Below are 68843 nucleotides of genomic sequence, written 5' to 3'. Positions count from 1 at the left end.
GGCCGTTAGCACACGGGCGGGACCCAGGCTCCCCGGCCCTCATTTCCACCAGTTCCGAGGTCCGTAAGTCTTTTCATTCTTGACTTGGCTGTTTCACTGCCTCTGCCTCCCGGCTCTGAGCGGCAAGGTCAGATGCGTGACCTTAGAGCGCCCCTGTCAGGTGACTGGGAACCAGGGTCCTCAGGTGGGTGAGGGAGTGGCCGCAGGGCAGCCTGCCCCATTTCTCCATCCCTTTATGTTATTTTATACGGCATCCCATTTTCCCAGGAGCTGAGGCTTGGATTCACCAGACCAGCCACCCCCACACTTACCCTGTTGGTCACCCATCCAGAGGACGGTAGTCCGGATTGACAGGAACCACCCTCCTCACTTTTCTCCCTCCCTCTCATACCTCTCACACCTCTCACAGACCCCGCGTCCCCCTTTGCTGCTTGCTGCCCATCTTCCAGAACATTCCAGAATATGCATGTGTGTTTCTGCTCTTATCACTCCCTGACTGAAATCCGTCCCCGGAATAAAACTCCCCTGCGCTCCTTCCCCTGGCATTTACAGCCCAGCCATCTCCTCCTCCTTATTCACGGATCAGCACCTCACGTGTCCTGTGCCACGGAAGGTGGTCTTTTTCTCTATTCCCTGCGCTCCCTTCACGGGGGTCCCCGTGGACCCCCAACACCCACTCCCCCCAGTGATAGTGTGAACAAATCTCAGTGACTCCTTGTTGGCGATTGGTTCAGGGTTGGACGTGAATTCAAATCTACCCCGTGTCTGCTGAGTGGGGCGGAGAGGGGGGGCGCTGTAGAAAGACAAGGGATGTCGGCTGGGGAGATTTAGGGAATGCTTCCCCCTCCCACAAGAGAACAACAGAAAAGAGACGATGTCGCTTCCTCCCCTGGACACTGTCGTGTGGGGGCGTCACAGTGGCCCTCTGCCCAGGGGACCACCTGCGATGGTCTAGGGCCAGGGGTTAGATGACCTGGGGCCTGCCTGCAGCTCAACTCCCTGTTCCCTGAGAGAACACAGTTAAAAAAAATTTTTTTTAATGTTTATTTTTGAGAGAGAGAGAGAGGGGGAGACACAGAATCCGAAGCAGGCGTCAGGCTCCGAGCTGTCAGCACAGAGTCCGACGCGGGGCTTGAACTCAGGAACCCCGAGATCATGACCTGAGCCAAAGTCAGATGCTCAACCCACTGAGCCACCCCGACGCCCCCCACTTTGATTCTGGGGTCTCCTTGTGGTCGAATACACCCTGAACGCTCCTAAAAGCCTCAGCTTTCCTGTCCCTCACCTTGAGCTGCTGTCCCATTCCCTCCCTGTAGGAAATCATCCCGACCCCAGGCAGCGGCCTTCCCCGTGTCCCCCGGGGAGCCCGCCACAAGCCCAGGGGGGCATCCTGATTTCCTAAGGGGACCAGATGTCCCAGCTTGGGCCAAAGGGCCTCCTGAGGAAATAGGGTGCAGCCCAGGACACAGTCTGGCAAATTCCCAAAAGTGAGAGGCCCTCCCCGTCCTGCCATGTGCTTGGATGTGGCCGCTTCCCGATATGAGCGGGTATCTCACGGAGAGACGCTGTCTCAAGGTGACCTTCTGGTGGGCAGCACTGTCCCCCTAAGCTGCGTCTTTGTTTTCCGTGTTTCGGTGCAGAAAGATGGCAGGATTCGTCCCCTTGACCTCACAAAGCTGCGGAGGGCCGGCTTTCCAAAGGGCCTTGACTTGCTCGGAAGTAGAAGAAACACCAAAGAACCCCGCTTTGCAGGGCAAGGGCTTACTCACTGGTAAGACAGAGATTTATCTGACGTCGCGGGGCCCCTTCCGTTCATCAATCATTTCCTTCAGTGGCCAGAGTGGCCTGAGGAAAATGGTTTGCAGCTAGTGTCAGGTAATGTGCCCTCCTCTGTCGGCACCACATTCACCGGGCGGCTGGGCCACAGCTGGACGCCTAAGCAGAGGGCGGCACGGGGGACAACACCACCGTGTGCCTTATGGTCAAGGCCTGCAGAGCGCGTCTCCGGGGCCTCAGCCTTAGAAACCTGGTCCCTGGGGTGCCTGGGGAGGCTCAGGTCATGATCTCGCGGTTCGTGGGTTCGAGCCCCGCGTTGGGCTCTGTGCTGACAGCTCAGAGCCTGGAGCCTGCTTCGGATTCTGTGTGTCCCTCTCTCTCTGCCCCTAACCCACTCACATTCTGTCTCTGTCTCTCTCAAAAATAAACATTAAAAAAAATAATATATTTTAAGAAAGAGAGAAAGAAAGAGAAAAGAGAGAGAGAGGAAGGAAGGAAGGGAGAGAAAAAGAGAAAGAGAAGGAAGAGAAGGAAGAGAAAGAAGGAAAGAAAAATGTGGTCCAAGCGGTTCCTCCAGGAAGCAAGGAGCAGGGTCCACATGGGAAACAGCCTGGCTGGGTGCGGAGTCTCGAAACTCCGTGTTTCCCTAACAAATGAGGCTTCAAGGACATTTCCTTACACCCGGGCTAGAAAGTAAAACAACACAGTCTGGTGAAGGGCGGACTGCAGCAGACGAGGGCAGTGGCCTCACAGTGTGGCTTCTCCCGATACCCCCACCAGTAGCAGCACCCCTGGAACTTACTAGAAATGTACCTCAGGCCCCACCCCAGACCCACCGAGTCAGAAACTCTGGGAGTGGGGCTCCGCGATCTGTTTGAACAAGCCCTCCAGGTGACTGATCCGTGCTGAGAGCGACTGGAATAGATCAGGAAGGTTGCATGACCACCGTTGCGGCCCCCCTGGTAAATCGGGGTGCGGGATTTGACGTTTCAGCTCCGTCTGACCCTGAGCCCCGGAAATCCCAGCCTAGCTGCTTTCCTACATTACCGCCCTGACAAAAAGCAAAAAGCCCAGGAGGTAATAGGCTGTATCTTCACAAATGCCAAATCTAAACAACACTGGTGCATAGCAAATGATGGGTCCTAGGTTCAAGGTCAAACGGGATCACCACGTTGAGTTATGACAGCGAGATTTGCGAACCACTCAGTCGTTGTGGTAGCCAGGGTTCTCCAGGGAACTAGAACTAACGGGATATAGAGAGATAAATGCAGATATAAGGGTTTATTATCAGAGTCGGCTCACATGGTTATGGAGACTGAGAAGTCCCACCGTCTCCCATCTGTGGCTGGAGAACCCGGAAGCTGCTGGTGTGATTCAGTCCAAGTGCAAAAGCCTGAGAAACAAGGGAACCTATCGTGTAAGTCCTGGTCTGAGAGCAGGACAAAAGCGATGGCCCAGCTCAGGCAGGGAGGGCAAATTCTCCCTTCCCCCACCTCTCTGTTGTACGTAGGCCCTCAGCCGAGTGGGCAATGCCTACCTTGCCGACGGCCGCCTGCTTTACCCAGTCTTGCAAACACAGTGCTCATCTCTTGTGAAAACACCCTCACGCATGTGCCTGGAAATAATAACTGGAAATAATAGCTGGAAAATAACCTTCCAGCTACCTGGGCGTCCCTTGGCCCCATCAGGGTGACACATAAAATTAACCCTCACACCCCTCATAGAATCCCTTTCTCACCATCTACCCTCAAGTGTCCTGTCCGTGAATATTTTTCCAGGTAGTAACTAGGCTATGCTGGGCCAGATTTCTGATTATCTCTAACCTATATATTGTTGCTTTCTTTATAATCTTTTTAATGTGTATTTACTTTGAGAGAGTAGGGAGGGGGTGGAGGTGAAGGGCGGAGAGAGGGAGACAGAGAATCCCAAGCAGGCTCCACACTGTCAGCGTAGAGTCTGATGTGGGGCTCGAACTCACGAACTGTGAGGTCATGCCCTGAGCTGAAACCATGAGTCAGAGGCTTACCTGAGTGACCCACCCAGGCGCCCCAACATTGTCACTTTCTCACCTGACTTTTGCCCAGTAGCTTGAGAAGCTTTTTTCAAATCTTTCTCACTCTCCCCCTGCCATTGTTGGCTCAGACTGGCCTCTCTGGTGACACACAATAGATCTGGAAGTGCACCTGTGATGAGAAGGAACCACCCGATGGTACAAACTTGTAAAACCTTTCCAGGTTCCCACAGCCCCTCTAGCATCCCAGGAAAGCTTCCCCGCCCCTCCACCTCTTCCTGCTTTTTCTCATGGTCCGGACAAATCGGAAGCCTATCTTGGAAATCATGTTTTGTTTTGCTGGGCTCGAGTAGATGCAGTCACGTTTCTTGACCATCTGTCCTTTGGACTCCATCATACGTGCTTACGGGACATGGTTGCCCGTTCCCGACAGCCCCCAGCAGGAACCTGTGTTTGCAGCTGGCCGGCTGCCTTACTCTGGGTTTCATTCCTCCGGGACCCGGACAGAAGCCCGCAGAATGTCCTAACCATCACAGTTAAGTGTTTCTAGAATGTGAAGGGATACGTGCTTGGAGGCTGCTGGCCTGGGAACCTGTAATATTTGTTTCTGTGAAGGAACGTGTTCAAAATAAGAACCGAAGGCCCCCGTCTTGGGCCACAGTCTCCTCGTCACTAGAAATGTCAGTTGGCTTCATTGAGGCTTAGTTATTATGCTGCCCTATTGTAGGGCTGCACAGGCGTGATCCGCGGACAAGGTCAGACTGTCTGGGGAAGGCCCCCCGAGCCCTTCAGGTGCAGCTCTCAGGTCTGGGAATTGCTCGTTGGTGGGACAGCGGGGGCGGGGAGAGGCGGATGTCATCCAGGCGTTCAGATAACATCGCTCTGGTCGGCGCCATAGGCATCCAAAGCTGCACCCTACTGTCAACCTGCTCTGAGTGGAAAGTTCCCATCCCCACACGGTGCTGGCTGGTGTCCCCTCCGATGATGCCACAAAGGACAGCTGGTTTCCCTTGCCTGCCCTTCTTCCATTTCCAGTCTGGTATATGGAATTAAAGCATATTGTTGCTATGTTCCTTGAATAAAATTGTATACTCTTTGTTTTAACGTCCATTATTTGGAGAGAAGGAGACAGTGTGAGAGGGAGAGGGGCAGAGAGAGAGGGAGACACAGGATCCGAAGCAGGCTCCAGGCTCCAAGCTGTCAGCACAGAGCCCGACGTGGGGCTCGAACTCATAAACTGTGAGATCATGACCTGAGTCAAAGTTGGACACTTAGCTGACTGAGCCCTCCAGGCGCCCCCTCTTTGTTTTTTTAAAAGAAGCAAGGGACCCCTCTGACTTCCATCCCCCACTCACCGCCACCAAAAGAAAAAAACCTAACGAGTCATTTACCACAGAAACGTACAGCCAGTAATGGCCATTTTATAAGGCTTTGTAAACTACACAGCACCGTGAATATAAAAATGAACGCAGTTGCACTGATTAACCCAAGACCCGGGAGCCGAATCCCGGGCATCCCGCTTCCCTCCTCTGCCAAGAGCACAGTTAGCTCTTCGTCCTGTGTGAGGCTCATGCCCCAACCACCACGTTTCTGGACACAGCACTTGCTCCCATGTCTCCTCCCCGAGAAATGGTCCCTGAAATCCTTCAGGGCCAAGCTTCGTTTTTATGGATTTTTTTTTTTAATCCTTAGTGACCAGCAGAGAACCTAAAATGAAACAACTGTTTTAAAGTAAATAAAAAGAAAGGAACAAAGGATAAATGTATGGAGGGAGGGAGGAGGGATGGCTGGCTGGCTGGCTGGCTGGGTGGAGAGAGGGCAGGAGGGGAAACTGAGTGCATGGAGGGAGGGAGGGAGGGAGGGCTGGATGGGTGGCTAGAGGGAGGGTAGGCTAGCGGGCGGGCAGGCTGGCTGGCTGCATGGGGAAAGTGAACCGAGGTTTGAGTCAACGTTCCTGCCTCTTGTCCCATCTGGCACTCTGTCTCTAACGCAGCAGAATGAGTCTCAGGATTTGCATTAACAGCAAGAAGCATCGGGGGTTTCCTGCATCGATCACGCAGAGAGCAGGAAGCCGAAGTAATCGCACAACCTGGCCCAGGGTTCAGCTTCACCTTCTCTCTCTGCTCTGACGTCTGGGTCCCCAGAACCACACACCTGCAGACCAGCTGCTGGAAAGGAAAATTTCATATAAAGAAGTAAGTGTGTGTTTGGGGGGTGGGGGGTGGGGTGGGGGAGACCTCTCATGAATCTTCTCTCCCTTGATTTATGGTTCTGAGACATTAGGCTTATAGGAGGCGCCTTGTTTAGATTGGACCCACTTAAGACACGGTTTCATTCAAACTGCCGGAGATCACAAGACTTTCACACCAACATAATGAGGCTCGGCTGTCAATGCCATGAGGTGCCCACACGGAGGAAAGAAAGAAAGCAAAGCCCCAGGGCTGGAGGTGTTTTCTGGGCCATTACAGGGAGAAGAATAAAGGCTACAGAGCCGCCCTGAGGCCGGGACAGCCGCCAGCCTGCTGGCCCTCCTGACGGCTGTGGGACGGACGGCGGCTCACGACGTGAGCACACAGGGGGCCTTGTGTGCAGGGCCCGCGTTAGGCCCACGTTCATGAGTAACGGAGCGCGGCGGCTTGAAAGTAAGGGTGGCTTGCTGCCCCCGGACAGAAAGCACGGCCAAGCAACCCAGGAGGGAAAGGGGACGTGCTACGAAAGGCATTCTTTTTGTCCCCAACAACTTCGAAGCTTTGCGCAGACTCATCCCGAAGTAAGGACGGGATGCCACGTGCGGCATTTCGGTGAGTGCGAACATCAGAGCGGGGAGGAGGAAAGGAGGCGACGCCTCGTCCTGCCGTCGTGACAGGAGAGGGCCCAGAGAGGGGCAGGACAGTGCACCTCCCCTCGCTTCAACCTGTGGGGGGGCCGGCAGCGCCCCGGAGCCCGAAGATGGGTCTTCCTAGTGAACCAGGTCCTCAGGCTCCCATCTCTCCAAAGAGGAGGATTTGTGGCTGGGAGCGTTGCCCAGAGCCACATCTAGAAGGTTCACAATCACCTAAGGGCTAAAACCTCAGATGAGAGGTGGGCAGGCCCCGGGAGCCACACGGCACGCTCAGGGCTTTCGGAGTCTAGTTTACCTAAGAAAGTAGCTACAACCTGTTTCCCTGCCCAAAAATACGGGCGGTGAACGAGTGTTAGCAACTGTTGTGAAACGTAAGGTCTCCCAACCAAAATAGGACCTTGTAGCCGGTATGAAGCTGAAAAGTATTTTTTTTTAATTTTTTTTCTATGTTTATTTTTTGAGAGCGAGAGACAGAGACAGAGCATGAGCTGGAGAGAGGCAGAGAGCGAGGGAGACACAGAATCCGAAGCAGGCTCCAGGCTCTGAGCCATCAGCACAGGGCTCGACGCAGGGCTCAAACTCAGACCGTGAGATCATGACCTGAACCGAAGTCGGACGCTCAACCGACTGAGCCACCCAGGTGCGTGCCCCAAGCTGAAAAGTATCCTTAAACAGAGTCCACTTTATAACAGTGGCAGGGATCTCTTCCTCTTTTCTTAAAAGACATTTTTGCCATTTGTTCCTCCTCTGGGCCTTACATTGTTATTATGAAAAAACACAAAACACCAAAACACATAGAGAATACACCCATGTTACCTGTTTGCTGCCCAACCTGAACAAATAGAATTCTGTGTTTGCTTATAACTTTTTTTAAGAAATTAAATGTCACAGAGAGATGACACTCCCTTTGCGCCTGTTCCCAAGTCACACGTCCCTTCCTCGCCCGGACGAGCCCCCAGCATGACACTGGCTCCGTGATGGTGTGCATTGACTATACACACAGGTATCCTTACTCAGGATATGAATGGATCCATACTGCACATAAATAAGGTGCACAACTTTTTTTCCATCTCCCATTCTAAGTCTTAAATCTATTAGCATTTAGATTAGTCTATTAGTGAAAACATGTAACTCTAATTCATCTTCACCTTAACAGAACATAGGCATTGTAGGAATATACTCTCCACCTTACCCCTTCTAACGGGGTCTTTCACTGTTACCAACACTGCTGTGTAAACGTCCTCATACACGTCTCTGCAGCATATGCCCGAGTTTAACGCACGTTTATAAAAGGAGAAATACTGAGCACGTGTGGTATGCACTTCTAATGGGGCTCAGTATCATCTACTACCCTTCAAAATACACACTTCAACTGACACCCCCATTAGCTGTGTCCCCCTTATGCCCCATCCACATAAACTATCAGACCTTTTAATTTTAATCAGGAAGGTGCTATATATTGATATCCTTTTGTTGAATTAAGTATTTACTAATTTGCATTTCCTTGATCATTACTAACCACCCTTTCCCTTCAGGGGACATTCGAGGTTTCTCTTTCATAAATTTCTTGTCCAGAGTCTTTGCCTGTTTTCCTTCATCTGTTGGGTTATGAATCCTTTTCTTAATGATTTCTAGGTCTTTATATATTTTGATTACCAGTCATTTGTTATCTGTGCTGCAAATGTCTCTCCAAATCTGTCAGCGACACATCGAGTTTTAAAATGTAAACTGAGAGGGGCACCTGGGTGCCTCAATCAGTTAAGTCTGACTCTTGGTTTTGGCTCAGGTCATGATCTCATGGCTTCGTGAGTTTGAGCCCCATGCTGGGCTCTGTGCTGGCAGCGAGAACCTACTTGGGATTCTCTCTCACTTTCTCTGCCCCCTCCCACTTGTGCTCTCAAAATACTCTTTAAAAAAAAAAAATTATATATATATATATATATATATATATATATATATATATATATATGATGTAAACTGAGCGCTCTTTCTGATCTATGAAATAAGTCCGGACCATCCTAAGTCAGGACTATCTTGAAATAAGCCAGGACCATCCCAGGGTCAGAAGAGAATCATTTACACGGCTGTAAAGTCTACAGACATCAACAAAACCACAGTACAGACACAAACATGTAACTTTTATGTTTGGGGAGCACTTTATACTTTTCAAGGCATCTTTTAATCACCTTATTTTTCAGCTTCACAAGAACATAGGAGTGAACACACTTTCAAATGTGTAAGATTGAGGAGTTGGTCACCGATGTCCTTCTAATGATCGATGTCAGCCTCCATCCTTCCGCTGCAGTGGGGGAGGCCGGGGCTCCGAGGGGCGGAGATGCATCTACGGTCACAGCCCTACTAAGGGTTCGGGTGGGTTCCGTGTCGATTACATCTCACTAAAGCCGGGGGCGGGGGAGTGGGGGAGGGACAGGAGGCCCTAAAATCTTAGTCATCTGATCCCCCGGGGCAGCGTGTCCCCACCTGAGGGCGGTACATCAGCACTAGGAGACAAGGAGAGGCAGAAAGGAATGAATCTGGGGGTGGCAAGGCCCCATCACGTGACCTTCCAAAACACGAGAAGACGACAGCAGCCCCTCTCGACAGGGCGAAGCCCGTCCCGCGTTTCTGCTCCCAACACAAGGGCCACGGGAACATAAGGATGGACCCAAACGATTTTTATTGAGCAGTGGGTGTGGGGTCTGACCCTGCACTCGGTGTGCCGCGTGAGGAAGTGTCGTCGGCGTTCACTGCTAGGGGCAAGCTTCTGTTCCAGAGATGCCCGGGCAGATCCCGGTGCTTTGTTTGTCGCTGTCATTACTGGCACATGCAAAAACACGGATTTACCCCCAACTCGGATCTCAGACTCTAACGGAACGGGAGTGGCTCATTCTCAGCTCAAACAGCGCAGACAGAAAATACCTGCAGCAGCCGTGAAACTCTCCCCAGATGTGGGCCCCACGAGGAACCGTGAAGAGACCCCGCCGGTCGGTCATGCAGCCCAGCAATCCAGGCTCCTTCCGTTCGGCAGGCCTTCCCGGAAGCGCCTGGGGACATTTGCGTTTCTGGGGACGCCGGCTTCGGGCATGACTCACAGGAGGGTGTCTTCCCCGTTCCCTCAGAAACTAGATACACCTGAGCTAATTGTACAACCGTCCTCTAGTTTAACTCCCTGGTTTTGGTTTTTCAATTAGGAGACAGAATCTTAGACAAATGCAATCCGAATATCAGTGAGTTCACCTCCTGCCTACAGGGTGGAATTCGTTGTTTCTAGCACTACAGGAACAGATTCCTTCACTGCCTTGGACAGGGAGCCTGATTCCCACCGGGTTCAAAGCACTCCGACAACTCCTGAAACGTAACAGATGTCCTGTAAGTGGCTGCAAAATGCACGAATCGGTGGTTGTGAATACCCACTGGGCGCTGGCGACCTCTTCTACCGACTTCAGAGCTTCAAAGGAGTGAGCAAAATTCAGGGTAGGAGAAGGTTTCAGTCGGCAACAGCAGGAACAGAGGAGACCTCATCCCTAAAGTCGGCTGGCGCTCCGCGCCTGGAACAACTCCTGGAACACGTCACCTGTCGTAGAGACCCACTGACAGCACCCAAGCACTACAGCCTATATACGCTCTGCAAGCGTTTTATCCCCACATAAGCTTTTTAAGAGTTGGGGCCCGAAAAGGTCCCAAGAAGCACTGTGCTGGTTGTGGGGAATAAACGGCCCGAGCCCTTCCCCGACCGAGATCCGTGTAGAGCCCCCTGAGTGACGGGTGCAGCTGGGCACAGGTGGGCCCTGGAAAGTGCCAACCGCAGCTCCAGAAAAGAGCATCCGAGCGGCAGGATATCACCAAAGCAGCTGTCCCAGGCCACAGGGTCGGGACCGACCCTGACCTCTGTAGCTCAGGCTCCTCCCTCCAGATGCCCAGGGCCACCCCGGTGCCCGGCCCCGCCTGGCCCTCCCCTGCGCTCCCTGCAGAGCCCTTCCTGAGAGCGCCGGACGGCCGGGACCAGGCAGGGCCTTCTCAGTGCCTTGGCAACACTGTCCAGGAGTCTGCAGAGAAGACAAAGCAGGCCAGCCGGCACAGCCTCTGGGAGCGTTGCTCTATCTACGGCAGTGGAACGGCCGCAGACGAGGCAGGGCCAAGCGGCCCAGCGTTGGGCTGGGAGAGGCCAGGGGGCCCCCAGCCGGCTCCTGCCTCGCGCGCCTGCAGCTCAGTTGTAGGAAAGGTAATCGATGAGCCGGGGAGGGATGTTCAACTTGCTGATTTTCTCCAGTCCTCGGACACCAGTGGCCTTCCGCAAGCTCACCCTGCAGAGCTGTGCCAGGGACAGAGGGGTTTCTGAAAGGGAACAGGAAGCACATGAGGTCAGCCTAAGGAAATAGCATAACATCCTTCAACTTAGCAAATACCGAGGTGGAACCGGAAATAGGCCAGCCCTGCATGCTTTCCCTGGATGGCTACCAGGACGGACGGACGGGACCTAGGAAGGAAGATCAGGAAATGGGATACGGGTGATGTGCGCTGGGGTTTCATTTTGTGGGATCCTGGGGAGGTTTTTCCTCTTTTCTATAAAGTCGTAAGTTGACACACAGATTTGTCAGCCAAGGACTAATCTAAGGCTACTAGGCTCGTTTCTCAAACTTGCAGACAAATGAGGGCCAGGGCGAGGGCTAGTGCTGGGCAGGGGCCTGGCCACCAGCTCCTGTGGGTCCGGGCTCTCAGCACCGTGTACGGCAGGGCCAAGGCACCCGACGAGAAGTGACACGCGTCACAAAACTGCTCTGGCTGAAACCGTCTGTGCATGCACATCCCAGTGCTGAGGGTCAGGCCTTCAGGACCAGAGACGAAGCCTGTCGCTAGCTGGCCAGCAAACCAGGGCCAAAGATGGAAAGGACCTGGAAGCCCCTGGAGCTGAGGTGCCAGAACATGTGCAGAGTCTGGCCTCACAACTGCCTTTTAGAACGATTTGATTCTTTTTTTTTAATTTTTAAAAAATCTTTTCCATGTTTATTTTTGAAAGAGAAAGAGAGAATGTGTGTGCAAGCAGGGGAGGGGCAGGAAGAGAGGGGGACAGAATAAGAAGCAGGCTCCAGGCTCTGAGCTGTCAGCCCAGAGCCTGATGTGGGGCTCGAGCCCACGGACTGTGAGATCATGACCTGAGCTGAAGTCAGGACCTGAGCTGAAGTCCGCTTAACGGACTGAGCCACCCAGGTGCCCCTAGAACAATTCGATTCTTTACAACCAAGTAGAGAGGTGCCTGGATGGCTCAGTCCATTAAGTGTCCGACTCTTGATTTCGGCTCAGGTCATGATCTCACGGTCACGAGATCAAGACCCACACTGGGTTCCACGCTGAGCGGTGGAGCCTACGTGGGATTCTCTCTCTTTCCCCCTCACTCTGCCCCTCCCCTCTGCTCGCTCTCTCTCAAAATAAATAAACTTAAAAAAAATATTTAAAAAACCCCCACGTTTGATGCAAATATCTGCTTGATAAAAATATAAATAAGCCAAACACAATATTCTCAACTTCTGCAGATTCATGAAATACGTTCTTTGAGAGAGAAAAAACAAGTCCTGGAGAAATTCATTTTCCCATGTTCCTTTATCTCCAGATTATTTGGATGCAGGAAAACTGTCTTCCAGAAAACATTTGACAGATGTGGATGGTACTTGCCTCTAAATTCTTTTGGAGTTTGGTTGGGTGGGGCCGACAAAAATTTGAATAAATCATTTCCCGCCCCCCCCCCCCCCCCCACCGCAAGCAAGAGGTGTTTGAAAGCCTCATGTGGTTGTAAGGTGGTGTGAACTCATTTAAAAATCTGTACCCAGAGAAGTCTTGTCCTTTTTCCCGATCACTTGTCCCTTGTCCCCTGAAGGGCGAGCGAGGGCTGCTCACAGGGATCAGTACAGCTGACTGCCTTGTACAGGGCTGGACAGACCATCTGGGACAAAGCTTCCTGCACAGCGGATTCGTGCAATTCCAAACAAGCAAGCACCACTCAAACAACAACAACAGGAAAGTGAGTTCTACTCACTTTCGTAGAACTCGAGGCGCTTGGCGGGTGCACTGCTACTCCACGTGTAGTCAGACGGCTTCTTGCCCCGGTTGTCTCGCGCGTAGATGTTGCCTCCGAACTCGACGAGCATCTCAATGAGGTCGACGTTCTTCACCTTGGCTGCGTGATGCAGGGCTGTCTCGTGAAGCTTCGCTGCGTTCACATTGGCCCCTGTGGGTCCAAAGCGAGGAACGGTATCACTGAGGAGGGTACGCACAGCCAGGAGAAACCCCGACCGGTACCTTCTCGTTCAGCACAGTGCACAGAAGCGATCCCCCAGGAGAGAAAATCCAGACAGACTCTGCCACAGCCTTTTCAAAATCTTTTTGTCTACAAGACCATGGAGCCTTCCACCTGTCTTCTTTTTCTTAATATTTGTTTATTACTTATTTTCAGAGAGAGGTGTGCCCGGGGGGCTCAGTTGATTGAACATCTGACTCCAGCTCAGGCCATGATTTCCTGGTTCATGGGTTCGAGCCCTGCATCGGGCTCTGTGCTGACAGCTCAGAGCCTGGAACCTGCTTCAGATTCTGGGTCTCCCTCTCTCTCTCTGCTCCTCTCCCGATTGTGCTTGCTCTCTCTCTCTCAAAAATGAATAAACACTAAAAGAGAATTTTGAGTGAGAGTGCATGCACAAGGAGGGGAGGGCAGAGAGAGAGTAAAAGAGAATCCCAAGCAGGCTCCGTGACGTCAGTGCAGAGCCAGACTCAGGGACTCCATCCCACGAACCGTGAGATCATGACTGAGCCAAAGTACAGAGTTGGACACTTAACTGACTGAGCCACCCAGGCGCCCCACTCAAAATCATCTTCAAGATCCAAATGCGGTAATTAACGTTTTTTCTTATGGCAAGAGAGCTAAACACAGATCGCGGTAAGAAAGTAATATAATTGGAAACAGAAGCAAAAAGAAGAAAGATAAAACAGAAAACTCCTCTGTGAGTCAGAAGCAGTTCTAAGACCCTATGCAGTCCGTCCCCACTGGTCCTGAGGCTCTCTGATGGTTCCCACACGCGCACGACGGGCGCAGGGCAGGGGCGCTAACAACGTGTGCTGCATGAATGGATGAAGAGTCCTTAAACATAAACATCTTTCACAAAAGAGAAGCTCAAAGGGAAAACAGGTAATGTTCCCCAAACATCGTCCACCAGTTCAGGTAAGAGATGAGGTGTCTCACTTGTGAATCCATCTGTTTTGGGGACAATAGTAGACATCCAGAAAGAGGTGAACAAGTAGTAGCTAATTACAGTAGTTTTAGATGCTTTAAAAAGTAAAGATTTTGCTAAAACTATGATTTGTGTAAGGCGTCATTCTTAGGGCACGGCCATCGCCAATTCTATGCAAGGGGATCTCCTACAGCCTTGGAATTTTTTTTTTTAAGAAAATACCAACTTCTTTGAAGTCTGCACCTAATGGATAAGGAGGTTATAAGAGAAAGGGGGGTAGGAGAAAAGCATTTTATTTTATTTTATTAAATATTTATTTATTCTGGGGACAGCATGAGCAGGAACACAGAGAAAGTAGGACAGAGGATCCGAAACAGGCTGCAGCCTCCCACCTGTCAGCACAGAGCCCAACGTGAGGCTCAAACTCACAAATGGAGATCATGGCCTGAGCCAAAGTCAGACGCTTCACCAACTGAGCCACCCAGGTGGCCAGAAGAATTTTAAAGAAGCCAAGCAAATAGTCCAGCATCACTGAAGCTATCCCCCCAAAATAGATTCAAGTCACAGTCACAAAATATCAGCAAAGTGGGGTTCAAAGAAATCGTATCACCAGCCTGTCTCCATGTAATGATAAATTTAGAGGCCCAAAAGAGGAAATAAGGGGTGTAAGGCTATTAGATTTCCTGTCCCACTGAAAATAGTGGGTCATTCGGATTTCTGACTTAAAATAGTTTTAATCCCCAAGCACCGCAATGAGACAATACAAGTAATGCTCTCCACTGCCCACAGCCCAAACTCCCAAGTCAGGTACGGGAAAAAAAAAAAAAAAAATCCCTCAGGAAGAAGACTACATTACCTAGCTATTTAATTCAACAGCTACGCATGGTAAAAATAGTACTAAAGGGCAGTCGGTTCACAAAACATCCCCGCACCGTGCACCCGCTCCACCACCTGAGGGCGCTCTTCCAATACCTGCCCGGCAGAATACAGACTCGCATAGTTCCGCGGTCCTAAAGCAAAGGCAGGTCTGGACGCTAGATGCAAACTTGCAACGAAAAATAAACTGTAAAGTCTAACGATCTGAAGTGCAGGCAGCTGTCTCGCAGGTCATTAACTGTCACAATAATCTTGCCAAGTGCGGAGGAAAGAGACTGTCTCTACTTATAGCAAGAGAGAAGGGGGCCCAGGCGGTCAAGCTCCTCTCAAGGTCAAGGAGAACACTATGGCTAGGGGTGGCTGTACAACTCACACCTCCCTTCCATCCCGCTTACTAGGGCTTCTCAGGATTCCAGGCCTCGGACGGTGACTCTTTCCACCAGGTGGCATACCAAGGTACAAAACAGGACCTTTTTACACCGTGCGCTGGGCTCCTTTGGACGGGGAGACTAGGAGGGGTCCGGCATGCTCTGCAGCTGGGGAGCCACACCCCTGGGCAAACAGAGTACATGGGGGTGGGGGGCTTGAAACTACAGAGCAGGACAAAAAACAGCAAAAAGGCAAACTCTGTAACACAGCACCACTTAGGTCGATTAAAAATACATGTCCCAACCCGTAATGAGTGTCTTACAAAAACACAGATGAAGCACATACACATTCACGTTAGAATGGGGGCAGGGTAGAGGAAAGAGGAAAGAGGGAAGGGGAAGAAGGTGGCTTCGTGGGAACTGATGATGATAATGTGCCTTGAACTGAGAAAGAGAGAGGGAGGGGGGCAGGGGGGAAAGGGAGAAAGAGGGATGGGGTAGGGGGGAGGAGGAGGGAGGGAGAGGGGAAGAGGGAGGGGAAGAGGATAGGAGGAGGGAGGGGGAGAAAGGGGGAGGGGAGAAGAGAGATGGGAGGGGGAGAAAGAGAGGGAAAGACAGGAAGGGGAGAAAGGGGGAGAGGGAGGGAGAGGAAGGGGGAGGAGGAGAGAGGGGGGAGGAAGAGAGAGGGGGGAGGAGGAGAGAGGGGGGAGGAGGAGAGAGGGGGGAGGAGGAGAGAGGGGGGAGGAGGAGAGAGGGGGGAGGAGGAGAGAGGGGGAGGAGGAGACAGGGAGAGGGAAAGAGGGGGACGGAGCCGGTTCAGGGACATTAAAGCCAAGCAGCTCAGTACCTGGCCCTGTAACACCCATCACTCCTTCTGACCACTTCCTGCGGAGCTAAATCCTGTGGCAGCTGTTAAGCGTCGCTATTACTTCCCCACGCTGCACCTTCACCCGCCCCCTCCTCTGCACAACTAACCTGCAGCTGGGCCATCCGGTGCCCACCCCGTGGGTCGGGGGGCACCTGCTTTCCAGAGATGCCGCTTCCACTGGGCTTTCCAAGGGGCCTGCCCCCCCCCCCACCAACGTGAAGAATGGCTACTTTAAGAGCAACCCACGTGCTGCCCTCCCTACTTTTTCTGTATGCTTGAGGTTTCCTGCAGCTGAAAACGTTTTCTTTGAAAAGAATCTATTTGATCTAGGGAGGAGGAGCTGTCACAGGAGAGCTGCAGTCAAGCCCAGAGCTGACGGCCTGGTGGTGGCGGCCACCACTGGCGCATCTGGGGAACCCCTGCTTGAGACCGGCGTGAACCCCACAGCCGCCCTCCCACTCTGACCAGCCAGCCCCGCCGCGCTGACAGCCTGCAGTGGCCGTGTGCTATTAGGGTGGGGGTGGGATGACCTAGGCTCCAGCCTTGGGTGTGGGTCCTGATTGGCTAATCCCTCTCCCCAGCCCCAGTAATTGGTTCAAATAATCTGGGCCCCACCCAATCAGAATTCGGCTGAGTCTGGAAGAAGGGCCCGGATTCGGTTTGGACCCAGGTTCCAATTTGGGCGCAGGTTCCTCTTGGACACAAGAGGGAAGGGTTAGGCAGGCATCTGGACAAGTGGTTTTTCACTCTTCTCAGAAAGCTACCAGAAGCCTCCAGAAGCCTCCCGAGCAAAAAGTATTTGGATTTCAGCCCGACCCTGATGCAGCCATTTTAACGCCGTTAGGGGCCCCGGGCATAGGATCAAGTGAACACTTTGGACAGGAGACCTCCAAATTTCAGGGAATGTGAGGGCTCGATGATCTTGCTGACCCTCAGGACAAACTGGCCTCGAAAGCTGCCTCCTTCTGGTCCTCGCAGCCCCTACAGTGGGTTTTCCATTGCTTACACATGAGGAACCATTTCCATTAAGTTAGGACTTTGTGCAGAAAGGATGTTGGGGTTCAAACCCCGAGTCTTATCCTTCCACCTACAGCCACAAGGAGAGGAAGGAAAAAAGGACGGGCGCTGAGGTGTACTGAGCACACAGGTACCACGCGCTCTGCAGATGGCTATGGACCAGAAAACTATTTCAAAAGTTCGGAAGTAATGCCCGGCAGGTACCCTAGGCTGATAGAAAAGCTGAGTGAATTGGCCAGAAGATCTAGGGCTGCTTCTCATCTAGACATTCTTTCACTATATAAAAAGTAAAAGCGTGGGGCACCTGGGGGGCTCAGTCGGTTAAGCAGCCGACTTTGGCTCAGGTCATGATCTCACAGTTCATGAGTTCAAGCCCCGCGTCAGGCTCTGTGCTGACAGCTCGGAGCCTGGAGCCTGTTTCAGATTCTGTGTCTCCCTCTCTCTGCCCCTCCCCTGCTCACCCTCTCTCTCTCAAAAATAAACATTAAAAAAAATTTTTTTTATATATAAATAAAAACGACCCCAATGGCAAACCTTATACAAAATGAATCCTTTTTGCTCAAGACTTAAAAGTGCACATTAAAGTGAGCAAGACTCACAAATAGAAAAGTACATACAACCTAAGCTCAAACGACCGTCCTCCGGAGAGAACTGGTAAGCTTTCTATTCCTGACCAGTTTTGTTTTTTTATCCTAAGCTGCACCCAGCATGGCTGAGCTAAAATTTTCCAACAAAATATTTAAGTTGGGTTCATAATGAAAACTCCTTCCCAATACCCAGTTTGGCTACATTTGCAAACTCCTGTGGTAGACAGGTCCCGAAGCCAACCTCCACTTGACTGGGTTGTTTTCCATCTTGTTTTTTATTTTTCATCCTGGGAGCCTCCCTATCCTTTTTTGAACACCTGACAAGGATCTGGATTCCACACGCTGCCAGCTCCATTTCCCTCGGATCCCCATCTCTTTCTGATTTAGAAGGCACCCGGGGCGCCTGGATGGCTTAGTTGGTTGAGTGTCCGACCTCGGCTCAGGTCATGATCTCACAGCTCGTGGGTTGTGGGTTTGAGCCCCCTGTTGGGCTTGTGCTGACAGCTCGGAGCCTGGAGCCTGCTTCGGATTCTGTGTCTCCCGTTCTCTCTCTGCCCCTCCCCCACTCACACTCTATCTCACTCAATAATAAATAAACATTAAAAAAAATTTAGATGGCGATCGAATTAGGCAGGTATTAGGGATGGCCCCGAGGCCACCAAAAATAACGATTAGCATGCACTCAGCATCAGGCCCTGCAGAAACATGATCACAAATCCTTCGGACAACCCTCCAAAATAAGGTTTCCTTTTCCAGTTGTATAGGTATAGAAACTGAGGCCCACAGTCTCGGCTGGCAAGAGGGAGAGCCAACTTCCAACCTGGTCTGAGTCCACCGCCCAGCGCACGGCCAGCGCACGGTGCAGGTAAACAGAACACCTGTGCCGAGCAGGGCGGATACGATCACCAACACCCCTGCACCGAGCAGGGCAGGCAGAAACAGGACACACCTGCCCTGAGGAGAGCAGCCATAAAAGCCAATGGACTTGCACACCTGCCCTGAAGAGCAGGAGTAAACACAACACAGCTGCACTGAGGAGCACGCGTATAAATGCAACACCCCACATCGAGCACCACGGGTGTAAGCCCACCACGCCTGCGCGGCATAAATACCGACACTCCAGCGGCAGCAGGCGCCAGCACACCTGCGTTAAGCAGCACTTTGACGCAGTCCAGATGCTCCCGGGCGCAGGCGACGTGAAGAGGGGTCCCGAAGTGGCAGTCGTGTGCTTCCAGATTGGCCCCCACGTCAATAAGAAGCCTCACGCATTCGGAACTTCCTTAAAGCAAGTGGAAAAGGATGAGGACCGTTAATGAGCATACACATCTGAAATAAGCCTGAGAGAAGCACAGCTGAACAGGTAAGCCCACGCCTGCCTGCTGGGGGAGAACGGGGAACCAGAACCGCACCCCAACTGAAAGTGGGTCACAACCCCAAGTTGCCTTGCGGAGCCAGAACGTTGTGCTTTCTGGGCGTGCACGGTTCCCCCGGCCCGGCCTGGCGGCACGAGGGACAGAGGGCACGGGTGAGCCTCTCGTGGGAGAGCAGTAGGTTTGGGAACAGCACCTCTGAGCAGCCAGACCCGGCTCCTCAGCAGGAAGGAAGGTGCTCCCCACCTCCGGGGTCTCCTAAGTGGCGTCGGGAGCACCAGGCCTGGAGGTGATAAGCTGAAGCTACTGGCAGCCCGAGTCCGAGCCCCCTGGAGGAGCTTCCCAAGGCTTCCTGACCTCGGAGGTCCCCCAGCCTTCTCCCTGGCAGGTGTTTTTCTGCCTCTTTCCCGGCATCTTTAACTGGGTTTGGGTGGAGGTTCATTCTGTCCCAGGCTCCATCCTCTCTCCTCACTTATTCATGCTTCATCGTCAGCAGCGGCCAAGTTTTCCACGTGTGGCCCTGAAATCCAGCCTCTTCCCTACAGCCCTCTGCTGGCCACTCTCTTGGGGATGTCTGGACCACTGCGTAGTCCTGTCCCCCGTACTAAATCCTGCTGACTCTTCCCCTAAAGGTTTCTAAATGAATCCACCCTGCCTGGGCTCCAACTCCTCTCTCCACGTCAGGATACCCTAGCCCCATCGCTCCTCTATGGAAGAGCAGCAGCTAGGCCACCCCCAAAATCTGCTTCTTTAGCATAAGGATTATTTTGAGCTTAAAGCAATTACACGGCAGATATAAGAAAAGCTCTCTGCCCCCCTCCCCATCTGCCTAACAGCGGGACAGAAATTCATAACGGTCTCCCCATCCCCCTCTACCAGGAAAGACAAAGTAATGACCAGAGAAAATTCCAGACCCTTATCAGCCCAGAGCATGAGAGGACTCTACAGACCAGGTGGAGCATGTAACCTCTAACAGGAGATTCTCCCGTCCCGGTGCTCCAGTCTGCAGAGGTGGGGATCCCAGGCAGAGAGGCAGGTGTGGAAGGGCGGGGGGGCACGGAGCAGCTACAGGTGGCACCGGAGAGGGGCCGGTGGTGGGGGAGGGCTCAAAGAGGTGAGCAGGGCCCTGGTCACCACCCCCGACAAGCCAACGAGTATGACTGGTAGGCCCGTCCAGCAGTGAGGATGACCCAAGGATTTTGAGGAGCGTTGGGACCAACTCTGTGATCCTACGCAGGGTCCTGGGTTTCATAAAGTGCCCTTGGAACCGTACCATGTTCTCTTGACTTGAGTGCACGTGGCGTCTCAGCAGAGAATGATGGCTCTGAGTGGAGCCACGAAAGGACACGCACCCACACCCGAACACAACACTGGCCGGCACTGTGCCGGCCAATCAGAATATTGGCCACAAGTTTGCAAACTTCGCTCAGAAGAGTAGAATCCAAACTCCTTAGTGTGTCATTTAAAGATTTCCCACCTGCCGGTCTCACCCTAAATTTCGTCTTCTCTGTCACCCCTCTCCTGGGAGCTTCCGGTCCAGTGAGCCTGGACAAGTCACTTTCTCTTGCTTGAAGTGGCCTTCCTCTTAGTCTGAAACCTCCTTCTTGCAGGGTGGCTGAAATCCCACCTGTTCCCCGAGCCCCCAGGATGAGCGCCCTGTCCTCGGCCTGTGCTGGGTCCCCTCGAAATACAACAGGGGTCCACAGGGCAGAAGACGGTGAAGACCAAGTGAGCCACCACAGGGTAGGCTGATTTCCAGCGTTAGTATCTGAAAGGCCCTGGAGACCCAGCTAAGAAGTAGAATCCTACCCTAGAAACCATGGCCCCTGCTCCTGGCGGGGAAGGGTCTGCAGGAGGAAAAGCTGAGGATTTCCACGGCCGGGTACCCGAGCTCCAGAAAGCGAATGGGGGCAGGTGGGGAACCTCGGCCGGCTGACAGCTTCCGCTACAGTGCTCGCTTTGCTGGCGCGGACTCACCGCTCATGCAGGCCTCGTGCAACGGGGACGCCGTGTACAGAGGGGGGTTGACCTTGGCCCCGTAGGAGAGCAAGAGCTTCACACACTCGATGCTGCCGGAGGCACAGGCATCGCAGAGGGGTGTGCTGCCGTCGATGTTGCGGGCGTCCACCTGGTGGGGAGAAAGAAACGAGCGTCAGGGTGGAGGGGAAAAGCCCACACGACTCGCTTCCTCATCCTGACACACATTTATCTCTGCAAAGACCCTTATTAGCAGTTTTGCAGCGTGTGCCAAGGTGCCGTCCCGGGCAAGGGCGTTCAAGGACAAAGGGAGACGGGCTGACAGCGCCTCTGAGCCCACCAAGTGCGGGAGGGGCCCTCTTCCGGGCTCTTCTCTTGGGACAGGGTCAACTCGGCCTCACTCCTGCCACCTCCTACCCGTCCCCTAGGCCCCCCTCCCCCGCAAGACTGCAAGGTGACGAAGGCAGGATGTAAAAAGGGCAGTTTAATTCCGGCTTAGGGCTGCCTGGAGCTGCTTATCGTGCCCCCTCTAGCCGGGAAATGACCCGGAGGGGAAAGCCGACCCCCAGGCTGGCAGGCTGTGCTCAGACTTCAGCTGCTGCGTGGGTACACGCGACAGCTCGGTCCGCTTCCTGCGGGAGCGCCCTCACAGCCAAGCTCCTGGGTGCGTTCGGCCCGGAGGCTGCAGCCCACGCTCCGGGCTCCTGGCCCGCTGCTGCCGCTGCCCTCCGCCCAGCGACTCTGCTCGCGGTGACGGCTGTAGGCTCAAGCCAGCCCGCAAGCAGGAGGTGCGCAGGGAAGCAGATCCCGATCTTGCGCTTAGAATCCTGCTCTTGGACCCAGGCAGTGGCTCTTCGGCCACGGCCTCCAGCCCTCACAGACGTCTCCCTCGCGAGAAACTAGAACCGCCCGCTCTTTGGCCACCCGTGCCCTCCCGGCAGCCCAGCCGTGACCACTGCTGCCCCAGAGCCGGCTCCTCTGTTGGCCTCCACTACACCCCACGCTGGAGGCTTCCTTCCCCTCCCCCGTGGTTTCTCTACTTTCTGTGCATTTTGCAACTTGAATCCCGAGCCTCTTAGTATTTCCCCTCCCTCCATACGCGCTCCATCCATTCCCGTCCCCGGGGGTCTGTCCCAAAGGGCCCCTCACCTGGGCCCCGGCGGCCAGCAGCAGCTGAACACACTGCGCCTGGCCCTGCAGGCTGGCCGCGTGCAGGGGCGTGATGGAGTCCACGGTGACCTGGTTGACACAGGCCCCGCTCTCAATCAGCTGCTGCAGCTGCAGGGTCTCGCCACGCTGGGCAGCCTCGTGCACAGGGGTGCGCTCCACCCAGAAACCTGGAAAGGAAGGCAGACCCAGTGCTGAGACCCGGGGACACGTGTACCCAGGTCAGGAGACCATGGCAGGGTCGCAAGGACGCTTCATGAAACCCAGCACCCGATGCAGGATCACGGAGTTGGCCGAAACGCTCCTCAAAATGCTCGGGTCATCCCCACTGCCGGAGCGTGGAGGTCATACTCGTTGGCACGGCCTGTCGGGGGTGGCGACCTGGGCCCTGCTCACCTCTTTGAGCCCTTCTCCCCCCCCCCCCCCACTGACCCCTCTCCAGTGCCACCTGTAGCTGCTCCGTGCCCCCCGCCCTTCCACACCTGCCTCTCCGCCTGGGATCCCCCACCTCTGCAGACTGGAGCGCCGGGACGGGAGAATCTCCCGTTAGAGTCTCCTGTCACTTGCCGTACCTGCACCCGTTTGAAGTCTCCCCTTCTTCCACGACACTCGCGCGCACACCCTCATTTACAGCTTGACGCTCTCTCCACCCCATCCTTGCCCAGGAGTGCCTTGAAAGTGGGGACCACCTTTTACTCCACTTTAACAGGTTCCTCAGGACTTTGTACGTGTAAAATCATGTCACCTGCTAACGGAAGTAGTTTCACCACCTCCTTTCCAATCTGGATGCCTCTTCTCTTTCCGGCCTCACTGCCCTGGCTCGGACTTCCAGCTCGATGCTGAACAGAAGCGGTAAGAGCACGTCCCGGCCTTATTCGTCGACTTTCACGTCAGGGATGAGCTTAGCTGTGACTTTTTCACAGGTGGCCTTTATCAGGTGGAGGACATTCACCTCCCTTTCTAGTTGTTGTTGTTGTTGTTGTTTCTAATCACCAGATGGCGTTGGATTTTTGTTCAATGCTTTTTCTGCATCTAGTGCAGTGCTCCTGCCGGCCTTCCTTAATTGTGGAAGTGGTTAGTACATTAACGGACTCTCAGATGTTAAGCCAACTATGTATTTCTGGCATAAATCCCCTTGGTCATGATGCCATAGCATGTTTGGTTTGCCAGTGTTCTCAGGACTCTTATATCTACACTCGTAAGTCATTTGTCTTATGATTGATGTTTTTATCTGGTTTTTCCGGCTCCATAGAATGAGTCAGGAAATTATTGTCTCTTCCAAAAATTGGAAAGCACTGGTATTGAATCTTTAAATGTTGGGTCAAGTTCATCTGGGAAGATCTCTGGGTCTGGGCTTTCCTTTGCTATAAGCTTTAATTCCTAATTCCACATCTTCATTTGCTACAGGTCTATTCAGAGTTTCTATTTTTTTTTTTTTTTTGAGTCAGTTTTGGTGTCTATTTTTTGCCAATTTTGGTAGTTTGTGTCTTTATTGGAATGTCTCCACTTCGTGTACATCCTCTAATCTGTTGGCCTACAATAGGTTATGGACTGAATTTTGTCCCCAAAATTCGTAAGCAAAGCCTGAACCCTATATACCTCTGAATGTGACTGCACTTGGAGTCTGCACGGTTTCAGAAGTAATGAAGTCAAGGTGAGGTCATTAGAGCCGGCCCTAAACCCATCTAAGTGGAGTCTTCATGAGGGGAGATTAGGACACAGACACCTGGGATGGGCCTGAACAGAGGAAGGGCCATGTGAGGACACAGTTAGAAAGTGGCCATCTGTAAGCCAAGGGGTGGAGGGGCCTCAGCAAAAACCAGCCCGGCTGAGCCCCTGATCTTGGACTTCCAACCTCCAGAGCTGTGAGAAAATGAACGTGCACTGTGCAGGCCACCCAGTGGCATTTTGTCACAGCAGCCCTGGCAGACTGACATGCCACCGTTCACACTGTCCCTCTGTGGTCCTTGTTTCTTTTTTCAACTTTTTATTTTTTTTTATTTTTTTTTATTTTTGGGACAGAGAGAGACAGAGCATGAACGGGGGAGGGGCAGAGAGAGAGGGAGACACAGAATCGGAAACAGGCTACAGGCTCCGAGCCATCGGCCCAGAGCCCGACGCGGGGCTCGAACCCACGGACCGCGAGATCGTGACCCGGCTGAAGTCGGAGGCTTAACCGACTGCGCCACCCAGGCGCCCCTGTGGTCCTTGTTTCTAGAAGGGCTAGAGTAACGTCATCCCTCTCCTCCTTGATCTTAGTGATCTGCATCTTTTTCCTTGGGGTTTGTCGATTTCATTGCTCTTTCCAGAGAACTTTTGGTTTTGTTGGCTTTCTATGTTGTTTTTTCTATTCCCTGTTTCACGGATGTCCTGTCTAATCTTTGTTTTTCCCCTTCTACCTCCTTCAGCTCCAGTTTTCATGGATGTCCTGTCTAATCTTTATTATTTTTTCCCTTCTACCTCCTTCAGCTCTAGTTTTCTATTTCCAGTGTCTTAAGGTGGAAGGATATTGATTTGAGCTGTTTCCTCTTAAATGTTTACAGCTATAAAAGTCCTTCAAGTGCTACTGGGACTCTCCTCTCATGAGTTTGGTAGATTATCCTCATTTTTATTCATCTCAAACTAAAACTATTTTTACATTCATTCCAACCTCAATGTATACATTCAACAAACCTGTAATTGATCAAGGCACTGCTCTGATCCCAAAATGGGAGTAAAATTCTCTCTCCTACACTGGCTCACCCCTCCCCATCACTCCCTTTGGCTATACAAAAAGTGTTCTGACCTCCTGATCCCTTTAACCAGTGGCCCTCACACCTGAGCGTCCAACAGTGCCACCTGGGGGCTATGAGAATGGACTGTTGAGCCCCACCCCAGAGTCAGCAGGTCTTGGTGCCTGAGAATCTGCGTCTCTAATAAGTTCCCACATGATGCTGATGTTGACGCTGTGGCCTGGGGACTGCACTTTGAGAACCACTGCTTTAGACAATACCTCTCCCTCTGAATGAAGGCCCTTTTCTCCCCCCATCTCCTCACCTCACTCCCACCTTTTCCCACTCACCCTGGATGAGTTCTGCTTGTACCCCTCCACGCTGCAATCCAGTGCTTATTTCTTCCAGGAGGACTTGCCCCACCTCTGCCCCTACCCACCCTGGGTTAGCATCTCGTCTGTGTCCCATCAGCCCGTGGCAAGGACACCACAGGGACTAAGCTCTGCTACATCTGAAACTTGGCTCAGCCACTTATCAGCTTCTGTGGGACGTAGCTTCCCTTGACTGTCTCTGCACCTGTACATGGGGATGATGATAATAGTTTATTCATTGGTGGGTTATGAAAATTCAGTAGATTATAGTGAGTGAAGCACCTAGTGTGGGGCCTGGCACAAAGTGCTCAGTAAACGCGGTCCATTTATAATACCCCTCCTCCCCCATCGTGCCTACCTATCTTGTCCGCTAGCCAAAGAGCCTGTGACCCCATGAAATGGGGACTTGATCGTATGAGTGGCGGGGGGTGGAGGATGGAGCAAAAGGAGAGCTGAAACTCAGATTTGATTCTCACAAAATATAAAAGCCAAGCTTGTGGAACTTTCTATTTACCACTCCAAGAAGGGGACCCCCCAGTATGTATGTTTAGCAGTGACTACCAGGCATGGGCACACCTGTCTTGGGGGTTAGTGAAAAGTGGCTATCATTCCAGAGTCACACTGGAAGAAGCAAAACCCCACAGGTAGGACGAGGGGTTGCAACCTTCAAAAGAGGAGGGCAGGGCGAGGCCCTGGATCATATAGCAAAAAAGGGACATGCAGCTCAGGAAAGCCAGTGCACCTTCCATTTCTTGCACTTTGTGGATAATTGCGTTTTTTTCCGAATTGAAAGCTTGTGGCAATCCCGTGTTGCAATTTTTCCAGCAGCGTTTGCTCACTTTGTGTCTGTCATGCTTTGCTAATTCTTGCAATATTTCAAACTTCACTACATCTGTCATGGTGATCTGTGACCAATAATCTTTGTTAGCATGGTGATGTTTCAGGATGCCATGAACCGTGCCCACGTAAGATGGTGAACTGAATCGACAAACATTGTGTTCCAACTTCTCCACCAACCAGCTCTTTTCCCCAGCCTCCCTATTCCCTAAGACCACCACACTGAAATTACGACCAATTAATAAGCCTACGATGGCCTCTGGGTCTTCAAGTGAAGGGAAGAGTCCTACATCCCTCACTTTAAATCAAAAGCTAGAAATGATTAAGTTCGGTAAGGGAGGCGTGTCGGAGGCGAAGACGGGCTGAAAGCTAGACTTCTTGACCCCAACAGCCAAGGTGTGAATGCAAAATTTTCTTGAAGAAAATTAAAAGTGCTACTCCAGCGAACACGTGGATGATAAGAAAGTGAAACCGACTTACAGCTGATCTGGAGAAAGTTCAGATGGTCTGGACAGAAGATCAAAGCAGCCACAACATTCCCTTAAGCCAGAGCCTAACCTAGGGCGAGGCCCCACCTCTCCTCAATTCCATGGAGGCTGAAAGGTGAGGAAGCTGTATAAGAAAAACTGGAGGCTGGCAGAGGTTGGTTTGTGAGGTCTGAGGAAAGAGGACAGCTCTAAAACATGGAGGCACAGGATGATGCAGCAAGTGCTGATGTCAAAGCTGCAGCAGGCTATCCAGAAGATGTAGCTAAGAAAATTAACGAAGGTGGCTATGCCAAACAGATGATCGGTGGAGATGAAGCAGCCTTCTATTGGGAGAAGACGCCATCTAGGACTTTCATAGCTAGAGAGGAGTCAGCCTGACTCTCTTGCTGGGGTTAATGAAGCTGGTGACTTTCAGTTGAAGCCAGTGCTCGCTGACCATTTCAAAAATCCCAAGGCCCTTAAGAATTAGGCTACCTGGGCTCTATAAATGGAACGACAAAGCCCAGGTGACAGCACGTATGTTTGCAACATGGTTTACTAACTACTTTAGGCCCACTGTTGAGACTTCTTCCTTGGAAAAAGATTCCTTCCAAAATATTCATTAATAATGTGCCTGGTCACCCAAGAGCTCCGATGGAGATGAACGAGATTCATGGTTCCATACCTACTAACACGACGTCATTCTGCAGCCCACGGATCAAGGAGTCATTTCAACTTTCAAGTCTTATTATTTAAGAAATACATTCCATAAGGCTATAGCTACCATAGTGATTCCTCTGATGGATCTGGGCAAAGAAAACTGAAAACCTTCTGGAAAGGATTCACCACTCCAGATGCCATTAAGAACTTTCATAATTCATGGGAAGAGGCCAAAATATCAACATTCACAGGATAACAGGAGTTGGGAGACGTTGGTTCCAGCCCTCGTGGAGGACTTTGAGGGGCTCATGACCTCAGTGGAGGGAGTCACTGCAGATGAGATGGAAAGAGAGAGCAGACCAGAATCAGAAGTGGGGCCGTAAAGTGGAATAATGGCTGTAATCTCCTGACAAAACTTGAACGGAAAAGAAGTTGCTTCTCACGGAGGAGCAAAGAAAGTGGTTTCTTGAGATGAAATCTACTCCTGGTGAAGACTGTTGAAATGACAGCAAAGGATTTAGAATATAACATAAACTCCGCTGACAAGGCAGCAGCAAGGTTTGAGAAGACTGACTCCAATTTTGAAAGAACTTCTGGGGATAAAGTGCTATCAAACAGCATCACATGCTCCAGAAAAAGTTTGTGAAGGCAAGAGTCCAGCAACGCGGCCAAGTTCGTTATCTTATTTTAAGAAACTGCCACAGCCACCCCAACTTTCATCACCCTGCTAAATCAGCAGCCATCACCATCGAGGCAGGACCCTCCACCAGCAAGACGATCAGATGACAGTTAGCATTCTTCGCACTAAAGCACTTTTACAGTTAAGGTATGTTTTCAGAGGATCGCATACTCGACAGGCCAGTGTAAACATAACTTTTATATGCACTGGGAACCCCCCAAAATTCATGTGATTCTATTGCAACATCCACTTACTGTGGTGGTCTGGAACTGAACCCAAAATATTTCCAAGGTGTGCCTGTGTAGGTTCCCAGGCACGGGGATGCAGACCAAGCTGTGCTTCTGATCGTGGACCCCACAGGCAGACACGTGTCTCACGGTGGGAAAGGCCATATAGTAACAAGTGGAGATGGGAGGTAGGCAGTAAAAGCTTTCCGTGTCCCCTGAGAAACCCACAGCAGGACGTGGCTTATCCACCCAGCCCAGCAATCCAAGTAGCCCTACAAACTGATTACAGATGAATGTACTTGATGTGAAGGGTGTGAGCCTTTTAGCATAAAACCAGCAACCCAGGAAAGCCCAGCCTGGGTTTAAACCTCAGCCTTGCCTCTTTCTAGCTGTGTGAACTCCACCGTACCTCTAAATTATCAATAATAAGCGTATTGCAGCTGCCTCTGGGCTTGTGACCAGCACTGGCACATAACCTAAGCAGCACCAGGCTCTTCTCGGGGTCCCAGAAACCGTCTCTCCTTTCTCTCTCCAGATGGTAGCGATCCCCCCCGATGGCAGCGAGCTGTGTTTAGAGTTCACGGCTAAGGATGACAGAAAAAAAAAACCAGCTCACCTTGCTTAGAACCTCAAATCCTTAAGGTACCCTTTTGTCATTGTCTGCCAGCCTCTCGAATACAGCTCTTGAGTATAGACCCTGAACACAGGATCACTTTTTCCACTTCGCAAAAGGATGCTTGCCCTTGGGTCCGTAACCACCTGTATTACATTGGCTAAGTTATAAATATAGGATTCACTTAGGAGGTGGCTTGCCCTAAATTCTCTGCAGAGCTTTACAATATGGCCTTAATAAGTATAATCTTTACCTCTGTGAGACGTTCTATTAAAAAAAAAAAAAAAAAGGAAAAATCTACGTGCTTTGAAGTATATATACCACACATCTACAATTTCAGATCAGAAAGTTAAAATGGGTTATAGTCCCTACAGTGGGCCATTGCCTCTGCTGGGATAGCGGTGTTCTGGATTCAATACATTCAGCTTATCCGTTAATGCTGAGAATGAAAATGTCAGGAACCTATTTTTAGAGGAAATAAACAATGACAGTCAAAAACATCCATGAGCCCCAGAAGCTGTAAAACCCATTGGTTGAGCAAGCTCTTCTCTTAAAGATTCCTTAAACTATGCTCAGAAAAGTGAAGGCTGCGCTATTAATGAACACAAGCATGAAAACGTGTCCACGTGGCCCTGGTCAGCCATTCTTCGCTTATTTTAACTGAGCCAAACACAGATGGCACTGGAGGGGTCAAAGTCTTGCACCCGCCTGCGGTGGAATGCCAAGTAAAAGCAGATGTTTACTAAATGTCTTTGATCATGTTCAAGGTGGCTATTTTCCAGGACCCATTCAAATATCTGCCTTGCTATGACTTCAAGTCCCCTTACGCCAAATTTACCCTTAAGATGTCTCACTTTTATTGGCACTGTTTTTACCAGTGTCAAAGTACTTTAGTTTTGGTTGGTTGGTTGGTTTTGGTTTTTTGCTTCCAGGCTTTCTAAGTGCTTTCTCGGGTCACTTCATCTGCTGTAGTATTTACTTCGTAGGGAAGTCTCCTTCCCCACAGAATGTCCCTTTGCCCTCGGATCCATTTTATTCCCCCGTAGCCTGAATGGTAGGAAGAACCGAGATGGCTTTTTTTTTTTTTTTTTTTTAAACATGGGGTGACCTGTCACAAGGGCATTATCTTCCTTCTGGGGCACACGCCTTCGGTCACAGCCGGATAGACCTGTAGGATGCTAATGACAGTGCGACACGACCTTCCCACAGGGCCCCTGGAAGATGTTCCGGCTCCCACACCGGGCTCTGCGGGGATGCCCTAGGAGCGGTCCCCCAGAGGCAACTCTGGGTGCTCTGAACTTGGGGATGACCATGCCCACCCCTCCCTGCGCCTTCCCCAAGGTGCGCCGATGGGTCTGAGGTTGGGAAGTCCCGCGACTGGCTGACCGGGGCCAAGAGGCCGGACGCAGAGAGCGCCTGAGATGCTTGGGGTTACCGACCTCGCTCCCCGTGAGGACACGGCGGCGTTCCAACCTGGGCCCACCGAAACGCCCCTGCCGGCGTCCTCCGACGCACCTGTCCGGCCGGGAACAGCCCCGCGGTCCCCGCGCCCCCCGCACCCACGCCGCCCGCGCCCGCACGTACCCACGTCGCCCAGGAAGCAGCCGTCCGCCGCGCGGGGCTCCATGCCGCACGCACGCCCGCCCGCCCGCTCGCCGCCGCGCGCCCGCCCGCACACTCCGGCGGCTCGGGCGCCCGCGACCTGGGCGGGGCTCCGCTGGCTGGGCGGGCCTACGGGGCGCGGCGTCCGCCCGAGGGACCACGGGAGTTGTAGTTCCGCCGCGGCCTGGCGCCGGGGAGTCCGTGCGCGCTCCGCTGGTGCTCCCGACCCGGCTTCGGCTGCAGCCCCCGCGGCGCCCCAGGGCCGCTCCGCGCTTGGGACGCCGAGTCGGGCTTCCTGCCGGAGCGGGGACGCTCCCCGTGTCTGTCACCTGAATCGCTTAGGTTCGGGAGGACCCAGCAGGCGCGCCTTTCCGAGCCTCGCGGCGGGAAAGAGCCGGTTTCCTAATAAGTCCAGGCGGACAACTGAATGAGCCCTTGTGCTTTGCTTTGCTTTTACAAAAGGCAGTTGCGCGATGCGGCAGGTTTAATTTTGTCCAAGTTCCCTGCGGCCTGGTCACGAGATTTCTCACCCGGTCTGACCTGTGCTGAGCCTACCTGTAGAAGTTAGCTTGGGCTGGAAAGTAAAAATACCAGAAATTACCTGATGCGGAAATACAGGAGGACTACTGGAGTGCGGAAGGTCTGATCTCTCGCTTGGACGACTCGAATGTACCTCCGGTCCAGACCACAGGCACGCAATGAGTGGAGGCTGAACCTTGTCGGTCTGACCAGAGTTGCTGGGGAGTCACAGCCCCAGCCTTGCGAGTGACATCTCAAGCCTGTTAGAGTGGCTTTGCACCCCTTTGCGTACCATAATTAGGCTTTTGCATTTTTCTTGCCAGTTTCTTGCATTCTGTGTTAACCGTACGTTTAAAAAATCTGTTTGCTGCGGGATGTTATGTTTTTTCCTATGACGATGCCTTGTTTGTATGTTTGTATTTTCTTTGACTTTTATTCCTTGGCAAAGTCTCTTCTAGGTCTTAGTATAGACTGTATATTTGTGTAAGCCATATATATTTATAAACCATATATTTTTGTTTGTGTACGTACCTACTACTTATTTGTTAAACGTTAGCAGATATTTCCTCATTAGCTTATTTTGTAAATTTTTCCTTCTGTTGCTTGATTTCAGTATTACAGAAGAGCTTTAAGTGTTTATATATTCAGATACACATACTCTGAGAGTGTTCCCTCTTCATATTCGGAATGTACTTCCCTGGCAAGGGCCAGAGCAGGTATGTTATTTTTGTTCTGTTCTGCTGGTAAGTATTTAAGTCTGGAATTTTTTGCGGTGGTTAGAATCTAAGTTAATTTTCCTCCAAGTTAAAATAAATTTCTTTAAAATATTATTAAATAGTAACTTATCTATCTTTGTGTTAATTTCCTTTTATTGCATACAAGCATACTCATTTTATTGCATTTCACTTTATTGCACTTTGCAAATCTTGCCTTTTTTTTTTTTCTTAACAAATTGGAGTTGGTGACAAGCCTGTGACAAGCATCTATCAGCACCATTTTTCCAACAGCATTTGCTCACTTTGTGTCTCAGTGTCACTTTTTGGTAACTTTTGCAGTATTTCAAATGTTTTCAGTATCATGGTGATCTATGATCAATAATCCTCGATGTTACTGTTGTATTGTTTGGAGGCGCCGTGAACCATACCCATGGAAGACCTCAAACTTACTTGATAAATGCTGTGTGCTCCACTGACAGGCTGTTTCCCTCAGTCTCCCCATCTCGGGCCTCTCTATTCCCTCAGATGCAATAATGTTGACATCAGGCCAATCAACATCCCTACGATGGCCTCTACCTGCTCAAGTGAAAGGAAGAGTCGCACATCTCTCACTTTAAATGAAAAGCTAGACATGAGTGAGCTTAGTGGGGAAAGCATGTCGAAAACCAAGACGGGCTGAAAGCTAGGCCTCTTGCAACAAACAATTAGCCAACTTGTGAAGGCAAAGGAAAAGTTCTGTTCTTTTTTTTTTTTTTTTAACGTTTATTTCTGAGAGAGTGCACGTGGGGGAGGGGCAGAGAGAGGGAGACACAGAATCCAAAGCAGACTCCAGGCTCCAAGCTGTCAGCACAGAGCCCAACTCGAGGGCTTGAACTCACAGACCGCGAGATCATGACCTGAGCCTAAGTCGGACGCTCAACCAACTGAGCCACCCAGGCACCCCAGGAAAATTTCTTCAAGGAAACTGAAAGTGCTACTCCAGCAAATACAGGAATGATAAGAAAGCAAACAGCCTTATTGTTGATACAAAGTTTGGTCTAGATGAAAGAGTGAACCAGATACATTCCCTTAAGCCAAAGCCTCATCCAGAGCAAGGCCCTGACTCCTCAATCGCACAGAGAGGTGAGGAAGCCGCAGAAGAAAAACTCGCAGACCTGGGTTGCCCGTCTCCCGAACAAAAACCTGCGTGGTGAAGCAGCAAGGTCCAGAAGATCTAGCAAAGAAAACAAAGTTGGCTACGCCAGCTTATCAATGTAGATAAAACAGCCTTATGTTGGAAGAAACCACCACATCAAATTAGGGTCTTCGTTTTCTTCATATGAATACCCAGAAGTGGTAGTTCTATTTTTTATTTTTTTGAGGAACCTCCATATTGTTTCCTATGATGGCTGTGCCACAGTGCGGTGTTCCCTTTCCTCTGCGTCCTCACCCATGCTTGTTATTTCTTGGGGTTTTTTGTTAATAGCTATTCTAACAGGTGTGGAGTGATATCCCATTGTGATTTTGATGATTAATGATGTCGAGCATGTTTTCGTGTACCTGTTGGCCAATTGTATGTCACCTTTGGAAAAGTGACTGTTCAGGTCCTCTGCCCATGTTTTAATCAGCTCATTTGTTTGCTGTTGAGTTGTAGGAGTTCTTTATATATTTTGGGTATTAACTCCTTATCAGATCTATGATTTGCAAATAGTTTTCTCTCATCCAATAGGTTTGCTTTTTATTTTGCTGATGGTTTCCTTTACTGTGCAGAAGTTTTACTTTTTTTTTAAAAAAAGTTTATTTATTTTGAGACAGACAGTGATAATGCAAGTGGGAGAAGGGCAGAGAGACAGGGAGACACAGAATCCCAAGCAGTGGGGATTCTGCACCGTCAGTGCAGAGCCTGATGGCAGGACTCAAACTCATAAAACCATGAGATCACAACCCGAGGCAAAACCAAGATTTGGACACTTAACCGACTGAGCCACCCAGGCGCCCCAGAAGCTTTTTACTTTGATGTAGTTCCAGTTGTTTGTCTTTGCTTTTGTTACCTTTGCTTGTGGTGTGAAATCCAAAAAAAAAAAAAGAAAAAAGAAATCACCAAAATCAATGTCCAGGAACTTACCGCTCATTTTCTTCTAGCAGTTTTATGTTTCAGGTCTTAGGTCCAAGTTTTTAACCTATTTTGAGTTGGTTTTTGTGTATTTTACAAGAGTGGTCCAGTTTCATTCTTTTGCATGTAGTTATCCAGTTTCCCCAACACCATTTGTCCAAGAGACTGTCCGTTGCCCATGGTATGGTCTCGGCTCATTTCTTGTGAATTGATTCACCATATACACTCACGGACTTATTTCTGGGCGTGCCGTTCTGTTCCATCAATTTATGCGTCTATTTTGTTAAATTCCAGTGTAGTTAACATACAGCGATATACTAGTCTCAGGTGTAGAATACGGTGACTCAGCAGTTCTGTACATTACTCGGTGTTCACCACGATAAGTGTACTCTTGATCCCCTTCGCCTATTTCACCCATCCCCCACCCAGTCGTCTCCGGCAACCATTGGTTCTCTGTAGTTAAGAATCTGTTTCTTGATTTGTCTTTCTCTCATTTCCTTTGTTCATTTGTTTCTTAAATACTGCATATAAGTGAAAGCATATGATATTGCCTTTCTCTTTTATTTTGTTTAGCATCATACTCTCTAACCCATTCATGTTGTTGAAAATGGCAAGATTTCACTCGTTTTATGGCTAAATAATATTCCACTGTGTATATATACCATATATTTATCGATTCATCTGTCTACAGATACTTGGGCTGCTTCCATAACTTGGCTGTTGTAAACAATGCTACTATAAGCATGCAGATACACGTATCCCTTTGAATTAGTGTTTTTGTATTTGGGGGGTAAGTACCCAGTAATGTGATTGCTGGATCATAGAGTACATCTATTTTTAACTTTTTGAGAAATCTCCATACTGTTTTCCACAGTGAATGCACCAGTTTGCATTCCCACCAACCGTGCACAGGGCTTCCTATTTCTCCAGATGGACATTTGTTATTTATTGCGTTTTTTTATTTTAGCCATTCTGATTGGTGTGAGGTGATATCTCATAGTGGTTTTGATTTGCATTTCTCTGGTGATGAGTGATGTTGAGCATCTTTTCATGTGTCTGTTGGCCATCTGCATGTATTCTTTGGAAAAATGGATATTTATGACTTCTGCCCATTTTTAATTGAATTTTTTTTTTTTTTGGTGTTGAGTTGTATCAGTTTCTTATATGTTTTGTATACTAACCCATTATCAGATATGTCATTTACAAATATCTTCTATTTGGTAGGTTGCCTTTTAGTTGTATTGCTTGTTTCCCTTGCAGTGCAAAAGCGTTTATTTGATGTGTTTCCATTAGTTTATATTTGCTTTTATTTCCCATGCTGCAGGAGACATAATCTAGAAAAATATTGTTTCATCCAATGTCACACACATTGCTGTGTGTGCTGCCTGTGCTCTCTTCTATGATTTTTATGGTATCACGTTTAGGTTTTTTTTTTTTTTTATCCATTTTGAATTTATTTTTGTATATGGTATAAGAAAGTGATTCAGTTTCATTCTTCTGCATGTAGCTAGCTGTCCAGTTTTCCCAACATCATTTACTGAAAATTATCTTTTTTCCATCAGTTATTCTTTCCTGCTTTGTTGGAGATTAATTGACCATATAGTTATGGGATTATTTCTGGATTTTGTATTCATCTGTATTAATGTACATGGCTGTTTTTATGCCAGTTACCATACTGTCTTGATTCCTACAGCTTTGTAATAAAACTTGAAGTCAGGAATTGTGATACCTCTAGCTTCGCTTTTCTTTGCCTTTGGATATTCAGAGTCTTTGGTGGTTGCATACAAGTTTTAGGGTTGTTTGTTCTAGCTCTGTGAAAAATGCTGCTGATATTTTGATAGGGATTGTGTTGAATCTATAGATTGCTTTGGATGGTAGAGTCATCGAAACGATATTTGTTACTCCAACCTATGAGCGTGGGATGTCTTTCCATTTCTTTGCATCATCTTTAATTTCTCTCATCAGTGTTTTATAGTTTTCAGAGTGGTAGGTCTTTCACCTCTTTGAGTTTATTCCTAGGTGTTTTATTATTTTTGGTGCTATTATGAATATGATTGTTTTCTTAATTTCTCTTTCTGCAGCTTCATTCTATCATGTATAAAAATGTAATGGATTTCTGTACGTTGATTTTGTATCCTGAGACTTTACTGAATTCATTGACCAGTTCTAGTGGTGTTTTGGTGGAGTCTTTAAAATTTTCTGTATATACTTTCATGCCATCTGCAAATAGTGCAAATTTTACTTCTTCCTTACAATTTGTATTCCTTTTATTCCTTTTTCTTGTGTGATTGCTGTGGCTAGGACTTCCAATATGATGGTGAATAAATGTTTTGAGTGGGTATCGTTGTCTTGTCCCTGGCCTTAGGGGAAAAGCTCTCAGTTTCTCACCATTGAGTACATTATTAGCTGTGAGTTTTTCAAACATGGCCTTTATTGTATTGAGGTATATTCCCTCTAAGCCTGCTTTGTGGAGGGTTTTCATCATGAATGGATGTTGTGCATTTTCAGCATCTATTGAAATGTCATATGGTTTTTATCTTTTCTCTTGTTGATGTGATGTGATGTAGCATGTTGATTGATTTGCACATACTGAGCCACTTGGCACCTGGAAATAAATCCCACATGATCGTGGTGAATGACTTTTTGGGTGTTTTATTGGATTTGGTTTGCTAGTATTTTGTTGAGGATCTTTACATCAATGTTCATCAGATATTAGCCTCTACTTCTCTTTTTTTGGTGGTATCTTTATCTGGTTTTGGTAACAGAGTAATGCTGGCCTCATAGGTTGAATTTGGAAGTTTTCCTCCCTCTTCAATTATTTGGAATAGTGTCAAAAATAGGTAATAACTCTTCTTTTAAATGTTTTATAGAGGGCACCTTGGTGACTCAGCCAGTTGAGCATCCAGCTCTCGGCTTTGGTTCAGGTTATGATCTCATGGTTTCAGGGGTTTGAGCCATGCATCAGGCTCCGAGCTGGCAGTGCAGAGGCTGCTTGGGATTCTCTCTCTCTCTCTCTCTCTCTCTGCCCCTCCCCCACTCAAGCTGTCTCTGTCTCTGTCTCTCCCCAAATAAATAAACTTAAAAGAAACTACTTTCTTAAAATTAATTAATTAACTAATTGAATGTTTGATAGAATTCTCCAGTGAAGCCATCTTGTCATGACTTTGTTTGTCGGGAGTTTTTTGATTACTGATTCAATTTCATTGCTGGTAATCAGTCTGTTCAAATTTTCTTCCTGTTTCAATTTTGGCAGGTTATATGTTTCTAGGAATTTATCCATTTCTTCTAGGTTGTCTGATTTGTTGGTCAGTAGTTTTTCATGATATTCTCTTATAATCGTTTGTATTTTGTGGTATTGGTTGTTAATTCTCTTTCATTTCTGATGTTGTATATTTAAGTCTTTTCTTTTTTTTTACGAGTCTGGCTAAAGGATTATCAATTTTGTTGGTCTATTCAACAAACCAGCTTCTGGTTTCATTGATTTGTTCTTTTGTCTTTTTAGTTTCCATTTCATTTATTTCTGCTCTAATCCTTATTATTTCCTTCATCCTGCTACTTTTGTGTTCCGTTTGTTCTTTTTCTAGCTCCTTTGGATGTAATGTTAGGTTGTTTGAGATTTTTCTTGCTTCTTAAGGTAGGCCTGCATTGTTATAAATCTCCCTCTTAGAACCACTTTGTCTGTATCCCAAAAGTTTTCAACTGTTGTGTTTTCATTTATATTTGTTTCCATGTATTTTTTATTTCTTCTTTGATTCCTTGGTTGTATCATTTTTTGGTTAGTAGCACGTTGTTTATTTTCCATGTATTCTCTTTCCATTACTTTTTCCCTGTGGTTGATTTCTAGCTTCATAATGTTGGTCACTATGGTCAGAAAAGACGCATAATATGACTTTTGTCTTTTGAAATCTGTTGAGGCTTGTTTTGTGGCCTAACATGATCTACCCTAGAGACTATTCATGTGCACTTGAAAGAATGCGTATTCTCCTCTTTTAAGATGGCATGTTCTGAATATATCTGTTAAATCCATCTGGTGCAATGTGCCATTCAAAGCCACGGTTTCCTTGTTGCTTTTCTCTTTGGATGATCAGTCCGTTGATGTAAATGGGACGTTAACATCAAGTACTAGTATTGTATTACTATAGATTAGTTCCTTTATGTTTGCCACTAGCTGCTTTATGTATTTGGGTTCTTCCATGTTGGGTGCATAAATATTCACAATTGTTATGTGTTCCTGTTGGCTTGTTCCCTGGATGATTATATAGAGAGTGTCCTTCTTTGTCTCTTGGTTATAGTCTTTGTTTTAAAGTCTATTTTGTCTGGTATAAGTATTGCTACCCCATATTCTTTTCACATCCCATGCATGATAAACGCTTCTCCATCACTTCCCTTTCACTCTGCATGGATGTTTAGGTCAGAATTGAGTCACTTGTAGGCAGCATATGTGTGAATCTTACTTTTTATCCATTCCATCACCCTATGTCTTTTGATTGGAGCACTTAATCCATTAACATTCAAAGTAATTATTGATAACTATGTATTTATTGCCTTTCGTTACTTGTTTCCAAAGGTCTTCTCTGTCCCTTTCTTCCCTTGCTCTCTTGTTTCATAATAAAGTGGCTTCCTTTAGTTATATAATTGGCTTCCTTCCTCTTTATTATTACACATCTATTTCTGGTTTTTGAATTGGGGATACCATTAGGTTTGCATATAATATCTTCTGCATATAGTAGTATATATTAAGTTGATGGTCACTTAAGTTTGAACCTGTTCTTTTTTGGGGAGATGTACCAAATTCCTTAATTTAAAGGAATGGTATAAATGAAAGAAGTTAAGTAGATGTTTTGGTACAACTTATAGAAAAGAGAACCCATTCTTTACTGTTCTCCCTCCCATCCCCATGTTTTAAGTATATGGCATCATACTTTACATCCTTTTATTTTGTGAGTCTCTTGACTGATTCTTATGGATATACTTAATTTTCCTGCCGTGATCCTTCCTACTTTTCTTACTCCTGCTTATGTTCTTTCCGATCAGAGTCGCCTTTAACATTTCTTGCACAGCTGGTTTAGTGTTGGTAAATTCCTTTAACTTTTGTGTTTCTGGGAAACTCTTTATCTCTTTCTCTATGCTCAATGATAGCCTTTGGATACAGTATTCTTGGCCGCAGATTTTCCCTTTCGGCACTTCAAATATATCATGCCACTCCCTTCTGGCCTGCCAACTTTCTGTTGAAAGATCCACTGATAGACTTATAGGGTTTCCTTCATATGTAACTGTCATCTTTTCTCTTGCTGCTTTTTAAAAAAAAATTTTTTTAGTGTTTATTTATTTTTGAGAGAGAGTATAAGATGGGTAGGGGCAGAGAGACAGAGGGAGACACAGAATCTGAAGCAGACTCCAGGCTTTGAGCTGTCAGCACAGAGCCCTACGTGGGGCTCAAACCCACGAACTGTGAGATCATGACCTGAGCCGGAGTCAGATGCCTAACCGACTGAGCCACCCAGGTGCCCTTCTCTTGCTGCTTTTAAGATTTATTTCTTTATTACTACTTTTTGCCATTTTAAGTACCATATGTCTTGGTGTGGACCTTTTTGGCTTGATTATGTTGCAGGCTCTCTGGGTCTCCTAGATCTGGATTTCTGTTTCCTTCCCCATATTGGTACTCTTTTCAGCTGTTATTTCTTCAAGTAATTTTTCTGTCCCCTTTACTCTCTCTTCTTCTTCTGGGATCCCTATAATGTGAATGTTATCATGTTTGATGGGTCACTGAGTTCCCTAAGTCTATTGTCACTTTGCATAATGTTTTTTCTCTTACTTGCTCAGCTTGAATATTTTCCATCACTCTGTCCTCCAGGTCGCTGATTCATTATTCTGCTCCCTCTTGTCTACTGTTTATTCCACCTAGTGAATTTTAATTTCATGTATTGTGTTCTTTGTCTCTGGTTGGTTCTTTTTATCTCTTTATTATGGGTCTCATCAGGTTCACCACGCTTTTCTCAAGTCCAGTGAGGATCTTTATGACCATTACTTCAAAGTCTCTATCATATTACTTGTCTCCATTTCACTTAGGTCTCTTGCTGTGATTTTTCTTTTTCTTGCATCTGGGACATGTTGCTGTGTCTCCTCTTTCTCTTTATGTCTGTTTCTATATGTCAGGAAATTCAGTTACATCTCCCTATTCTTAAAAGCAATGGTCTTATGAAGAAGAGGTGCTATGGTCCCCTAAAGTGTAGTATCCCCTGTGTACCAGGACCTGGTACTTCTAGGGTGTCTCTTAGGTGTGTTGTGTTACCCTACTTGTGGTTGGGCCACTTTTTCCTCCAGCCTGGTTGTCTGCAGTGGCTCTCTTTGCCTGTTGTGAGCAGTGTTTGGTCCCTGTGGTGTTAGTGGGTCAGTCTGGGGCTGCCGTGGGCTTGAGTTGAGTCAGACCAGGCATTAGCCCGAGATGCAGTGGCATTAAACTCCAGGGTGCTTTTCCTGTGTTGTCCCCTGGGAAGCTTTCGTTGGTGTGCGGGGCCTCTAGTCAGACCAGATGTCTGCCATTCACACACTGCTGGGCTCCAGTCTGACTGCTATGTGTGTTCACCTTTCCCTCTCCCCGGGGCAGGAATCACGGTATAGTGGTGTTGGCCCTTGTTGGAGCTTTCGCACACTGCCAGGCCTGTGAGCCATCCTGGATGGCCTCTGGCCAAGAGTGTTTTAGAGGGCAGATCATCAACACGCACGGGCTGGCAGGGCAGTGTTGTGACATACTGCACGCCACTGGTCCTCTGCAGGAGGGGCCCTGCTACACTGGGAATGAGACAGGCCTGGCTGGGGGTGGGAGGGTTGGATCTGCCGAAGCGTGCATTTCCCGTGGTGTGAACAAGTTGTATAGTGAGTGCAGGGAACACCGGGTCCCATAGGTGGCTGTGTGTTTATGGTAGGAGGTGCTGTGGGGGATGGGAGAAGGAGGGAGCTCCTGCCAGCTCCTTTGTTCCTGGAGAATCCCCCAAGGATCTCTGCCTCTCTGGGAGTTGCTCTGAGATTAGTAAGTAACATTCCCTTCTGTATGCCCCAAGAAATTTTCAAATTGCTGCTTCTTGTCTACATCTCTACAGGGTGTTTGTTGTGCTGCCTCTTTAAGGGTGGGCACTCAGTTGCCTCCTGCTCTCTGGGCTCGCCTTGATCCAGCCTGCTTATTTTTAAAATCCCATGTTTTAAGTCCAGTTTGACAGTGCACCTTCTCTGCACCTGTGGGGCCCTCCCTCCCACGGATAGTCCCTGGGGTCTGTCTAGCTCCCCACCCATCCCTGCCCTTCCCTACCCTCTTGATGTGGACCCTTCTCTACATTTAGTTGTGGAGTTTGGTTTGCCAGTCTTTGGGTCCTTTTGTGGGTGATACACACTAATGTGAGTGTCCTCTAGTTGTATCCATGAAACAAGGTGAGCTCAGGGTCCTCCTGCTCTGCCATCTTCCCAGCGATCCCTCTACGTGTTTGTCTTCATGCTAATTTTATAGCGTTTTAATGACCACGGATTGTGTAATATAGTTTGAAGTCAGGAAGTGTGATACCTCCCCCTTTGTTGTTGTTCCTTAAGGCTGCATTGACTCTTCAGGGTCCTTTTTTGGTTTCAGACCAATATGAGGCTTGTTCTATTTCTGTGAAATGATGCCACTGGAATTTTGATAGCAATTGCACTGAAGCTATGGATTGCTTTGGGGAGGATGGACATTCTGATGATATCCTTCAGTCCATGAGTATGAAATACCTTTCCATCTATTTGTGTCTTTCTTTCTCAGCTTATCTCATAAGTGTCATAATTTTCGGTCTACAGGTCTTTGACCTCCTTAGTTCAATTTATTCCTTGGTATTCTTTTTGATGGAATTGTAAATGGGATTGTTTAGTTTTTTTTTCTGATAGTTTGTCATTTGTGTATAGAAATGCAACAGATTGTTTAGAATGATTTTGTATCTTGAAACTGTACTGGATGCATTCTAGCAGATTTTCTGTGGAATACTTTATGGTGTTCGTATCGTGTCATCTGAAAATGCCTTTTACTTTTCTTGCCTATTCGTTCTGGCTAGGACTTCCAATACTACTTTAAATAAAAGTGGCAAGAGATGGGCATCCTTGTTTCTAATCTGAGAGAAAAACCTTTTGGCTTTTCAGTGTTGAGTATATGTTAGCTGTAGGCGTGTCACATGTGGCCTTCATTATGTTGAGGTATGTTCCCTGTATACTCACTTCATTACGAGTGTCTGATTATCCTTCAAATCTATGGGAAGACTCTCTATGATATAATAAAAGTTCTATTCATTTAGCAAATATTTACTGATCGCCTCTTTTTTAAGTAGGTAGTTTTTAAACTAACCACTACATTTTTAACATAAATGTCCTTTTATAAGATCATAACTTTTTTCCTTTGAAATAAGACAGCTATTTGGAAAATGGTGTATTAGAGACTCTCACACATCATGAACTAAGAAGTCTTAAAGAGTTAGATTGCCTGCCAGATAACTTTCTGTGAAGTGGCAATTAAGTCGGTAATAAAACAGCATGATAATGTGGAATGTAAAAGAACTTTCCAGAAACAGATTCACTTACATGAGGGAACCTGGTGTTCAGTAGAGGGAGCATCCATGGGAAAGACTGACGTATTTAATAAATTGTATTGAGTCAAATGTCTATGTGAAGAAACATAAAATCACATCATACATGAAAATTAACTCCAGATTAAAAAGCCAAGTGTGAAAAACAACAACGTGAGTATAACATAGGAAAAAAAAAAAAAAAACAAAAACAAAACTGTCCTGACACTATGATAGGGAAGAATTTCTTTTTTTTTTAATGTTTATTTATTTTTTGAGAGACAGAGACAGAGCATGAGCTGGGGAGGGGACAGAGAGAGAGGGGGAGTCACAGATTCTGAAGAAGGCTCCAGGCTCTGAGCTGTCAGCACAGAGTCCGACACAGGGCTCGAACTCATGAACCATGAGATCATGACCTGACCTGAAGTTGGCGACCTAACTGACTGAGCCACCCGGAAAGAATTTCTTAAGACACAAAACACACAAGCCTAAAGGAAAATATTGGTCGTGAAAAGTATTGCAGTCAAATAAAAAGCTTTTGTATGACAAAAGACCCCATAAACAGAGAAGGTAAACCACAGTTAGAAAGAAGATAGTTGCAATCCATGTAGTCAACAAGATTGATCCGTGGTATAACATAATGACGTTCTACAGATCCAGGAGAAAGAGATAAGCCAATCAAGTATACGGATGGACAAGTCACAGAGAAAGAAATCATTTGATATGCCAGTGAGATGCCACTTTATACCCATTCGGCTGGGTTTAAAAGTTTAAAGTCTGACAATAAGGAGGGTCGGTGAGGCTGTGAGGAAACACGAACTCTTGTACATAACTAGTAGGAGGGCCAAATGGTATCACCACTCTAACAAAGCCTAGGAAATCGAAGAGGCACACACCTAAGGCTCTTTGGGGAAACTCCTGGCTTCAGCCTCTTGTCCCGGAATAATTATTAGTAAGCCTTCCTTTCATCTCCCGAGTGTCCTGGGCCACAGGGTAAATTATATGGCCACTCTATACACACCCTATGGTGATGCATTTCTGCCTCTCTGCCAAGTGTGCTGTGAGAGATGTGCAGAAATCTGCACTGTGGCACTGTTTTCAACAGAAAATCTAGAAGCCATCTAATTGTAAGGGAACGAATGAATTGTGTTATTTTATTAATAAATAAAATAAAAATATAAATAATATATATAAATATAAATATATAAATATATTTACATATATATAAATATATATAAATATAAATATATAAATATAAATATTTACATATATAAATATATATAAATATTTATATATAAATATAAATAAAATAGTTTATTAATAAAACAAACATTTACATGCATCAACCTGGATATATATTTTAACAGTGTTTAAATGTCTTTAAAAAATATTTATTTATTTAGAGAGAGAGCACTGGTGGGAGAGGACCAGAGAGAGAGGGAGACGCAGAATCCGAAGCAGGCTCCAGGCTCTGAGCTGTCAGCACATAGCCTGACCCGGGGCTCGAACCCACGAACCGTGAGATCATGACCTTAGCTGAAGTCAGACGCTTAACTGACTGAGCCACCCAGGCGCCCCATAAATGTTTTCAAATTTTAAAAAACATTTTATTTTTAATCTCTACACCCAATGTGGGGCTTGAACACACAACCCTGAGGTCAAGAGTCCCAGACTCTACCAACTGAGCCAGCCAAGCACCCCAAAACTGCTTCTAAAGTTTGAGTAAAAAAGGGACGGGCAAGAATACAAGAATATTATCAGTATGATGCCATTGTGTAAAAACACACTTTCATGTATGCCCCAAAAGAACAGGAATACGCAGAGGAATGATAACCCCTCCATTTCAAGATAATGTTTCCCTAGAAGAGGAGAAGTACTTTGTACAATTTTAGTTCTAAGAATGGAGGGGTATCTTAAATACAACATAAAATTAGCATCTTTTTAATCTTCATGTAAGTACATAAATATCAATATTTCTATTTTTGTATGTTTGAAATACTTCACAATTAAAAATAAACATCTTTGTCCCCGAATTCGCCAAAGAAATACGTAAGGCATACTGAATGAAGTGTTTTTAAATGCCAAAAAAATAGAAAGTATAATATGAAGTATTGACAGAAGTCTAGGCCAAACATATCTGTCCCATTAGTAGCTAGAGGCTAAATTGCCCAGCTTCCAAAACAAAATAAAAACTAAAAAATTGAGAAAATAAGTGTAGAAAATAGATAAATGGTTGGTTTATTTAGTACATTATTAGCTGTAGCAAACAATTGAAGAACAAACTCACAAATGGTAAACCGAAAACAGACTGTGGTGTTGGGTTGTGGTTGTACTGGATCAAACACGGATTGAATGTTCACTATGCGCTAATTGCTTTCCGAACGCTGCTGTTAACACTCATGAAACCCTACCCAGCAGGATTCTGACATGTTGACTTTCCCAAGGTCACACATAGTAAGGGTCAGAGCTGCGATTATAGCTCAGGTTAGTCTGGGTCCAAAGCCTCGGTGGAGTTTACGAAGCTTCACTGAAGAGGTTACAAAATTAGTCAGCCATAATGTACGCAGACTATTCCCGCTTCAGAATCACAACTGCGTGAAGCAAACACAAGAATTAACAAATTATGTATCCTAAAGAAGGGTAATTTAATTCTAATTTTAACTATTAAATGACAATATTTAATATTAAGTAGAAAGTTAGAGAAACCTATTATGAAGCCATCACTTTACAGTTCTGCTGGCAGATGTATAAAGTAGGAAACTTTTAAAGTAAGCTCCATGACCAAGGTGGGGCTTGAACTCAGGACCCCAAGATCCAGAGTTGCGTGTTCTACGACTGTGCCAACCAGGTGCCCTAAATTAGGAAACTTCTAAAAATCAACTTGGCATTACATATCAAGAGAGTCTTTAGAAACTTCACACCCAATGTCTGATATCTGGGAATCTACTAAAAATACCAGGGACACCTGGATGGCTCAGTTGGTTAAACATCTGACTCTTGATTTTGGCTCAGGTCATGATCTCATGGTTTGTGAGTTTGAGCCCCACATCTGGTTCTGCATCAGCACAGAGCCTGCTTGGGATTCTCTCTCCCTCTCTCTCTCTCTCTCTCTCTCTCTCTCTCTCTGCCCCTCCCCTGCTATGCGCACATGCTCTCTCTTTCCCACTTTCTTTCTCTCTCAAAATAAACTTTAAAAATAGCAAATATAGAATAAGATATTCACTGCATGATTATTACAGTAAAAAGTTGTTACATTTCAACACAAAGTAATGGGCAAGTGGTTTATACTAAGGGATCTTTAAAAATGTTTGGAGCCAATATAAAATAACTTGAAAAATTATAAGATTAGGTTAAAAATCAAAACCAAAAATGTGAAGATTATATGATTACATCTGTATTTTAAAATACCAAATTATAGGGGAAAAAAATCTCAAACCAGCCTATTAACAGTAACGGGTGGGAATAGTTTTTGAGGGGGCGATGTGTTCTTTCTACTTTTCTCTGCTTTTCATGTTGACTATAAAACATACTATCTTCATAACTTTTAAAACCATACAGCAGATTGTAGGTTTTATAACTTGGTAGGGTAAGTCTACCTTTTCCTTTTTAAGATGTTAGCGCTCTCGTTCGCTCATTCTTCCAAATGGTAAGGGTTAAGGGTGTCAGGTAAATATTAGGATTATGTTGCCACCCAGGAGAAGGAGCACCCACCTGAGCAAAGTTCACACCATGTTAGCCTGAAGCATCAGAGATCCCCGACAAAGCCTAAGGGAGTGATTTCCCCTCCCTTTCTGCATAAGCAAAAGCAATGGGCCGGGCGGCAGTCACATAAAGCTTTAAAGGACTTGCTTTAGGGTGCCCAGTGCAGGAGGGACTTCATCCCTCTGAATTTAACCTGATCCTCGGGAATGAATGTGATACCTTTTCATTTATTCACTTTTATTTCTCCAGGTAGGATTCTTTGGTTTCCTCTGAATACGTTTCCTCTGAGTCATGGTTAAATTCCTGAGAATGGACTTATGTTTTCTTATGACTCATCTATTTAACAAATACTTTGTTCTTGGAGCCTGTAGCATAGAAATACAGCGTACTTCCCACTGGCATTCTGGGCTAGGGAGACATTTACCAAATATATTAGGGTACGAAGAATCCCCAAAACACGATCACCCCAAGACTATTTTTTTTACCCTCCCCCTGACAGGAAGAGGCAGGCTGGCAGTCTGGCTGGCAAGTGGGTCTGCTCCAAAAGTTTCCAGAAACCAGTTCCTTCTATTCTGTCCTTCCATATTTTGCCTATCGTAAATACTGCTGTTATAAGCATAAGGGTGCATGTATCCCTTTGAATTAGTATTTTTGTATTTGGGTGAATGCCTAGTGGTATGATTGCTGGATCATAAGGTAGTTCTATTTTTAACTCCATCCTGTTCACTCCGCTCCACAGTGGCAGCACCAGTTTGCATTCCCACCAACACTGCTTTCTCCACATCCTCGCCAGCACCTGTTGTTCCTTGTGTTGTTGATTTTAGCCATCCTGACAAGTGCGAGGTGCCATCTCATCGTGGGTTTGATATGCATTTCCCTGATGATGAGTGATGTTGAACATCTTTTCGTGTGTCTCTTGCTCGCCCCGATGTTTTCTTTGGAGGAATTTCTGTTCATGTGGTCTTCCCAATTTTTAATTATTTGGTTTTTGTTGAGTTTATACGTTTTTAATACATTTTGGATAGTGACCCTTCACGAGATATGTCATTTGCAAATACCTTCTCCTATTCAGTAGGTTGCCTTTTAGTGTTTTTTTTTTTTTTATTGTTTCCTTGGCGGTGCAGAAGTTTTTTATTTTGATGGGGTCCCAATAGCTTATTTTTGCTTTTATTTCCCTTGCCTCAGGAGACATATCTAGAAAAAAGTTGCTGCAGCTAATGTCGAAGAAGTTACGGGCTGTATTCTCTTCTAGGAAGAGATTTCATGGTTCACATTTAGGTCGTTAATCCATTTTGAGTTTTTGTTTTTTTTTTTTTTTTAATTTTTTTTTTTTTTAACGTTTATTCATTTTTGGGACAGAGAGAGACAGAGCATGAATGGGGGAGGGGCAGAGAGAGAGGGAGACACAGAATCGGAAGCAGGCTCCAGGCTCTGAGCCATCAGCCCAGAGCCTGATGCGGGGCTCGAACTCACGGACCGCGAGATCGTGACCTGAGCTGAAGTCGGACGCTTAACCGACGGAGCCACCCAGGCGCCCCTTGAGTTTATTTTTGCAGAGAATGGAAGAGAGTAGTCTAGTCTCATTCTTTTGCATGTAGCTGTTCAGTTTTTCCAACCTCATTTGTTGAAGAAACTGTCTTTTTGCAATTGGATATTCTCGTCCGAGTTGTAAAACATTAATTGACTTTATGGGTCTAAGTTCCTTTCTGGGTTTTCTATTCTGTTTCATTGATCTATGTCTCTCTTTTTATGCCAGTACCATACTGTTTTGATTACTACAGATTTACGATAGAACTTGAAGTCTGGGAATTCTGATGCCTCCAGCTTTGCTTTGCTTTTTCAAGATAGCTTTGGCTATCTGGGGACTTTTGCAGTTACAAACAAATTTTAGGATTGTTTGTTCTAATTCTGAGAAAAATGCTGCTGGTATTTTGACAGAGATTGCGTCAAGTGTATAGATTGCTTTGGGTCGTGAAAACATTTTAGCAATACTTGTCCCTCCCATCCAAGAGCATGGAACGTCTTTTCATTTCTTTGTGTCATCTTCTATTTCTTTCAATAATGTTTTATAGTTTTCAGAGTACAGATATTTCACCTCTTTGGTTAGGTTTACTCCTACGTGTCATTATTTTTGGTGCAATTGTAGATGGGCTGATTCCTTATTTTCTCCTCTATGGCTTCATTATTGATGTGTAGAATTGTAACAGATTTCTGTATGTTGATTTTGTATCCTGAGACTTTACTGTATTTATCAGTTCTGGGAGTTTTTTGGTGGAGTCTTTTGGGTTTTCTGTATATAGTACCATTTGTTCTGTAAATAATGAAAGTTTTAGTTCTTCCTTACTGATTTGGATGCCTCTTATTTCTTTTTGTTTTCTGATTGCTGTGGCTAGGGCTTCCAGCACTATGGTGAATAAAAGTGTTAAGAGTGGGCATCCTTGGGGCACCTGGGTGGCTCAGCCAGTTGAATGTCTGATTTCAGCTTTGGTCATGATCTCACAGTTCATGAGTTCGAGCCCTGAGTTGGGCTCTGTGCTGACAGCTCAGAGCCTGGATCTTGCTTTGGATTATGTGTCTCCCTTTCTCTCTGCCCCTCCCCTGCTTACACTCTGTCTCTCTCTTCCTCTCTCAAAAATAAATAAACATTAAAAAAAAATTTTTAAACAGTGGGCATCCTTGTTTTGTTCCTAACTTTAGGGAAAAAACTCTCAGGTTTTCACCATTTAGGATGATATTAGCTGTCGGTTATTCGTGTATGGCCTTTATTATGTTGAGGTATGTTTCTTCTACACCTACTTGGTTGAGGGTTTTTATCATGAATAGATGTTATACTTTGTCAAATGCATTTTCTGCATCTATTGAACTGATCATATGGTACCTCTCCTTTCTTGTAATATGTGATATATTACATTGATTGATCTGCAAATATTGAGCCACACTTGCATCCCACTGACTGCGGTATATGCTTGTTAAAATGTATTGTTGGCTTTGATCTGTGGTGTTTTGTTGAGGATTTTTGGATCAGTGTGCATCATGGGTATTGGCCTGTAGTTCTTTTTTAGTAGTGTCCTTATATGACTTTGGTATCAGAGTAATGCTGGCTTCATAGAATACATTTGGAGGTTTTCTTTTCTATTTTTTTTTGGAATGGTTTGAGAACATTAGGTAATAACTCTTCTTTAAATGTTTGGTAGAATTTGCCTGTGAAGCCATCTGGTCCTGGACTTTTGTTTGTGGGGAGGTTTTTTTTGATTTCTGATCCAATTTTATTGCTGGTTATCAGTCTGTTCAACTTTTCTATTTCTTTCTGTTTCAGTTTTGGTAGTTTACATGTTTCTAGGATTTTATCCATTTCTTCTACATTGTCCAATTTGTTGGCATATGGTTTTTTGTAATGTCTTCTTATAACTGTTTGTATTTCTGTTGTGTTGGTTGTTATTTCTCCTCTGTCATTTGTGATTTTAATTGAGTCCTTTCTTTCTCTTGGTAAGTCTGGCTAGAGGTTTGTCACTTTTATTGATTTTTTTCGAAGAACTGGCTCCTGGTTTCATTGATCTCTTCTATTGGGTTTTTAGTTTCTATATCATTTATTTCTGCTCCAATCTTCATTGTTTCCTTCCTTCTGCTGGTTTTAGGTTTTGTATGTTTTTTTTTTCTACCTCCTTTAGGTGTAAGTTTAGGTTGTTTGAGATTTTTCTTGCTGCTGGAGGTAGACCTGTATTGCTATAAAGTTCCTTCTTAGAACTGCTTTTGGTGTATACCAAAGGATTTGGACCATTGTGTTTTCATTTCCATTTGTTTTCATGTACTTTATTTCTTCTTTATTTTTTTAAGTTTATTTTGAGAGAGAGAGAGAGAGAGAGCGCGCATGCTAGTGGAGGAGAGGCAGAGAGAGAGGGAGAGAGAAAATTCAAAGCAGGGTCTACACTCTCAGCACAGAGCCCAATGTGGGGCTTGAACTCATGAACCATGAGAAAATGACCTGAGCTGAAATCAAGAGTCAGATGCTTAACCGACTGAGCCACCCAGGCACCCCACATTATTTCTTCTTTAATTTCCAGGTTGAACCATTCGTTGTTTAGTAGCATGTGATTTAATCTCCATGTACTTGTGGTCTTTCCAGATTTTTTCCTGTGGTTGATTTCCAGTTTCATAGTGTTGTGATCAGAAAAGATGCATGGTGTGACTTCGATCTTCTTGAAATTATTGAGGCTTGTTTTGTGGGCTAATATGCAATCTATTCTGGAAAATGTTTCATGTGGACTTGAAAAGAATGTGTATTCTGTTTAGGATAGAATGTTCTGAATATATTTGTTAAATCCATCTGGTGCAATGTGTCATTCAAAGTCATTCTTTCTTTGTTTATTTTCTGTTTAGATGACCTGTCCATTGATGTAAGTGGGATATTCAAGTCCCCTACTATTACTGTATATTATAAATTAGTGCCTTTACATTTGTTATTAACTTTTTTATATATTTATGTGTTCCTATGTTGAGTGCATAAAATTTTATACTTCTTATACTTTCTTGCATGGCCCCCTTCATTATTATATAGTCCTTGTCTCTGTTAATAGTCTTTATTTTAAAGTCTATTTTGTCTGATATAAGTATTGCTGCCCTAGCTTCTTTTGACAACCATTTGCATGGTAGATGTTTCTCCATTCCCCTCATGCTCTTTTTTTTTCCCCATCCCCTCACTTTCGATCTGCAGGTGTCTTTAGATGTAAAATTATCTCTTGTAGGAAGCATATAGATGGGTCTTGGGTTTGGGTTTTTTTTTCTTTATCCATTCTATCTTATGTCTTTTGATTGGAGCATTTAGTCCATTTAGATTCAAAATAATTATTGATAGGTATGTATTTACTGTCATTTGACTAGTTGTTTTGTGGTTGTTTCTGAAGATTTTCTCTGATCCTTTCTTGTCTGTCTTTCATGGTTTGCTGAATTTAGAGGTTGATATATTTAGATTTATTTCTCTTTATTATTTATATTTATTAGTAATTTTTGATATATGGTTACTGATAAGTTTGTATGCAACCTGTTCTGCATATAGCAGTCTATATTCAGTTGATGGTCATTTAAGTTTGAACCCATTCTTTACTGCTCTCCTCCCCACGTTTTAGGTGTATGTTGTTATATTTTATAACCTTTTTATTTTGTGAGTTTTTTGACAATATTTTTACATTTTTTACAGAAATATTCATTTTTACTTAGTTTCCTACCTTTATACTATCACTTTTGGTCTCCCCTTTCCACTCAAAGAGCCCCCTTTACTATTACTTACAGAGCTGGTTTAGTGGTCATGAATGTCTTTAGTTTTTGCTTGTCTAAGAAACGTTTTATCCTCTCTTCTATTCTGAATGATATCTTGCCAGATAGAGTATTCTTGGCTGCAGTTTTTTCTCATTCAGCATTTTGAATATATCATGCCACTCCCTTCTGACCTGGAAGGTTTCTGCTAAAAAATCCCCCACTAGCTTCAGGGGTTTTCCTTTGTAAGTCACTGTCTTCTTTTGTCTTGCTATTAAAAAAATGTTTTTCCATATCCCTACATTTTGCCAATTTAATGACAAGGTATCTTGGCGTGGGTCCGCTTTTGTTGATTTTGTTAGGGGTTCTCTGTGCCTCCTGGATCCGGATATCTGTTTCCTTCCCCAGATTAGGGAAGTTTCCAGCTATTATTTCTTCAAATAAATATTCTGCCCCCTTTCTCTCTTCTTCTTCTTCTGGGACTCCTATAATATGAGTTCCCTAAGTCTAATTTCATTTCGCATAATTCATTTTTTATCTCTTGTTCAGCTTGATGACTTTCCATTACTCTGTCTTCTAGGGTATTAATGCATTCCCCTGCTTCTTCCAGCCTGCTGTTCATTCCATCTAGCGTGTTTCTCATTTCATTTATTGAGCCCTCTCTCTCTGTTAAGTGTCTCACTTGTGTCTTCCACTCTTTTCTCAAGTCTGGTGAATATCCTATGATCATTACTTTAAATTCTCTATCAGGCATGCATGTTAGTTAGGTCTGTTTCTCTTAGATCTCTGGTGGTGGCCCTGTCCTGTTCTTTCATTTTGGATAAATTTCTCTGTCTTCTCATTTTGTCTAAGTTTCTGTGCTTGTTGCTGTGTGTTAGGAATTCAGCTACATCTCCTGTGCTTTAGGGTAATGACCTTATGAAGAAGAGGTTCTATAGTGCCCTGCTATGTAGTTTCCCTTGTTCCCCAGGGCCTGTCACTACAGGGAGTGTCTCTGCTATGTGCTGTGTGTGCTCTGCTGATTTGTTCCACCTGTTTTATAATTCAGGTCAGTCATCTGCATTGCCTGTTGTGGTCAGTGTTTAGTCCCTGGCCTGAATGTGGTGCATTATAACTAGGTGTCCTCTGGTCTGTTTGTGAAAGGAGACCTTTTGCCACCACCACCAAATGAGGCTCTGCAAAACTCCTTCACTAGGAAAGGTGGTGTGGACAAGGTATGGGTCAGTCTTCTGGAGGAGGAGACCCACCGCTCTGGGGTTGAGGGAAATGTGACTGGAAGGGGCTGTTCCATTGGAGCATGGGGGTGGCAAGGCTTGCTGTAAGCAAGTTAGGTAGTGAGGGTTGGCTCTGTGCTGGTTCCCACCAGTGGCTCTATGTTTATGCTGAAGGGTAGGGTAGAGAAATAGTGCCCACCAGTTCCTTTGTCCCTGGAGGGGTCTCCTTGTGAAAGCTGTCTGTCTGGGATTATTCACTGCTAGCATTTAGAAATACAATTGATTTTTGTATATTGATCTTATATCCTGCATCCTTGCTGAACTCATTGATCAGTTTGAATAGTTCTGGTGCAGACGTGCACTCTCTAGGAATTTTATATACAAGCTCATGCTTTTACCTCTTCCTTTTCAATATAGGTGTGTTACCCACCCCCACCCCCATTCACTTGTGTATTTGTCCTTGCTGTAACTTCCAGTTCAATGTTGAAGAGAATTGGTGAGAACAGACATCCTGTCTTATTCTTGATCTTAGTGGTAAAATAGTCTCTTACTAGTAGGTATTATATTAGAAAGGATTTCTATAGATATTGTCTATTAGATTGGAGATGTTCCCTTCTGTTCAAATTTTAAAAAATTCTTTTATCATGAAAGTATGTTGGATTTTGTCACTTTTTTGTACTTATTGTGATTCTCATATAGTTTTAGTATTTTATTCCATTAATATTCAAACTGGTGAATAAGAGGTATAACTTTCACTATCTTCAGATGACATGATACTATATGTAGGAGACCTGAAAGATTCAACCAAAAAAAAAAAAAAAACAGTATAAATGATCAAATGAATACAGTAAGGTTGCAGGATATAAATTCAAAATACAGAAATTCACTGCATTCTATACACCAATAATGAAGATGCAAAAAAAGAAATTAAGAAAAAAAATCCCATTTATGCTTGCACCAAAAATAATAAAATACCTAGGAGTAAACTTAACCAAAGTGAAAGACCTATACTCTGAAAACCATAAACATTGATGAAAGAAATTGAAGAGGACACAAATAAATGGAAAGACATTCTATGCTCATGGATTGGGAGAACAAATATTGTTAAAATGCCCACAATACCCAAGGCAATCAAAATACCAACAGCATTTTTTCACAGAAATAGAACAATCCTAAAATTTGTATAGAACCACAAAGGACCCTAAATAGCCAAAGCAATCTTAAAAAAAGAAAAGCAAAGGGCATCTGGGTGGCTCAGTTGGTTGAGCATCCGACTCTTGTTTTTGGCTCAGGTCATGACCCCAGGGTCATGGGATTGAGCCTCACATTGGGATCCATGGTAAGAGTGGAACCTGCTTAGATTCTCTCTCTATTTCTGTGTCTGTCTCTGTCTCTCTCAAATAAAATGCAAAACTCGAGGCTTCAGGATTCTGGATTTCAAGCTATATTACAAAGCTGTAGTAATCAAAACAGCATGGTACTGGCACATAAATAGACACACAGATCAATGGAACAGAATAGAGAGCCCAGAAACAAACGTGTGATTAGATAGTCAATTAATCTTTGATAAAGGAGGCAAGAATAAGCAATGGGAAAAAGACAGTTTCCTCAACTAATCGTGCTGGGAAAACTGGACAACTACATGCAAAAGAATCAAACTAGACAGCTTTCTTACACCATACACAAAAATTCATAATAGATTAAGTGTCTAAATGTGAGACCTGAAGCCATGAAAATCCTAGAAGAGAGCAAAACAGTAATTTCTCCGACATTGGTCATGACCTCCTTTCTCCTCAGGTCTCCTGAGGTTTCAAGAGAAACAAAAGCAAAAATAAACTATTGGGACTATATAAAATTTATAGAATATTTTTGAATCTGTATTTATGAGAGATGTTGGTCTTCAGTCTTCTGCTTATGTTTTCTACCTCTGGTATCAGGATGATAGGAAACTTATAAAATGATGTTGGAAGTGTTCCCTTGTTTTACATTTTTAGGGGGGAGATTTTGTAAAATCTTTGTGTTAATTCTTCTCTAAATGTTGGATAGAATCTGTCAGTGAGGACTTCTGGGTCTGCACTTTTGTTACTGCAAAGTTAATTACTGATTTAATCTCTTCACTTGCTGTAGGTTTCTTATATAGTATTACCTTATAATCTTCTTTACTTTTATAAGGTTAGTAATTATGCCTCCTGTATAATATCTGATATAATTTATTTTTTTGACCAATTGGCTATTTACCCATGTGTTGTTCAAAAAGCAAAAAACCTCATGTTCATTTTCCACACGTTTGTGTATTTCCCAAAGGTCCTGCCATTGTGACTGCAGAAAATACTTTCTATGATTTCAATCCTTTCAAAATTATTGAACCTTCTTTTATCACATAGCATATGATCTATCTGGAGCACCTGAGAAGAATGTGTATTCTGCTGGCTTTGGGTGAATTGTTTCCTAGATGTCTATTAGGTACAATTGATTAATAGTGCTGGTTAAGTCTTCCAGTCCCTTGTCGATTTTCTAACTGTCCCATCCATTATTGAAAGTAGGATGTTGAAGCCTCCAACTATCATTCTTGAATTTGTTGACTTGTCTGCTTTCCCTTCAATTCTATCAGGTTTTGCTTTATTTGTTTTCGTGCCCTCTTGTTTGATGCATATGTTTGCAGGTGTTATATGTTATATTTTTTAATGTTTATTTATTTTTGAGAGATAGAGTATGAGCAGGGGAGGGACAGAGAGGGAGGGACACACAGAGTCTGAAGCAGGCTCCAGGCTCAGAGCTGTCAGCACAGAGCCTGAGGTGGAGCTTGAACCCATGAACCACAAGATCATGACCGGAGCCAAAGTCAGATGCTTAACCGACTGAGCTATTCAGGTCCCCCAGTTGTTATATATTCTTGATGAGATGACACTATTATCATTATAAAATGACCTTCTTTGTCTCTAGCAACAATTTTTCTCTTAAAGTTTACTTTGTCTGATCTTAGTTATACTATTCACTCCATCTCACTTTTGGTTACTTTTTGCATAGGATATCTTTTCCCATCCTTTTACTTTAAACCTATTTGTGTCTTTTAATCTTAGATGTATCTCTTGTAAACAGTTTATTATTGTATAATTATTGTATAATGTTTTCTTAATCCATCTGACAATCTATGCCTTTTTTAATGTTTAATCCATTATAGTTCATGTAATTACTGATAAAGTGGGCTTTTTGCTTGCCATCTGGCTATTTTCTATATGTTTATTTCTTTTTTGAGCCTTTATTTTCGCATGACTGCCTTTTTATATGTTAAATAGATATTTTATAGTGCACCATTCAAATTCTTTTTTATTTATTTTAGTATATTTTTGAAGGTTTTTTTTTTTAGTATTGCTGTGGAGATTATAATTGACATCTTAATTTAAAACAATCTAGTTCAGATTAATACCAACTTAATTGCAATAGTGTATAAAAACTTTGCTCCAATAAAGTTTCTTATCTCACCTTTTGTTTGCTGTTTCTGTGATGCAAATTGTATCTTTATGCATCATATGCCCATTAAAAGTTTTATAAGTATTGATATGAGCAATGATATTTTAAATCACATAGTAGAAAAAAGTTACAAACTAAAATACATATCCACTATTTTTTTAAGTTTGTTAATTTTGAAAGAGAGAGAGAGAGAGAGGGAGGGACAGAGAGAGAATCTCAAACAGGCTTCATGCTGCCAGCACAGAGCCTGATGTGGGACTCAGTCTCTTGAAATGTGAGATCATGACCTGAGCCAAGATCAAGAGTTGGAGGCTTAACCGACTGAGCCATCCATGTGCCCCTCTACTACATTTTATATATTCCTATGTTGTTGCCTTTACTAATACATATTCTTCATCTGGATTGGGATTATAGTCTAGTGTTTTTTTCATTTCAGTTTGAAGAACCACCTTTGACATTTCTGGACAAAACTGCCAGTGGCAAATTCTCTTTGTTTTTACCTGGGATTTTTTTTTTTTTTTCAGCTTTGAAGTATGGTTTTGCTAGATATAGAATTCTTGGTTTGTTTGTTTGTTTGTTTGTTGGCACTTTGTGTCATCCCAGTGCCTTCTGGCTTCTATGGTTTCTTTTTTTTTTTTTTTTTTTTAAGTTTGTTTATTTGAGAGAGAGTGAGTGTTTGAGCAGGGGAGGAGCAAAGAAAGGGAGAAAGAGTCCCAAGCAGGTTCTGTGCTGTCAGCACAGAGCCCGACATGGGGCTCAATCTCTTGAACAGTGATATCATGACCTGAACTGAAATCAGGAGTTTGATGTTTAACAGACTGAGCCACCCAGGTGCCCCATGGCTTCTATGGTTTCTGATGAGAAGTTAGCTGTTAATCTTATTGAGCTGTTAATCTTATTAGTGTACATAATGAGTCTTTCCCCCTCCTTTTTTCCTTGTTGCTTTCAGGATTCTCTCTTTTACTTCCAGTAGTTTGATGCTGATGTCTGTAAGTATGGATCTCTTTTAATTTATCATACTTGGAGTTCTTTCTGCCCATGTGCACAACTCTACACACATACTTGGCTTCCTAGATCTTCACAGATATATTGGAGTTTTTAAAAGCTCCCTATAGAGATCTCATTCACCAGGTCTTCCGTTTAAGTCCTTGGTTACCCTCTCATTTTCCCAAATTGGTTTCACCTTCTCAGGTGGCTTCCTCTTAAACAAGAGTTGCCACTGATTGTTTTCAATCAATGTTTTTTGCTTTGGGTATTTTTCACTAAGCAAAATCTTTTTCAGGTGAAATAAAGACAAACCATGTGAGTGGAATCTTTCTAGGAAGCCTCTAGCAGATTAAATAGTGACAATTCTCTGCCATTAAATATGACTATTTAATATTTATACAATAAGCTTTTAGACCTTTCGGAGCACTTAAATATTTAAGAAACAGAACATGCAGTTACTTGGTGAACTTGATTTTTCACATGCATCTTTTAAAAATTCCTTCAAATGTGACAGTTTAGAAACAGATTGACAATTTTTTAAGAAGTATTTTCTTATATGCAGAGTGATGAATCAAAACATTATGTTTTACTGAGTAATTAATCCTTCAATAATTCACATGACAGGTCACTTTGGGGTTTAAACCCTGCTTCCATTATTTCTGACCACAAGGTCCACTGACAGATGTCTCACTTTGGATGCACACAACAGAAGACTGGGTATCTGTTTCACATACATCTGTTCTCAAACAGCTTAGGCAGATTAATACTTAGAATGTACCCATCTCTGCTAAGTCTCAAAAAAACATTAACTCTCATTGTCTTAAAATTATTTTTTTCTCATTCTCACATTTTCCCACATTACCTTTCACATTGATAAGTTCCCAGCAAAAGTCTGCTTGGGACATGTCTCTGATGTCTGCTAGGGTACTGATTCTCATAGCTACCATGGTTGTGAGGCAGTTGATTTTACCAAACACGGCATAGCTTGGGCAGGGAAGGGGGAAGAGTAGGGCAAGTCAAAATGCCACAACGCTTACTCTTTTTACTGTGATCCAGCCATGTCTCTTAAATAAATTTCATCAGATCATTGTAGGCCTTTGTATAAATTCCAGAATTCTGACAAAATCATTTTGACAACTTTTGCCAGTTGCTTTTTATAGAGGAGTGGATTTTTTGAACGTCTGTACTCTGTCATTCTCAAAGTGCTTCTCCCATCAATTGTCTTTAAAGACATTGTTTAAAAGGAGAAAAATATCTTTTCTATATAATTGTAATTTAGCATTTCAAGCATTCTATGTTGCTTTGGGAACCAAGACTACATCTGGAATTATTTGGGGCAGACTGAAGAACTTCTAACATTATAGTACAGGTCTCCTGGCAACAAATTCTCTCATCTTTTGTCTTGATATGTCTTTATTTCATTTTTGCATCTAGCCTTTCTTTTTAAATTTTAATTCTAGCATAATTAACATACAGTGTTATGTTAGTTTCTGGTGTGCAATATAGTAATTCAACAACTCTATACATTACTCAGTGCTCATTGGGGTAAGTGTTCTTTTAATTCTCTTCACCTATTTCATCCATCCCCCAACCACCTTGCCTCTGGTAACCATCAGTTTTTTCCTCTACATTTAAGAGCCTGGTTTTTTTGTTTCTCTTTTTTCCTTCTTTCATTTGTTTTGTTTCTGAAATTCCACATGAGGGAAATCATACAGTATTTGCCTTTCTCTAACTTATTTCCCTTAGCATTATACCTTCTAGAGCCATCCATGTTGTTGTAAATGGCAAGATGTCATTTTTTTCATGGCTGAATGGTATTATATATAACACATCTTTTTTTATCCATTCATCTGTCAGTGGACATCTGGGTTGATTCCATAATTTGGCTATTGTAAATCATGCTGCAATAAACATATAGGGGTTCATCTATCTTTTCAAATTCAGTGTTTTTGTTTTCTTTGGATAGATACCCAGAAGTAGAATTACTGGATCATATGGTAACCATTTTTCATGTTCTGAAGAACCTCAATACTGTTTTCCAAAGTGGCTGCACCAGCTTGCATTCCCACCAACAGTGAAAGAAGGTTCCTTTTTCTCCACATCCTCACCAACACTTGTTGTTTCCTGTGTTTTTAATTTTAGCCATCCCGACAGGTGCGAGGTGATATCTTGCTGTGATTTCATTTGCATTTCCCTGCTGATTAGTGACAGTGTACAACTTTTTCTGTGTCTGTTGGCCGTCTGTATGTCTTCTTTGGAGAAATGTCTGTTCATGTTTTCTCATTTTTAAATTGGATTGTTTGGGGGTTTTGGTATTCAGTTTTATAAGTTTTTTATATATTTTGGACACTAACCTTTTTTTAGATATGCCATTTGCAAATATCTTCTTTCATTTAGTAGGTTGTCTTTTGGTTTTGTTGATTATTTCCTTGGCTGTGGAGAAACTTTTTATTTTGATGTAGTCCTAATAGCTTATTTCTGCCTTTATTTCCCTTGTCTTGGGAGACATATCTAGAAACATGTTGCCACATCCAATATCTGAGAAATTACTGCCTGTGGTCTCTTGTATGATTTTTATGGTTTCGGGTCTCACATTTGTGTCTTTAATCCATTTTGAGCTTATTTTTTGGCATGGTGTTAAGAAAGTGGTCCAGATTCCTTCTTTTGCATATAGTTATCCAGTTTTCCTAACGCCATTTGTTGGTCTTGTAATCTGGGATTGTGATACCTCCAGTTTTGTTCTTGGCTAGTGGGGATATTTTTTGATTACATACAAATTTTAGGATTATTTGTTCTAGTTCTGTGAAAAATGTTATTTGTATTTTGACAGGGATTGAATTAAATCAGTGGACTGCTTTGGGTAGTATGCACATTTTAACTATATTTGTTCTCTTATCTATGAGCGTGGGATGTCTTTCCATTTGTTTGTGTCATCTTTGATTGCTTTCATCAGTGTTTTATAGTTTTCAGATTTGGGTCTTTCACCTCCTTGGTTAAGTCCTGTTCCTGGACTTCTGTCTTTTGGGAGTTTTCTGTTACTGATTCATTTTCATTGGTGCTAATTGGCATCTTCAAATTTTCTGTTTTTTCCTGATTCAGTTTTGGGAGGATATATGTTTCTAGGAATTTATCCCCATTTTCTAAGTTTTTAAAATTTTCTTATTAATGTTTAAAATTCCAGTATAGTAAACACACAGTGTTATATTAGTTTCAGGTGTACAATATAGTGATTCAAAGGTGTATGTATGGCTCAGTCAGTTGAGCATCTGACTCTTGATTTCAGCCCAAGGTATGATCCCAGGGTTATGGGACTGAGCCCCCCTATGAGGGCTGAGCATGGAGCCTGCTTAAGATTCTCTCTCTTTCCCTTTACCCCTTTCCCCTGCTAGTGCTCTCCCTCTCTCCAAAATACATTTTAAAAAATATAGTGATTCAACAGTTCTGTACATTACTCAGTGTTCATCATAGGTGTACTCTTTAATACCTATCACCTATTTCATCCATCCCCCCACCCGCATTTCTTCTTGGTTGTCCAATTTGTTGGCATGTAAGTTTTCATAATATTCTCTTACAATCTTTTGTGGTGTCCATTGTTATTTCTCCTCTGTCATTTCTGATTTTGTTTATTTGAGCCCTCTCTCTTTTTCTTTCTTTTAATCAGTCTGGCTAAAGGTTTACTGAGTTTGTTAATCTTTTCAAAGCACCAACTCCCTGGTTTCAATCATCTGTTCTATTGTTCTTTTCAGTTTCTAGTTTGTTTATTTCATCTCTAATCTTTGTTATTTCTTTCCTTCTACTGCTTTGGGGTTTTGTTCTTGTATTTCTAGCTCCACTAGGTATAGTTTAGGTTGTTTATTTGAAATTTTTCTTTCTTCTTGAGGTAGACCTGTATTTCAATCAACTTCCCTCTTAGAACAGCTGCATCCCCAAAATTTTGGACAACGTGTTTTCATTTTTATTTGTCTCCATGTTAGACGACTATTCTGGAGGATGTTCCACGTGCACTTGTAAAGAATGTGTCCTCTGCTGTTTTAGGATAGAATGTTCTGAATACATCTGTTAGATCCATCTGGTGCAATGTGTCATTCAAAGACTCTATTTCCTTGTTGATTTTCTGTTTGGATGATCTGTCCATTGATGCAAGCGGGGTGTTGAACATCTCGTACTGTTATTGTACTATTATATTTCTTTTACGTTTGGTATTGCTTTTTGTATTTGAGTTTTCCCATGTTGGGTGCATATTTACAATTGTATCTTCTGGCTGGATTGTTTCCTTGATGTTTATATAATATCATTCTTTATCTCTTATTACAGTCTTTGTTTTAAAGTCTATTTTGTGCAGGGTGCCTGGGTGGGTCAGTCCCACTTCACTCAAGTCATAATCTCATGGTGGGTGTGAGCATCCAACTTCAGCTCAAGTCATAATCTCATGGTGGGTGTGAGCCCCACATTGGGCTATGCACTGATAGTGAGGAGCCTGCTTGGGATTCTCTCTCTCTCTCTTTCTCTCTCTCTCTACCCCTCCCCCACTCATGCTTCCCATCTCTCTCAAAATAAATAAAATTAAAAAAAAAATAAGGTCTATTTTGTGCAATATAAGTATGGCTACCCCATACTTCTTTTCACATCTCATGCATGATAAATGTTTCTCCACCCCTTCCCTTTCAATCTGCATGGGTCTTTAGGTCTAAAATGAGTCAATATATATGCATATATATGAGTCTTGCTTTTTATCCATTCCATCACCCTATATTTTTTGATTGGAGCATTTAGTCCATTTACATTCAAAGTAACTGTTGATAACTATGTATTTATTGCTATATTGTTACTTGCTTTCTGGTTGTTGTTGTTGTTGGGTTTTTTGTTTTTTGTTGGTTTTTTTTTTTTTTTTTTTGTAGTCCTTATCTGTTCCTTTCTTCTCTTGCTCTCTTCTCTCATGGTTTGCTGGATTATAAATTATAAACTTGGATTCCTTTCTCTTTATTCTTTGCTTATCTATTACCAGTTTTTGATTTGTGGTTACCATTAGGTTTATATATAATATCTTAAGTATATAACAATCTATATTAAGTTGAGGATCATATTAACTTCAACCCATTCTAAAAGCACTACATTTTTACTTCTCTCCTCCCATGTTTTAGGTATTTGGTGTCATATTTTACATCCTTTTATTTTGTGAGTCTCTTGACTGATTTTTACAGAGACACTTAATTTTAATGCTTTTTAACATTTCTTGTAGAGCTGGATTACTGTTGATGAATTTCTTTACCTTTTGTGTTTCTGGGAAACTCTTTATCTCTTCCTCTTCTGAATGATCGTCTTTGGATGCAGTATTCTTGGCTGAAGATTTTTCCCTTTCAGCACTTTGAATATATCATTCCACTCCCCTGTGGCCTGTCAAGTTTCTGCTGAAAGATCTCCTGATAGACTTATGGAGTTTCCCTTGTATGTAACTGTCATCTTTTCTATTGCTTTTTTTTTTTAAGAGAGAGAGAGAGAGCATGAGAGTGAGGAAGGGAGAGGGGCAGAGGGGGAGAGAAGGAGAGAATCTTACGGAAGCTCCACACTCATCACAGAGCCTGACATGGGGCTCTATCTCACAACCATGAGATCATGACCTTAGCTGAAACAAAGATTTGGACACTTAACTGACTGAGCAACGCAGCTGTCCCACCTCTTGCTACTTTTAAGATTTTTCTTTATCATTACTTTTTGCCATTTTAATTACTATGTGTCTTGGTGTGGACCTTCTTGGGTGGATTTTGTTAGGGGCTCCCTGTGCCTCCTAGATCTGGATTTCTGTTTCCTTCCCTAGCATAGGGAAATTTTCAGCTATTAATTCTTCAAATAAATGTTCTTTCCTCTTTTCTCTCTTCCTCTTCTGGATCCCTGTGAAGTGAATGTTGTTATGCTTGATGGAGTCACCGAGTTCCCAAAAACTATTCTCAATTTGCATAATATTTTTGCCTTTTGTGTGTTCATAATGGTTACTTTCCATTACTCTGTCTTCCAGGTCACTAATTCATTTCTCTGCTTCATCAAGCCTGCCATTATTCCGTCAAGTACATTTTTTATTTCATTTATTAAGTTTCCCATCTCTACTTGGTTCTTTTTTATCTCTTTGTTAAAGGTCTCACTGATGCTCTCTACTCTTTTCTCAAGTCTTTATGATCATTACTGTAAATTCTCTATATAAGGCATATTACTTTATCCATTTCACTTAGGTCTCTTGCTGTGGTTTAGTCCTGTTCTCTCTTTGGGATATATTTTTCTGTATCTTCATTTTGTCTAATGTTCTGTTTCTGTTTCTGTCTGTTATGAAAGTCACTACATCTCCTGCTGTTGAAGGTAATGGTCTTATGAAGAAGAGGTCCTGAAATGCCCTGCGGTGCTGTGTCTCTTCTTCCCCGGGACCTGGCACTTCACACTCCTGTGTGTGTTGCATGTGTCCTGTTTTGTTCCTGCCTCTCTTCAGTTCAGTTACCTAAAGTGGCTCTCTTTGCCTGTTGTGGTCAGTGTTTGGTCCCTGGGGAGTGTGGTGTGTGTTTTAACAAGGTACCTGCTGATCTGCTTACTAACTGAGGCTTGAAGCCACAGCTGTTGGACCAGCCAAACTCAGCAGATCTGCAAAGTGCATGTGGGTGGATCCTGCACTTGTACCAAAGTTTGCCACAGGCTTCTGCAGCACCTGCCTCCACCAAGGAGGCCAAGACCAAGGCCCTGCAAAAGGCACTAGTGAGGAGACACAGTGCCGGTCACCTTTGTGTTGATCTTCTCTGGGAGGGGCCCAAAGTGCTGGGACCGAAGCAAGTGTGATTGGGAAGGGCAGATCTCCTAAAGTGGGGGGAGGCACTGTGCAGGCAAGTTAGGTAGCATGTGTGGGTGTTGCAATAGTTCCCACAGGTGGCCTTGTGTTTATGCTGGGAGGCAGAGGAGAGAAGTGGTACCTGCCAGCTCCTTTGTTCCTGGAGAGCCTTTCTGAGATCCCTATCTCTCCAGGACACCCCTGTGATGAGTAAATCATTCTCCTTCTCATCTGCCTCTGGCTTTTTTCCAAGTGCTGGTTCTACACTCTATGTGCTCAGCCTGCTTGTCCTGCTGCCTCTTTAAGGACAGGGACTCTGCTTCCTAACACCCTCAGGTCTCTCCCAGAGCTGAACACACTGATTTTAAGAATTCCAGGCTTTAAGTCCTGCTGGTTACAAGAACTCACAAAACTTGGCCCCTCTTGCTTTCAAAGCCAAGTGTTACAGAAGTTCATCTTCCCAGGGCAGGGTCCCTGGTAGGGTCATCTGTTTCTCGGCCTTCACCCACTCTTCCTGTTCCTTCTCATCTGCAGATGGCCACAGTTCCTTGAGGTCTCAAATCCTGTCTCCACATTTCCTCTCTTTTTCTGTGTGTCCTCCTTTCTACCTTTTAGTTGTGGAGCTCATTCTGTCAGTCTTTGGACCCATCTCTGTGCTATTTAAGCTGATCCAAGTGTTGTTTAGTTGTATCCACAGGATAAGGCAAACTTAGGGTGCTTCTGCTGCACAATCTTCCCACGGTCTCCCTGTGCAGAAGCTTTCTTATTTGATGTAGCCCCAAAGGTTATGTTTCTTTTGTTTCCTTTCCCTCAGGAGACGTATCTAGAAGAATGTTGTTATGGCCAATGTCAGAGAAATTACTGCCTGTGTTTTCTTCTAGAATTTTTCTGGCTTCATGACTCACAATTAGGTACTTAATCCATTTTGAGTCATTTTTACACATGGTGTAAGAAACTGGTTGAGATTCATTCTTTTGCATATAGCTGTCCAGTTTTTCCAAAACCATTTGTTGAAGACACTCTCTTTTTCCCATTGTATCTTCTTACCTCATTTCTGGGCTTTCTATTCTGTTTAGTTGATCTGTGTGTCTGTTTTTATGCTACTACCATACTGTTTTGATTACTACAGTTTTGTAGTATATCTGGAAATCTGGGACTGTGATACCTCCAGTTTGTTCTTCTTTTTCAAGCTTGCCTTGGCTATTTGGGGTCTTTTGTGTTCCCATACAAACTTTAGAATTGTTTGTTCTAGCTCTGTGAGAAATGCTGCTGGTATTTTGATAGGGATTGCATTGAATCTGTAGAATTCTTTGGGTAGTATGGGCATTTTAACAATATTTGTTTTTCTAATCCATGAGCATGAAATGTCTTTCTGTTTGTGTCATATTTAATTCCTTTCATCATTGTTTTATTGTTTATAGAGTATAGGTATTTCATCTCTTTGATTGAGTTTATTCCTATGTGTTTTTATTATTTTGGTACCATTATAAGTGGGACTGTGTTTTTAATTTCTCTTTCTGCAGCTTTATTATTTAGTGTGTGGAAATACAACAGAAGGTACCTGGGAAGCTCATTCGATTGGGCGTCTGACTCTTGATTTTGGCTCAGGTCATGAACACATGGTCATGGTATCAAGCCCCACATCAGACTCCATGATGAGTGTAGAACCTGTTTAAGATTGTCATTGTCTGTCTCTGTCTCTCTCTCTCTCTCTCTCTCTCTCTCTCTCTCTCTCTCCCTCTCCCCCTCTCTCTCTCTCTCCCTCCCTCTGCCTCCTCTGCCTCCTCTGCTGCTTATGCCCTCTCTCTCTAAAAAGGTAAAAGAAAAAGAAAAAAAGAAATGCAACACATTTCTGTACATTGATTTTGTATCCTGAGACTTCACTGAATTCATTGATCAGTTCTAGTAGTTTTCTGGTGGAGTCATCAAAATTTTCTATATATAGTTTCGTGCCATCTACAAATACTGCTAATTTTACTTCTTTCTTACAATTTATATTCCTTTTATTCCTTTTTCTTGTGTTATTGCTGTGGCTAGGACTTACAGTACTGTGGTGAATAAAAGTGATGAGAGTGGACATCCTTGTCTTGTTCCTGACCTTAGGGAAAAAGCTCTCACTTTTTCATTATTGAATATGATTGTAGCTGTGAGTTGTTCATATATGGCCTTTATTATGTTGAGGTATGTTCCCTCTAACCCTGCTTTGTGGAGGGTTTTTATCATGAATGGGGGTTGTGCATTTTCTGCATCTATTGAAATGATCATATGGTTTTTATCCTTTCTCTTATTGATGTGATGTATCACATTGATTGATTTGCAAATACTGAGTCACCTGACATCTGGAAACAAATCCCACATGATCGTGGTGAATGATTTTTTTGTGTGTGTATTGTTGGATTTGGTTTGCTAGTATTTTGTCGAGGATTTTTGCGTCTATCTTCATCAGAGGTATTAGCCTGTAGTTCTCTTTTTGGTAGTGTTTTTATCTGGTTTTGGGATCAGGGTACTGCTGGCTTCATAGAATGAATTTGGAACTTTTCCTCCCTCTTCAATTTTTTGAAATGGTTTGGGAAAAGTAGGTAATAACTATTCTTTAAATGTTTGGTAGAATTTGCCTGTGAAGCCATCTGATCCTGGACTTTTGTTTGTTGGGAGTTTTTTGATTACGGATTCACTTTCGCTGCTGATAATTGGACAGTTCAAATTTTCTTCCTGTTTCAGTTTTGGCAGGTTATGTGTTTCTAGGAATTTATCCATTTCTTCTAGGTTGTCCAATTCATTGGCATATACTTTTTCATGATATTCTCTTATAATCCTTTGTATTTCTATGGTGTTGGTTATTATTTCTCTTCTTTCATTTCTGATATAATTTTGAGTTTTCTTTCTCTCTCTCTCTCTCTCTCTTTCTCTCAATCTGGCTAAAGGTTAATCAATTTTGTTGATCTATTCAAAGAACAAGCTCCTGGTTTCATTGATCAGTTCTATTGTTTATTGCGCCTCCATTTCATTTATTTCTGCTCTAATCCTTGTTATTTCCTTCATATTGATATTTTTGTGTTCTGTTTACTTTTTTTCTAGCTCCTTTAGGTGTAAGCTTAGGTTGTTTGAGATTTTTCTTGCTTCTTAAGGTAGGCTTCTATTGCTGTAAACTTCCCTCTTAGAGCCACTTTTGCTGCATCCCAAAGGTTTGGGATTGTTGTGTTTTAATTTTCATTTGTTTCCATTTTTTTATTTCTTCTTTGATTTTTTGGTTGAATCATTTATTGTTTAGTAGCTTGGTGTTTAATCTCCATGTATTTGTGCTCTTTTTAGATTTTTTTTTCTTGTGATTGATTTCTAGTTTCATAGGGCTGTGGTCAGAAGAGAGGCATGAAATGACTTTGGTTTTTTGGAACCTGTTGAGGCTTTTTTTGTGATCTAACATGATCTAGTCTGCAAACTGTTCATATGAACTTGAAAAGAATGTGTATTCTCCTGTTTTAAGATGGCATGTTCTGAATATATCAGCTAAATCCATCTGGTGTAATGTGTCATTCAAGCCACTGTTTCCTTGTAGATTTTCCAATTAGATAATCTCTCCATTGATGTAAATGGGGTGTTAACAGTCTCCTACTACTATTGTATTACTATAGATTAGTTCCTTTATGTTTGGTATTGCCTGCTTTATGTATTGGGTGCTCCAATGTTGGGCGCATAAATATTTACAATTGTTATGTCTTCCTGTTGGATTGTTCCTTTGATGATTATATAGTGTCCCTTCTCTGTCTCTTTGTTATAGTCTTTGTTTTAAGACCTTAAGTCTTTAAAGTCTATTTTGTCTGATATAAGTATTGCTACCCCATGTTTCTTTTCACATCCCATGCATGATAAACGCTTCTCCATCACTTCACTTTTGATCTCCATGTATCTTAATATCTGAAATGAGTCGACTGTAGGCAGCATATCTATGAATCTTGATTTTTATCCATTTCATCACCCTGTGTCTTTTGATTGGAGCACTTAATCCATTAACATTCAAAGTAATTATTGATAACTATGTATTTATTGCCTTTTGGTTACTTGTTGTTTCTGTAGTTCTTCTCTGTTCCTTTCTTCCCTTGCTCTCTTCGTTCACAATAAGTTGGCTTTCTTTAGTGATATAATTGGATTTCTTTCTCTTTATTTTTACATATTTATTTCTGGTTTTTGATTTGTGGATACCATTAGGTTTGTATATCACATCTTCTGCATGTAGCAGTCTTTATTAAGTTGATGGTCACTTAAGTTTGAACCTGTTCTTTTTGGGGGAGAGGTACCAAATTACTTAATTTAAAGGAATGGTACAAATGAAAGAAGTTTAGATGTTTTGGTACAACTTATAGAGAAGAGAACTCATCCTTACTCCTTTCCCTCCCATCCCCATGTTTTAGGTATATGGTGTCATACTTTACATCATTTTTATTTTGTGAGTCTCTTGACTGATTCTTATAGATATACTTAATTTTCCTGCCTTGATCCTTCTACTTTTCTTACTCCTATTTATGGACTTTCCACTCAGAGTCCCCTTTAACATTTCTTGTAAAGATGGTTTAGTGTTGATGAATTTCTTTAATTTTTGTATTTCTGGGAAACTCTTTATCTCTTCCTCTATTCTCAATGATAGCCTTTGGATACAGTATTCTTGGCCGCAGATTTTCCCTTTGAGCACTTCAAATATAGCACTTCTGACCTGCCAACTTTCTGTTGAAAGATCCACTGATAGACTTATGGGGTTTCCTTCAAATGTAACTGTCATCTTTTCTCTTGCTGCTTTTAAAATTTTTTATTACTACTTTTTGTCACTTTAATTACCATGTGTCTTGGTGTGGACCTCCTTGAGTTGATTGTGTTGGGGGTTCTCTGGGCTTCCTAGATCTGGATTTATGTTTACTTCCCCAGATTGGGACAGTATTCAGCTATTATTTCCTCAAATAAATTTTCTGTCCACTTTACTCTCTCTTCTTCAGGGTACCCTACAATGTGAATGTTATCATGTTTGATGGTGTCACTGAGTTTCCTAAGTCTATTGTCATTTTGCATAATTTTTTTTCTCTCACGTACTCAGCTTGACTAGTTTCTATTATTCTGTCCTCCAGGTTGCTGATCCATTATTCTGCTCCCTCTCATCTACTGTTTATTCCACCTAGTGAATTTTAATTTCATGTATTGTGTTCTTTGTCTCTGATTGGTTTTTAATCTCTGTTACAGGTCTCATAAAGTCAATCACCCTTTTCTCAAGTCCAGTGAGTATCT

The 68843-nt window shown here is 44.3% G+C and overlaps 1 protein-coding gene across 1 annotated transcript; it reads right to left on the bottom strand.

Annotated features, from left to right (window-relative positions):
• Window positions 1-9289: 9289 nt before the first annotated feature.
• ASB13 (ankyrin repeat and SOCS box containing 13) lies at window positions 9290-30366 on the bottom strand. Its single transcript, XM_019460887.2, has 6 exons — window positions 30226-30366; window positions 22059-22246; window positions 20910-21060; window positions 18707-18841; window positions 12661-12852; window positions 9290-10964 (listed from the first exon to the last, which is right to left on the bottom strand). Exons 1-6 carry the CDS (start codon window positions 30266-30268, stop codon window positions 10837-10839), a joined length of 837 nt encoding a protein of 278 aa, XP_019316432.1. The 5' UTR covers window positions 30269-30366; the 3' UTR covers window positions 9290-10836.
• Window positions 30367-68843: the final 38477 nt, after the last annotated feature.

The sequence above is a fragment of the Panthera pardus genome, unplaced genomic scaffold (genome assembly GCF_024362965.1).
Source record: "Panthera pardus isolate Hobbes unplaced genomic scaffold, ASM2436296v1 HiC_scaffold_6, whole genome shotgun sequence".
NCBI lineage: Eukaryota > Metazoa > Chordata > Mammalia > Carnivora > Felidae > Panthera > Panthera pardus.
Note: the sequence above shows the minus strand (reverse complement) of the source record. Positions and strands in the feature narration are given on the sequence as shown.

Excerpts from the sequence above, each read along its gene's own strand:
- ASB13 (XM_019460887.2), bottom strand. The coding sequence starts at position 30,268 with ATGGAGCCCCGCGCGGCGGACGGCTGCTTCCTGGGCGACGTGG. Across the intron at positions 22,247-30,225 it reads CTGCTTCCTGGGCGACGTGG|GTTTCTGGGTGGAGCGCACC; the intron begins GTACGTGCGGGC and ends CTTCCTTTCCAG. Across the intron at positions 12,853-18,706 it reads CAAAGTGCTGCTTAACGCAG|GGGCCAATGTGAACGCAGCG; the intron begins GTGTGCTGGCGC and ends TTGGACCCACAG.